The sequence below is a fragment of the Adiantum capillus-veneris genome, chromosome 26 (genome assembly GCF_014529385.1).
Source record: "Adiantum capillus-veneris isolate H3 chromosome 26, ASM1452938v2, whole genome shotgun sequence".
Classification (NCBI taxonomy): domain Eukaryota; kingdom Viridiplantae; phylum Streptophyta; class Polypodiopsida; order Polypodiales; family Pteridaceae; genus Adiantum; species Adiantum capillus-veneris.
Window position 1 is genome coordinate 50,761,011 of NC_140956.1, and position 72,089 is coordinate 50,833,099.

Here is a 72,089-nt window from a genome sequence, read left to right on the forward strand (position 1 = left end):
TTTTCATTTGGTTCCATGTTACGGTTTTCTTTGTCGGTCTTTCCCTTTGTGGTATTGGTTCTAGTCTCCATTGTCTCGACTGAATCTGAATCATCCTCGAGGTCATTCACCTGTTCCTATGTTTGTTTTGGAACTTGGCTTTGAATTTTCCGTATTCTGCGACTTCTTCCTTCGTGTCTTCTTTTTCTTTGCTTGGATAACTGACGCGGTATCTCTCTCTTCGAGGATATGTCCTGGCCCTTGAAGCATGGACCGTGTAATCGCATAAGCGGGTGCGACGTGTGGTATTGGCGATGTCACACTAGCAATTTCGACCAAATTTAGGGGTGTGATTTTAGGCGCATTTGGGTTATAGGGGCATTGGGCAATCAAGTGATCTATGCCACAACGATTACATGTGAGTATTGGCATTGCAGACGTGCTCCCTTGATTCATTTGCATCTGTGCAGCATTCTTTTGCAGCCTAATAGGGCACTCCGCTACTCGATGTGGTCCACCACACTCGTAGCATTGAAGAGGTGGCCTCCTAGCCTGGGTGTTGATATTTTGACCTCTGGATGCGAGAGCAGCAGCTTGATAAACCGGCTTGACTTGTCCCCAACAATCTTCCATGTAGTATATAGGACACTCTTCCAATGTATCAAGTCCGTAGGCAATACTAGTGTCTATTTCCTCCTCATAACCATCTGCATAAGCATTAGATGGCTCGCAACCCACTTGGTTCATAGGGGCGACTCTTGGATGCGGGGGCTGCGGTCCTAGCACAGGAGGTGGTAGCGGTGTAGCTTGTACAACATTTTGAGATCTAGGGACCATGTGTTGCGGTAGTTGCTCAACAGGTGGAGTAGGCATCAATACAGGAGGTCGAGGCGCATCCGTCCAGGCTACAGGTGGTCTATTTGCCATCATACGTTTGATCATTAAACAATCCTTAGCTTGGTGACCATACCTACCACATGCGTTGCAAGTTCCATTAAATTTTACTCTAAACGTAGGGCACTCACTAGTGCTATGTGGACCTAAGCAAATGGAACAGCATTGTTGCTCCCTTCTTGGATACATGTGACTATTTTGAGGGGGTCGGTTATCCTTAAGAGACTCTTGGATTGCCTTGGTGAGGTTTGTCAAGAATGTCTCAAATACCTTTGGCTCATTGGCAATGGGCTTTGCAGTCATGGGTTCATACTCAATGGCTTGTGAGCTAGTGGATCTCGTGTCAGTAGACACCCTCATGCCTGCTATCATCAAGTTGTCCTCTAATTGGATTGCATTGGCAGTGACATCTTCCCAGGTTGTGATACCTCTAATCACTAGTCCATTATAGATTCCTTCATTTCTCAACCCTCGAATGAATCGATCAAGCAGTTGGTTATTGTTGAAGCGCTCATTTACAGGGCAACGAGAGTTTAAGTGCTTTAGACGACTAATGAAGTCCCGTACTGACTCTCCTTCCTTACGTTCGGCCTTCTGTAGCTGAGATGCTACACCCCAAAGCACACCTTCTCGTATGTACTCCTTTAGAAACAACCTTCGAAGGGTAGGGTAGATTGTTTTCTCGTCCACCCTTAGGGTTCTATACCAATCTCCAGCCTTCCCACTTAATGTCAAGCTTAAGGTATTGCACTTATGTAGTTCGTTGCGTTCCCCTAAGGAATCACATACTTGTTCAAACACTTCAATGTGTTTCCTAGCATCTTCGTCCCCATTGAATTTTTGCGTGAGTTTGGCAATTTGTACTGCCTTACTTCTAGGCTCTCTATCAGATGCATGACGCATATTTTTCGCGATAGATCGACCTATGGTTTGAGCAAACGCTGCCAAGTCACCTATGTGAGGAGGCAGGGCCGGTGGAGGTACTCTTGGAATCATATGTGGGAGAGGGACGGGTACCGGTCTTGGCATATGTGTGGATGATGCAGGATATGGAACATAACCGGGCATAGGTCCACTCGGATAAGAGCTAGGGAGCGGCACTCGAGGAGCATAAGCAAGTGGTACTATTGGAGGTGTGGGGGCCATGTGTGCATAAGGGGCTAGAGGCACATACGGTCGAGGCCCCATATTAGGTACTACGACACTAGGTAGTGGCACTGCGCTAACCGTAGATGTCATCGGTACATTCTCTGTCAGGCTTATCCCTGGAGTTAGCACTGGGTTTTCCTTAATAGAGGGTTGAGCCAAGTTAGGGAAGCTAAAGTTTTCGCTCGGAGGCTCAGATTGCATAGAGACCCCAGGTGAAATGACGTAAGATGGGTCCATGGGGCTCATTAGAGGAGTCTCCATTTGTGATAGAGTAGGCTGTTGAGCCTTGCTCGTATCCAGAAATCTCATGGGGCCAGTTGAGAGTATATTTACCCCTCGGTTTTGCCTTTCTGATTGAATAATGCCATGGATAACATTACAGATCATTTTCTGTTGATCTTCGATGCTCGTGGCACTAGAGGTGGATTGTACAATCTCTATCCATCCTACATGGTAGGCGTGGCCAGAGTGTAGATCCGTCAACACCTCAGTGTGGAGGTCGTATGTCCAATGATCATTAATGAACAATCCTTCTAGAGTCGACGTGTTAACGGTTTCTTGTGAGGTAGAAGCAATGTTGCTCCCCGTGGTTTTACTTGTCACCAACGGTACTCTAGAGGGAACTTCTGAAGGAGGCAGCTCAACAGGGCCTTCTTGGTAAGAAGTTGGCAGGATATCCACATGGACACTCTTTGGGGGTGTGGGGTCCACGTGCGATGTAAAAGGAGAGTCCACTTCCCCACCCCCTTCGTGTGCTTCATTTGCATCAGGTTCCGAGCGAGTAGCTCTACCTAATGTTTCCATGAAACGGCTAAACATACTAGTACTAGGCTGTGGAGCTTCAGGAGGTGCATGGCCTTCTCTCTCAGTGTTTTGGGTAGGGTATGCTTCCATGATTTCTGAGTCGGAGGAGGAATCACTAGCGGCTATTTTAGGGTCTTGGGTGGTGGTACCTTGTGTCCCCGCTGAGGGTCTAGATCCTATCGTGGATGGGTAATGGGTGTCCGTATGAACAGAGGCACCCTCAATATGCTCGTGTTCTAGCACCCGCCTAGAGCGTAAGTGCATGTGCTTCTGATACCCTAAGGTGTCAAAAAGCTGCTCTAGGAGGCCTTGTGACTAGTTTTTGGCGTGTTTTTTGTTTGTTTTTTTGCTAGATTTTTTAGAGCGTGTCGTGGAATGGGCCGTGTGATAGCTCGAAACGAGCGTATCGGTCAGAGGGTCGTGCCGTGCTTTACAGCCCTCCGTTTGGTCACTCTATGCCCTCGGAATCCCTAAAACTGTCAATTTCCAGTAGGGAACTAGGCCCAAACTAGAAAGTCTAAGGGTGCAAGTGGGAAGAGAAAGGAGGAGAGTGGAGGACTTGTCCCACATGCTCTCATTCTCTCTTGAGGGAGTAGGGTATATATATAAGAGTGAGTCTAGGAGAGTGGAGGACTTGTCCCACATGCTCTCATTCTCTCTTGAGGGAGTAGGGTATATATATAAGAGTGAGTCTAGTATATATTATAAGACTGAGGCCTGGGCCTGGGCTTGGGCTTGGGCTTGGGAAAATGATCCCGATCTATCTTTTATACAAACCAACCCGTTCGTTTTAAGAGTCAGGTTTTTTATTTTCGAAAAATTTAGCCGCCCGCTCGCTCGCGTTTTTAATTTCCGATTATTTTTTTTTTAGATATTTTTTTCAGAAATTTTTTTTCCTTTTTCTTTTTGGTGCAGAAAATACAGAAATTGAAAACGCAGATATGCAAAAAATTGAAAAACGCAGAAATGCAGAAATTACAGAAATTGCAGAAAAAAACGCAGAAAATGCAGAAATTGCAGAAAATTAAAAAAACGCAGAAATGAAGAAATTGCAGAAATTGAAGAAATTGCAGAAAAAAACGCAGAAATTGCAGAAAATGCAGAAATTGCAGAAAATTAAAAAAACGCAGAAATGCAAAAAATTGCAGAAATTGAAAACGCCGAACTTGAAAATGCAGAAATTGCGGAAATTGAAAAAACGCAGACAATAGCAGAAATTGAAACTTGACAGCAAATGCAGAAAACGCAAAAAACAGAAATCTCCACACACTCCTTCCCTACCTTTCCTATGATAGAAATTGCACCACAAGGAAGCGTAAAGTGCTAACCGAGCTTAGTGTAGGGCATATCCCCGGCAGCGGCGCCAAAAATGTGCGCTCCTTGCCGCACTGTCGAAGCAAGGGACTTGCCAATACACCGTATGCGAGCCACAAACGGCTCCAAGCACACAACAAGCCTAAACTAGTAAGCTCAAGAAAACAAAGGGTGTGTCACTCACCGCTCTACGCTCGCCTTCGTGGTGGATTCCTCGCCGCAATGAAGAAGAAGCTGCAGTCGTGCCGCACTCAACCGCTTCGCCGCCGTCGTGCCTTCGTAATGCTCGATCGCACACACACTCTCCCTCTCTCTCTCTCTCACGCACACACACACAAGGAGGTGAAGAAGAAGAAGATGGAGATGGAGCAAGAGCACTCTTCAATTGCACAAATGAGAGAATGAGTAAAAATTAGGTTTAGTTGGCTTTTATAGGAGCTCACCCCATTCACACTTGGGCGCCCATGCTTAACCAACTAATCCCTTGAATGTCCAAGTTAAAGTGTGCCTCTCATCGACGATCACTCTACCTTTCCCTATTGGTCCGACAAGCCCGGTACCTGACTCTACCGAATACATAATACACGTCCGTCGTAGGTGATGGGGTGTCCGTGAGCCGTGAGGGTTAACAATTGACGATATGGTCTAAAAATTTTCTCCATCAAACGATTGAACGTAGCTGGTGCATTAGTCAAGCCAAAAGGCATGACTAGATATTCATAAAGACCAAACGTTGTGCGAAACGCGGTCTTTAAGATATCTTCATCCACTATCCTTATTTGATGATAGCCACTCTTAAGGTCAATCCTACTGAAGTAGGTAGAGCCTTGTAGCTTATCAAACAGATCTTCTACCCGAGGTACGGGAAATCTGTTTTTGATAGTGATATGGTTTAGTGCTCGATAGTCCACACACATACGGTATGTACCATCTTTCTTTTGCACTAGAAGGACTGGAGAACAAAAGGGAGAGGAACTAGGCCTCACCATCCCTTTGTCTACCAGCTCTTGTACTTGCCTCATGATCTCCTCTTGTTGAGCTTGTGAGACTCGATAAGGAGGTTTGTTAGGTGGTGAGCTTCCAGGAAGGAGCTCAATACGATGGTCATCATCACCTCGTTTTGGAGGTAAGTCCATAGGGATATCATCGATGAACACATCTTGGAATCCTTTTAGAAAATTAGACAAGTCTAACTCTTCTTGATTCCTATCATTTACATTTGATGAAACATTAGTATCTTTTAGAGACTCTTTGACAAAAATCATGTACGCAGTGTTAAGCACGCGTGTGCGTGTACGGAGTGTGTGCAAGAGAGGGGAAGAAGAGAAATGGGGAAGGGGGAGATGCACAGGCAGCCCCTGTCTTGGGTTAGTGGAGAAGGAAGAGTGGTCAACCCTTCCTCTTTCTCTCCCTATATTGAATAGGGAAAATCAAGTGTACAAGGGTAGTTTCCCACGGCCACCTGGCCTACACCCCAACAACCTCCCACTTGAAGGTCATGGTGGCCAATAGTGGCATTAGTATAGTTAGTCTATACAAAATTGATGAAGCATTGTCGAGGCTTCATCCTACACCCATAAGTTCTATACAATGTGTAAATCGCTCTGAGGCTAGGCTCTTTGTGAGAGCATCTGCGGGGTTGTCATCAGTGTGAACCTTGACAAGCTCGATACGCTTGCCAGCCAATGCATCTCGTATGACATGGTATCTGACCTCTATGTGTTTCGACTTTGAGTGAAACACTGGATTCTTTGCCAAAGCAATGGCACTCTGACTATCACAATGTAGTATTGGAACCTCGTGAATGCACAAATCTCCCACTAGACGAACCAACCATATGGCTTCCTTGCTGGCGTCAGACGCAGCAACATATTCTGCCTTAGTGGTAGATGAAGACGTGCAATCTTGGAGACACGATCTCCAAGAGATAGCTGCTCCAGCAAACATGAACACATAGCCAGATGTGGATCTTCTACGATCCACGCAACCCGCATAATCCACATCCGTGTAACCTACAATAGATGCATCACTGTTTCCGAAGCGTAAACACTTGCTAGCTGTACCTTTCAAATATCTGAGGATTTTCTTCACTGCTTCCCAATGCTTCTTGCCAGGGTTTGCCATGTACCTACTAACCACTCCCACTGCGTGTGCAATATCTGGTCTTGTGGCAACCATAGCGTACATCAAACTGCCAACTGCTGAAGAATATGGTACTTTCGCCATTTCCTCTTTCTCAGCCACTGTCTTGGGAGAGTCTTCCTTGCTAAGTTTGGAGTATGCTTGCATTGGGGTACTCAATGACTTCCCCCCTTGTATACTAAAACGTTGCAAGACTTTGTGAATGTCCTTTTCTTGAGATAATTCAAGAATTCCACGTTGCCTGTCTCTCTTGATGTGCATACCAAGAAAGTGATTGGCATCTCCCAAATCCTTCATGGAAAACTGAGTGCTTAGCATCTTTTTCAACTGATTGATTTCATCAATTGATTTGCCTGCGATAAGCATATCATCTACATACAAGATCAAGATGATTAAAGAACCATCATTCAACCTTTTTGTGTATAAACAGTGATCCTCTTGACTTCTAATGTAACCCTGAGACTGCATGAATTTGTCGAATTTTTGATACCATTGCCTTGAACCTTGCTTGAGACCATAGAGTGCCTTTTTAAGTCTACAAACCAATTCTGTCCTCGTTGTTTTTTGGGTTTCACATACGAAGCCCTCTGGTTGTTTCATGTAGACATCTTCATCTAGATCCCCGTGAAGAAATGCCGTGTTCACATCCATTTGGACAAGTTCCATGTCTTGGATAGCAACCAAGCCAAGCACGGTGCGAAGTGTAGTGATCTTGACTACTAGAGAGAAAATATCATCAAAATCCACACCTTTTTGTTGCTTGAAACCCTTGGCAACTAGACGAGCCTTGTATCTAGGCTCGAGATCTTCCATTGTATACTTCTTTTTGTATACCCACTTGCAAGGTAAAGCATTTTTGTTTTTTGGTAATTCAACCAAATCCCATGTCTCATTAGCCACAATCGAATTGTATTCTGATTGCATAGCCTGCTCCCACTTAATGCTATCCTCCATTTGTATAGCTTCTTTATAGCAGGTTGGCTCTCCACTGTCAGTGACCAAAATGTTGTGTATACCGGGCTCAAACCGCTCGGGCGCACGTGATACTCTCTCAGAGCGTCTCAGTGCCTGACTGCTGGACTCCGCTCTCTCCGGAGCAATAGTAGTATCTTGCACTTGAGGAGTGGGTGCAACACTACTGAACTGAGTTGGTTCGGAGGCTACATCCTCAAAACGAACACGTCTGTACTCTACATCTTTGATGGGCTTCTTGTGCATTTTTGATTCATGGAAAATCACATGTGAGCTACGAATGACTTTGTTTGATTCTGGGTGCCAGAGACGATATCCCATCTATCCGTTTGCACCATAGCCAATAAAGATGCATTTGTGTGATCTGGAATCTAACTTCCGATGAAGTTCTTTGGGCACATGTGCATATGCCTCACATCCAAATACACGTAAATGCTCATAGCTTGGCCTTTTGCCAGTCCATAATTCTTCTGGAATTTTGAAATTCAAAGGAGAACTAGATGACCTGTTGATGATGTGCAGTGCTGTCAGAACAGCTTCCCCCCAAAATTCGGGAGTAAGCTTCACCATAGACATCATAGAGACAACTTGCTCTTGAATTGTTCAATTCATTCTTTCAGCTATCCCATTTTGTGCAGGTGTGTATGGAGCAGTAAACTGCCACCGAATGCCTCTTCTATTGCAAAAATCCTTGAACTCTATGGAGACATATTCTCCACCATTGTCTGTGCGAAAAGCTTTGAGCTTTGTTCCTGATTGGTTCTCAACCATGGCGAGGAATTTTTGGAATGTCGAAAAGACTTCTTCCTTACGCTTAAGGAGATACACCCACACCTTTCTGGTAGAATCATCTATGAATGTGAGAAAGTAGTTAGCTCCCCCTAGAGTTTTATGTGGCATTGGACCACACAAATCACTGTGCACCAAGTCTAGAGGTTTGCCTAGTTTCTTATTCAATGGCGAAGATGTCAATCTAGTCTGTTTGCCATACAGACAATGCTCACACAATGGAAAGTCCGTGTAATCTAACACAGGTAAGTAGCCGAAACGCTGAAGTGTTTTCATTCCCTTTTGGCTAATATGCCCTAGCCGGCTATGCCACAACTCAGGAGACGGCAGCTCGGCAACATAGATAGAGTGTTCGTTGACACTCGAAACAAACAAAGAGTACAGGGATCCGTTTTTATTGCCTTTCATCATGATAAGGTTGTTCTTGTGGATCATCCAAGAACGATTACTAAAAACTGTAGTGTAGCCAATGTCATCCAATTGCCCTATAGAAAGCAAGCTTTTCGTAAGCTTGGGCACATGTCTGACATTCTGTAGCACAAAAGTAGTGCCATTATGCATCTGAAGTTTCACATCACCAATGCCAATAATGTCAACCTCATAGGAATTACCAAGCTTGACAATTCCATGCATGGATGCATAAGAGGAAAACCACTCTCTATGCGGTGTGACATGAAAACTTGCACCAGAATCAAGGATCCAATTCTGTGCATAACCCTCATCCTGTGCAACCAAAGCATTTGGAGTGAGATCTGGAGGAGGAGCATCCTCTACTGCAGTGGCAGGCATGGGATACTCAACAATGTTGAGCACCTCAATTTTTACTGTACTTTTGCCTTTGCCAGAATTATCCTTTTGCATGTTTTTCTGATCTCTTAGGAAACTGCAACAATCCTTTTTGTAATGACCCTTCTTGTGGCAATAGTAACACTTGACATTTTTGGCATTTCAGTCTCTACTTTGGTTCCTGTGTCTGCTAGGACTACGAGGATTCCGCTCTCTACTTTTGCTTTTGTATTTGTTCCTATCACGGCCTCTTGGCTTTGTTGAACTGCCAGCCATATATGCATCTCCATGACTAGCATTATCGAGAGATTTACGACGAATCTCTTCAGTCAGCAACGCATCTGTGACATCATTGAATTCTAACTTGCCATTCGGAGCTGAATTGCTAATGGCTGTGCAAAAGATATCCCATGAACTGGGTAGAGAGCATAATAAGAAGATAGACTTGAGTTCATCGTCAAACTCCTTAAAGCCCTGAGATGTCAGCTGACTAAACAAGGAGTTGAACTCATTTAAGTGACCGAAAACTGTGCTACCTTCTTTCATGTTGAGCTTCATAAGCTTTTTCATGAGAAAAACTTTGTTGGATGCACTTTTGCTTTCCCATGCTGAACATAAGCTATCCCAAAGTTCCTTGGTTGTTTTCTTCCCTATGATAGTGAAGAAGACTGACTCGGCTAGATGTAGACGTATCGTAGCCATGGCTTTTGCATCCAAAAGCTCCCATTGAGCTTGTGTATAATCATCATCCTCTGCGTGCTCTTTCAACAGTTTGGAGAAGCCTTTGTTTATCAAAACATCTTTCATGCGCTCTTTCCACATGGTGAAGTTGCTGCCATCGAACTTCCGAATGAAATACTCCTCCTTTTCTGAAGAAGAAGCCATCGTTGACAAGAGGGTGTCAGAGGTGCCAAACTATGTCGAGAAGCTGTAGAAATTTGGGCAGAGTAACCTTTGTATCGGGAGTAAAATCTCAACCGAAATAGACTCAAAAGTGCCAACAATGGAAGTCACGACTCGCGGGAAGTAAATCCGGCAGAGTCGCCTTTGTATGAGGAGTCAAAACTCAACTCAAAATGCATATAAATGTGCCAACTGCACTAACTGGGCATCTGCTGCACAAAACAACTGCTATGTGAGTGCCAACTCGGCGTCAAAAGCATAAATAACCGTCCAGATACATATCCTATGGCGAGGGTACCGAAAAAGGGGAACTCCAACTACCTGTATCACCGAAGGTGTCTCAACATTCGAGCACACCCAAGCTCAAAGAAAACCTCACACTATCGACCCTCCAAAAAAGGCTAATGCAGACAGAAATGGACTAGCCACAGTCTCAGAAAGGGCTCTTCCGGTCCGAGTCTCAGAAACGGCCGAGAAAAACTGCCAAAATAGCCAAAAATGGCTCCACACGTAGTACAGTGGGCAGTGTCCGCAACTCAACGTACATGAGTAAAATCGCGCTCAAACAGGCGCCAAGAACTGCTGCATGCAGTGAAAGTGATCCCTGCGGGGATATTTGCTCTCAAAAGAGCTCAGTAGCACTAGGTGTGCTCACAACAAAATGCATCTGTCAACGCATGTGTCCGCAGAGAATCTGCTGTCGAAATGACTGCCAAATCGCCTGTGAAAGCGTAGTGTCTGGTAACCTGGAGAATCTGTGAGTGAATGGGCTGAAAAACCCCCATGTGGCCTGTAACCTGCGTGTCGGTGTCGCTATGTGCCGATTTCTGCCGGCGGGTAGAAATATGCTAGTCGAATAGCCGCCAAAGGTGTCGTATCCGTAAACTGTGTCGTAGAAGGCGATCGGTGCGCTCGGTGACGATGCCGGGTGTCACTCCTCTATGATAGAGGTACCTCACCCGCGCATGTCGCAAGCACGGTCGTCGATCGCGAGAACACGCTCGTGTGGGGAAGCGCCCAGTGTCTAGGTCGGATGTCGAAGATCCGCCGCAATGAGGAGTGTCGAGCCGGTGCGCATGAACGGTGTCGATGTCGATGTCGTCTTCCGCCGCCGGGCGGAAGTGGCTAACCGAGTAGCCGTAAAACGCCAATGCTCGAGCGGCCAATACCGAGTCGTATCGATATCGATCGCAGATCTTGCTCGGTCTGTAAAGATTGCTGTCAACTTCTCGGACTCGGGAGTGTGGAAGTCGAAGTCGGGTGACGATGTCAAAGAAGTCGATGTTGAAATCGGAGAATCACTGATGTCGACGATGAGACTCTGGTCCCTCTTTCTCACTCGCTCACTCGCTCTGTGTGTTGCTTGGGCTCGCTCGCAAGCACGGTGTCAAGCTCGCTTTGTTAGGAACTCGGGGTTCAACAATGGGAACGAGATCTTGCACACACAAAGTGTGTGTGGGCTTAAAGTTTAAAAAAACTTTTAATTACTTGCTGCAATGCCGAATGCTGCAGGAATTGACGAGATAAGGACGGGTGTGTGGGCCTACTCGGTACTGCCCGGACTCGTGCTGCAAGGCTCAGCTGCACACTGTGTGTGTGTGTGTGTGTGTGTGTGTGTGTGTGACAACAAGATCTCCTGCCTTGCTTCTCAACCTGCTTCAAGCCTCGCTGCAGCCCGAATTTGCTTGGCTTAGCTCAGCTTCAATTTCCCCTTTGCTCCCTTACTTGATTTGAGCTTCACAGAAAAGCTCAAAGCAGCCAGTGCTGACGAATTGGCTCAATTGTAAATGTGTGTGTATCACACGCCACCAAAAGGCCTGCTGCTTGCACGTGCTCGGTTGCTCCAATGTTTTCGATTAAAGCTTTGCTTAATCCAACTCTCCAAAGCTCTTGTCTGCTGCCGCTTGTTGAATGCCCAACGCTACCCGAGATGCTCAGCGCGTGAGCTCTACTGCCTACAAATGTTCACTTGCAATGTGTTGCTTCAATTCTCAGCCCTTCCCGACTCAGGCCTCTTGTCACTGCCCAAGAGCACCCAAATTTGCCAGTGCTTTAATTCCCCTGCTCACCAGCTCGACCTGCTGCAGCCCGATTTTGTCTTCGTTTGTACGAGCATCACACAGCCAATCTCTCGGACTGTGCACTCGAGCTCAAAAGCTTTGTTCAAGGTTCACAATGCTCTACCGATTGTCTATCTGCTACTCAGTTCTCCTCTGCAGATCTAGTTTCTTGCTAAGATTCCTTCAAGACTCTCAAGCTTCCCTCTCCTTGAGAGGGGCTGCGCATGCCGGAGTCCAAGATCTTGCCGATCCGCTTCAGATCTCCCACTGTCGAGCTCAGGTTCGAGCTCCGAGCTCCGCCATAGTCGGTGAGCTCCATCGCTTCCGTGTCGATCGTCGAGAAAGCGTCGCACGCACCAATCGCTGCCGTAACTCTGATACCAATTGTTAAGCACGCGTGTGCATGTACGGAGTGTGTGCAAGAGAGGGGAAGAAGAGAAATGGGGAAGGGGGAGATGCACAGGCAGCCACTGTCTTGGGTTAGTGGAGAAGGAAGAGTGGTCAACCCTTCCTCTTTCTCTCCCTATATTGAATAGGGAAAATCAAGTTTACAAGGGTAGTTTCCCACGGCCACCTCGCATACACCCCAACACGCAGAAACTGAGCTCTTCATTGACTTATCAAAAGCAAGAGGATTTACAAGTGGAATAGTGCGACCACGCTCACTAGCATCTATATAAATGTTCTTTACCCTGTAGGTGAAGTAAATTCTCCTTTCAGGGAACTTCATGTTGGCAGCCATGCGATCAAACCATGGTGCCCCTAGGATAACATCCTGATGTTGGAGAGGAGAGATGAAGAAGTCTTCTTTGTCGACATAGCTTTGGACATGAAGCCTCGACTTCCCAATCAAGGGAGTAACGGAGGCTTGTTGTCCCTTGAAAGCTGCATCAGCCACTACTATATCTCCCATCTCAAAAGCTTGAATGCCCAACTTGGTGGCCAACTCTATTGATATGAAGTTGAGAGTAGAGCCAGGGTCAAACAAGATGAAGGCATCATGCTCTCTTACCTTTCCCCAAGCATAGGAGAGTGATGATCCTTTGCAATGAGCATCCTCTTTTGGAGCTTCGATGGTGGAAGCCCTAGGAGTCTCATTGCGAGTATTCTTCTTGGGGCAAGAACGATAGCCATGTCCTTGCTCCCCACACTTGAAACACTTGTGGTCCTTGTGAAAAGCTTCAAGCTCTTCAGGAGAGAGTTTGTTTTTACCTTTGTAAACTCCCTTCTCCTTGGACCGATTGTTGTTGTTGTTGTTGTTGGAAGTGACTTGGGAATTGTTTTGAGCATTGGTTTTCCCCTTTGCATCATTTTTATCTTTGTTTTCCATGGGCTTGACATTATGTCTAGCCCCTTGATGGAAATTGATGCGTGAAGCAACCATGGTGTGGTGGATTACTTCGGTAATAGTACCGGGCCGTTGAGAGTTGATGTATTCGGCCATCTCTTCAGGTAATCCCGCACAGAATTGCTGTCTTTGCTCGGCAAAGTCTATCTTTTGAAAGACAGTAGCTTTGAGATGTAAATCCCAAAACTTGTCTACATACTTGTTGATGGACTCATGAGAGAGAAGCTTCAAGCCGCGCCATTCAATAAGAACTTTATCTTTAGTATCGCTTGGAAGAAATTGCTTCATGATGGAAACTCGTAGAGTTTTCCATGTCTTTGGGGCTTCTCCATTGCCACGAAGGCTAGCCCACCATTGATGAGCTGATTTTTGGAAATGCATAGCTACATGGCGTAGCTTGGAGGACTCTGTGAAGCCCTCGTCCCCAAAGGCCGCATCAAATTGCTGGATGAAGGCCAACACTTTGTCGGTAGCACCAAAGGTGCCATCGTAGGTGAGAAAAGAGATACTCTTTCCTCCCTCCTTGAACTTCTTTAGCTTTAGTGACCTTCGCCATGCAGGAAATGATTTGCGATGTCCTCCCCTCTTGTATTCTCTAGGAGAATAGCCATAACTTTCATCGGAAGAGGAGGAAGGTGAAGAAGAAGGAGAAGAGGGTGACCTCTTCCTAGCCCTTTTCTTCCTTTGTTTCCTCTCTTGCCTTTCAGAGTGATGAGGAGAAGGACTATGGGTTGCTCTTTTCCTCTTGGGAGGAGTAGGCGATCGTCTAGACCGCCATCTTCGTGGAGACACATCTTTAGAAGAACTTAGTGTTTCATTGCTTTCTTTCTCTTTGGATTCCTCCTCTCGAATGGGAGAGAGTCTTCTTTTGGGGGTCTCTTCAAGGGCCTCCTAAGCTCTTTCTCCTCTTGGAGAGGAAGGAAAATTCCATAAGCACGAAGTTGTTGAGTAACTTCGGCTTGCAAAGCAGGGTTGCCCATAGCTTGCTGCAACCTAGTGACGAGATAATTCACAAACATGGGAGCATCATCATTAGCACCTTCATGTGCAAAATCAAAGCTATCTATGTTCATTCTACTCTCTTGATTATTGTCAGCCATGTTAAAAAAATTTATGTATGTACTTAGTGTATGCTTTGGCAATTCAAAACCTTAGTTGCCACTCCTCTTAGCCTTTGAAAATCGGCTCTTAAGTATCTACACCCACGGCTCGAAGTGGTTAATTATAGAGAGTAGAGGAGTAGGTCTAACATAGCATAGTTGCCAAGGGCTAGCTCCTTTCGGACTTCTTATGGCACAATAATGGTAAAGCCGTAGGCAAGTCTAAAAAGACTCCATTATTAAGTCCAAATCTCCCGAGGTGTGCACCATCCCCCAAATAGTGGGCTTAACAAAACCGATATTAGATCCCAGTTCCACATACCCTATTATAATTAACAACATCAACCATTTATAGGCTACTTAAGGACCCCTCTTCTTAAGCAAGAAAAGAGAAACCAAATGCTCTGATACTAATGTAATATAATTAGCCTATTCAACTTGAGAGTAGCGGAAATTAATGAGAATACTTTCGAGAAATAACTTTGTGAGCATAGCGGGTAGACATAATTGAAGATAGCAACATAATCATAGCAATTAGTTAACTTGGCATGAACAATACTTTTGCAAGAGAGAGAATTTCGAGAACATGACAACAATTGAGGACTGGATTTATGTGGAGCCGGTCCCCCCTCCAATAGGCATTTGTATTATGATTTCTCCCATTAAGAGAGACTTGTTACAATACATTCTTTGTGTTCCTTGTGACCTAGGTGATGCAATGAAGATGGAAAGCTTCATGCATCACAATCATAGCATAACATGAACTTGAAGAAAGCTTTAACTATCCCAAGCCTCAGTCCCAAGACCTCAAACACCTTCGAAGGTGGAGAGAGCTAGCAGGGAATGAGGGTAGGGAAGAGGAAGAAGAAACATTTCATAGGAGAAAGAACTAGTTCCTCACTTATCATAAATCTTGTGCTAGCATACATAATAGCATAGTAATGAAGAAGAAGGAGATGGCAAGCTTAAGCATTGAAGCATGGCTCTTGGTTGGATTTGCACTCCATAGCCAAGAGTGTTGGTGTAGGCTCTCAACCTCTACTTGCTTGGAGAAGGAGAGGGAGCTCTTGCACTTTGCATAGCACACAATGAGAGTGTTTGTGAGTGTATGTGGGTGAGTATACCCCTCAAGCAAGCCCCCTCCTTGCTAGGTCGACCCCTCCTTCTAGCTCATAATTGAAGCTCATTGGCTCTTGCCAAGCCTAGCCAATCACAAGCTTGGGCCATTTCTAGCATTATGTGTAGGCTTGGGACAAGTGTCCCCCTTTCCCCTTTGAGAGAGAGGACTTGATAAATGCAAAAGCAATTAGATAATTCAAGTAATTTATCATTGGACCCCTTTGAAGCTTAGCCAATAGGCTTCAAGCAACACATGAAGGTAGCATGGGTAGGGACCTGACATGTGTCCTTGTTGCCTCTTCAAGTTGGGGCTTCCCTTGTGTGTGTGAGTGTGTGTTCTCTATCTAATCCCTAGGAAAAGGGCTCGCCCCCCCTCTTGTAGGGATGCTTTTGACTTTAGGTGTTCAAGCACCTTACTCACCAAGCATGACAAAGCACTTGAACTAGGGGGTATTCCCACAAGCATCTCAGCCAAGCATGTCAAGGCACCTCAAGCACCTTAATCAAGCGGCAAGTCAAGCACCTCAAGCACCTTAATCAAGCACCTCAAGCAGGACAAGCACGACAAGCACCTCAAGCAGGACAAGCACCTCGAGCTTGGGCCGGGTTCCCACCTCAAGCTCAGCCCTAACTTACCTAAGGTCAAAGGACTTTTACACACATTATTGGAGGTCTTCAATGAAGCTAACCCTAAGGTCTTATGCTCCATTGGTTAGCCTTGCTCTTTGATAGACCATCTCCCATTTGGGCCCCTTTACCATTGGCCCCGTGTTGAGATAGATCTATAAGCACATATCTATATCTTAACACTTGTTCCCGTTTATTCTCCCACATTAAGTGATCAATTTAATATGAGAAAATCATTTGGGTTGGTTAGATATTAGATTTTATGACATACGCAGTAGCTATCGGATCAAGTTCAGATGGTTGCAAATGCAGGCATCAATTTGGTATCAATACATAGCGCAGGTTAGTCAGCAAGGAGGCAAGAAGACATAATTGCTTACCAAAGCAGCTTACAACTGAGAGAGAGAGAGAGAGAGAGAGAGAGAGAGAGAGAGAAGGTAATATTGACCATAGGACATAAAGCATAAAGTTACATCTATATGTTTTGTGTATGGCAGGGAGGACATATATTCACAACACTCCACGTTCCAATTACACAAGCGCGACTCCAGCTCGACAACATTACAAGGTCCGTTATCTGCATCCAATTTCTATGCGCATGCGTTTGCTTGGCGCATCACATAAACGCTACGGGGCAGGGCATGACTTCCGTTTCTTATAATTTTTTGGAGAGACCACAGTGCCAACTCTCCACCATACTTTTGTATGGCACCTCTGTATGGCATGCACAATATACTTTGCACTTTCAGTGTGTCATTTCATTGCAAGACAATATGTTTAACTAATCACATTGCTTTTTGGTAGTTTGACTTATATATCGAAATGTAGATTGGACATCAAAAAGCAGGAGTACAACATTGCAGGTAAGTAAAGCACCTCATTTATTGTTGCAGTTCATTCATGCTTTATCTATTTACTTGTTTTAGAATTTTTTGCATTACTTCCTTTGCTTTGGTTTATTTGGATCTCGTTTTCAGAACTATACACTCAATGTCGATCAACATCTGCATGTGAGTTACACCACACGCAACTTTTAACATACGGTTGCTTGCCAAATATATGTGATGTATTACAGTAGTGAATGCATGTGATGTATCAGAGTAGTGAATTCATCTTGTGCATCTTTACTTTAGCTCTAAACAATTTATACCATACTAGGTGTCTAAATAATTGATGCCATACTTTTGTCCTCGTTTCTCCCGTACTAGGTGTCAATATGAAGTTCTCAAGACCTATAAGCGTCAATAATCTAAAGAGCAAACTGCAGCCAACTTGAAACTAGCTTATCGTCCATATGCTAGGTCATGGTTTGAAATCACTGCATTGTATAAAGATTGGAGCATGCATTGTCGATACCATAACAGAGAACACAGAAGGTGACGTTACATGTATCATTGTCCTCATTCACTATATTGGAAATAACTACAAAATAAGAAAGGCAAAATACAAACAACTATAAAAGACGAAAGGCAAAAGTTTAACACACTCGAAATCCACCTTCAAAAATGCGAGCCGACGTGTTGCGCTACCAACCATTCGATGACAAATATTTTTTTGAAATACTTTCTGATTGCAAGAATTTACACGTAGCATGTATACTAGAAAAAACATTCATCAATAGAGAACCTTGCTTGGATATAATCTCAACTGTAACCATCCCTATAATCTCGAATAGTTCATGCACTTAACTTTGTCTCCTCGCATAAACATTATAGAATTTTTCAAATTTACATCCCTTTCATGCAGTGCCGCCCTTTCCAAATTGGTCTTGCTCTTATTCCCTTGAGTGCTAGTGCTAAAAGTCAAGTTGCATATGTCATGTTTTATTCTATAGATGTTATATAGCCAGGCCCACCAAGCAAGACTAGTTCAATACTTTGCTCGATCTTAATTCGATTCGAGCAGAGCTAACGAAGCACTCAGTTCACTCTCGTACAATATGGCTTTCCGAGCTTGTTCGTCGTCTTCTCTCCGGGCAGCATGCGGTTTCACTCACGGCACTGTACAATTCTCGAGCACATCCCATTTTGGCAGAAGGTTTTCCCTCCGCCTACGCCCTCGCCCTTGTCTCTGCTCCAAAAACCTCCACGCCTCTACTTCCGCAAGCGACGATGACGACCACGATGCAGCTCAATATGTCGAGAAGTCCTCTTCGATAAGAGAAGACGAGCTTCCGGCTCTTGTTCCAAAGGTATTTTTCTGAGATGAGTGAGCCTTCATGAGTGGTTCTTCTTTCGTACAGTCTAAATGTGTTTGTTGTCGTATGTTTTCGTACACTTTGCTCTTTGCCACACTCTACGATCTGCCCAACAGAGCCATGTGTTGCATTTGTAGGCCGCCTCCAAGGTTAATTATGGAGAGTGCCTCTACAGAAGTGGGCTTTGTCTGTGCGGTGCCATGAGTGTACAGTTCACAAATTCATGGTCCCCTCATAAGCCAGTTGAACGCCGAGCTTGACTTGGTTCTAATTCCTCATGTATTTCTCACAGTTTCTAAAGGACAATGTAGGTTATAGCAGGCCATTTAGGAGCAGTTTCACATTGTCTTGAATAGAGCTCTACACCTTTCCTTGCTATCCCAAGGCCTTACCTTGGCCTTCCAATTCGTGACAATTGTCTCAGATCTTGGCTCGCTGCTCTCATCATCAATTGGTGTGAAGACTTAGACGTGGATGAAATTTGTATTCAACTGATGTTGCTTTTTGTTAGGCACATGCACAGGGTTGCCAAAGGTGATGGGTTTCGAGCTGTTATGATGCTGGAAATTCTCTAGAAAATTTTGAAGGTTCCTCTAGTTTTTGGCATTTCCAAAAGTTGGCCTTGCCATTCCTGCCGGCTTGAAAGCTGAGTAGTACCGATTCTGAGCATTTTCTCTCTCTAGCCCAAAGAGAGAAAATTGCAAAGTTGCATTGTAATGACACAAAATCATTTACAAACATTTTTGCATGATCAAATGTATATCCTGGTCTTTGGAAAGTATTTGAATCAGAAGAATTAGTATAGGCGCAATAAAACTTGTGCAAGGGTTGTGTCTTAACCACACAGAACCATTTACAAACATTTTTGCATGATCAAATGTGTGTTCTGATGTTTGGAAAATTAAAAGTATCAGTATTGGCATTGGTGCAATAAAACTTGTGCCGAGGTTGGCACAGCAAGTGGGAGTGCAATGGGAGGCAGCTTAATTCTTGTGGCTAAAGTCTGGTCCTGTTTCAGGGAGATTTGGAATGCGGACTTTATCTTGTGGCAACTCCAATTGGCAATTTGGAGGATATTACATTAAGGTGGCAGCTTGTCTCTTGTTATCCAAGCGAGAAAAGCTTGATTGTATTTTCAATACCTTTTTGAACCCCTTATCGTTTCTTGTGGCAACCAAACTTATCAAAGTGTAGATTGTCATGCAGTAACAAATTGTTGATGTTGTCTGTGCATCAGGGCTTTACGTGTTCTGAAGTCCGTAGACCTTATACTAAGTGAAGACACACGGCATTCTGCAAAGCTTTTGCAACATTACAACATCCGCACTCCCAGTGTGGGTTACCAATCTTCTGCAACATAAGTAGGGTAATGCTTGCAGTTTCCTTAAGTTGAACAATCAGAAATCAGGTTTTTTTATTTGAGGTTGGGAGACTTGACACAACTTGCAGTTAAGCTACCACAAGTACAATGAGGCAAAAAGAGCAAGTCTTGTTTTGGAAAGACTTCGGCATGGTGGGGCTTTGGCACTTATTAGCGATGCAGGCATGCCCGGGATCAGTGACCCTGGTGCTGAGCTGGTAAAGCTATCTAAAATTTGGCTCATGTTCCTTGTGAGTTTTAGGACACTGAATGTTGAAATACCCCTGAAATTTGTGGAAATTACCAAAGTACCCCTTACATTTTATTTTGGATGGATTTTTCCAATTTTTACATACTTTGTTCTTTTTAGTATTGGAGATATATCTTTAAGTGTTTTAGACAAAAAAATCACCAATGAGCTCACAAATAGAGACATTTGTGCCTATAAATAATGAACAATTTTATCTCAAGAGCCCACTATACCAATTAAAATTCTACTTTTATCTTCTATTGGGGGAGAACCAATCTTCCAATGAAGTGTTGCAAAAAAAAAGATGTTTGCGACATCAACAAAGGGTAATTTTGGGAAATTTTCCAAAATTTAAGAGCATTTTGGAAATTTTTGCCAAAATATGATGGGTATTTTGGGAGTAATTTCTGAAATTTGAAGCAAGTTTCATGGGATGTTGATAATTTTTCCTTTAATTTTTTAAATAGGTTATGGCATGTGTGGATGCAAATGTTCGCATGTTTCCCATTCCAGGGCCATCAGCAGTCATCACAGCTCTTGTGGCAGCTGGTTTGCCAACAAATGAGTTCTCTTTTGGTATTTTAGCTTGACCCGAGCATCTTTTTTTACTATGTAGGGCTATGCTTTTGCCCTTGTTCTAATTTGTTTTGCTGGGAAAGTTGGCTTTTTATCTGCCCAAGCAACCCAAAGAAAGAGCCGGTTGAGTGCTGCTTCCAATGAAACCTCTACTCAGGTGCTGTACGTGCCACCTCACAAGCTTTGTGCTGTGTTGGAGGACTGTAAAGCTATATTTGGTCCTTCAAGGTAGTCTATTCATTGTTTAGCTTCTTATGCTCGCGATTCGTGTCCTAGATGTGTGTCCATGACTATCGATTGAAATTTGGTTCAGGCGTTGTGTTGTTGCAAGGGAGATGACCAAAATACACGAGGAGGTAAGTCTAAATGATGAAGGGTGTCTCTCGAGATGACAAATCTTATCAGTGGAAATACCTAATATTCTTAATGACAAACCTTATAAGTGGGAATACTTAATATTCTCGTATCTGTTTAGTTTTGGCGAGGCACTCTTGAAGAAGCTGTTGCTGAATTTTCGAGTCGCGTCCCACGCGGTGAAATCACCCTTGTCATACAAGGATGGCAGAAAGATTACTCGCAAGAACCCACAGATGAAGACATTCAGCTAGAACTTGAGAAGGCAATGGCAAATGGCTTCAGCATGTCAGAGGTGAGGGTCGTTTTTGCATGTCATCGTGCCATTGCAAACCTTTGTCTAATTGGACACATAATTGGTTGCGTGTTTGCAGGCAACTAGATTAGTTACTATCATACTGCAAACCTTCTTCTAATTGGAGACATGATTGGTTGCGTGTGTTTGCAGGCTGCTAAATTAGTGACTCAAAAGATATCTGTAAAGAAGAAGAGGGTTTATGAAATTGCATTGAAACTTCCTGCAAAAGCGCAGCATAAACAATCATGAAGGTGAATGGGCATCCAATTACAACGTGTTCACACCGACGGGGACGTTGGAGCAAGATTTTTGCTGGGATTGTTTGGTTCTTGCTTTGACTAAAGCTCCATGATATCCAAGATTGTTGTAACCACCTTTTTATGGTTCTTAAGTAATATCAAGGGATCATCACCTTCTATGCAGAATTGGTAGTGCTTCTACAAGCAGAAGTTTCACATTCAATTTCTTGCAAGGCATAGACATTTTCAGAGCTTTCACGAGGCCAAGCCAAACCCACAAAGATGTAAAGGCTTGTTTCAGAAGCCTAACAAGCTTGCTCTTGTTAGTTCTATCGTGGTTGGCTTTAATTGTCTGCTTTGCTATGTAAAAATTGTGGTTTAGAAGTTGCAGTGAGAAAGGCATTTATGACACCCATTTTGCTTGTTCTATTTTTGTTGACGAGACCTAGGAGGATAAGGTATGAAATGATGATTCTGTTGGGTGGATGGCAATTTGACTTTTGGCAAGGTGATGCCATGAAATCCATTTGATTTCTTTGATAGTATTTGTGTGCGTGCATGCGCGCGCATGAGCAGACATGCATATATAAGCATGCATGCATGATATGTATATGTGTGTATTTATGTAAGCATGTATGTATCTAAGGCATTCACCTATTCTTCTAGGCTTGCCTTTTTGACATGATTAAAGCTTTATCCTTGACATCACCATATCTTCATGATGAATGTGATTTAATGCAGTGTCATTTTTGGTATGTTAAAACTTGCCTTAGAAGAGGAGGGAGATAAAGAGTACAATTTTTGTGTTATTTTTAGTGTGCAAAGGATCTGGCTCATAACATACGAAGGGGCCATTCTGTCCCTCTCTTGCTTTAGAATGCCAACATGCTTCTTCACCTTGGAACAAATAAAATTCTAAGAGCTCTTTTTTGGTTGTTGATTTTTCTGTTGAGTGTGCCATGAATTTTTGGGCTTTACGTCTTCACACAGCGGTGAAAAATGCGAAGCTTTGATATACTCAGGCATAAGGCTTGGAATGAATGCAGTCACTTGGCTGCTATCTGGCTTGCTTGACTTTCTCACAAAGCCATTCTTGCGACTCCATGGTTGGTGTGCATAGAGTGGGCTTGAGCTAAAGGGCATCCACTTGCACGCACACACACATGGACACATACTTCCAACTATATGCATAGTAGTCGATACTATGCATGATGTAGCTGATGGTTACATTATTTTGTGGGTGCCTACCATGAGTCTATACCTTGCACTTTCCTTTAAGGGTGAGTTTGGGCATATCTTGGATTCATCTTGTACACATAGTAAAACCCCATTACCTTCACAAGTGCATGCGATGCGCATGTGTGGACTCATGACATTTATTGAATTGTCCACTATGAAGCCATTTAATATAAGTCATTTAAGATTATACGAAACAGTTTTACAAGAAGAGAGGAGTGCACAAGGGCTCACAAGGAGGGAAGGAGCCAATCCAATCAAAGGGGGAGAGGAAACAAAAGGCATCCTGGGACACCAATTGACCAAAACTAGGCAAAGGGTGCAATGTCTCCTGCAAGAAGGGCTTAGGTTGAACTATGGCCAGATGAACAAGCTTGATTCTTAGCACTAGGGGGAGCTAGTAGGGCTAATAAAGAAGAGGTGGGTAAGAATTTCCTCATCCTTGTCCACATCATTTTGTGTCTAACTTGTGGAGTCCCACACGGATGTCCGAACTGGTATTTTAGGCATTTGGTCAGTTAGACTGTTGATTGACTGACCGTTCTTTTCAGCAAGTTTGGGTTGTGTAGGCCGCAATTGTAACATGGTCCATGGCCAATGTGGTTTAAGGCTCAAGGACGTGGGGCCAAAGTTCAAGCCTTGTGTGCTATAAAGACACCATTTGGACCTTTCCTTTTTGGTATCCTAAGCTTTTTTCAAGATCCCGTCTTCCTTTCATCAAACGTGTTGTACTAACTTTGGGGTGTGTTTGATTTAGTTCAAATGCTATGGACCAAAGAGTGTAAGTGCATTTCGACGAAAGGGTAGCCCCTTTGAGGACTTAAATTGTAGTTGTACTAACTTTGGCTCAGTCCATCTCATGTTGCACTAACATCGGGCTATATTATCATCAGCGGACGTGTGGACCTGTCCTTGTGACATAAATTCCTTTCTGGCTTTGCTGACTGTCCATACATTTGAGCAAGTGAAAGAAGATTGGCATGTCAGACAAGAGGAGAGGAATGCGGAGGAATTAACAGAAGATGGTACACCTCTGAATTCATTAGGAAAGTAGATGTGATTATTAACACCTTGAACAGCACAGATAAGTCCCTCACTGTTGTTGACGCCAAGAAATAAGAGGTAACAAAAGAACGTAATCCTTGCGCCTCTGCAAAAATTCCATTGCCGGGATTTGAACCCGGGTCGTCTGGGTGAAAGCCAGATATCCTAACCGGACTAGACGACAATGGACTGATGATATTATTCCTGAATAGATGCAATATATTTATTGCTTTCTTTCTCTGTCTCTCTTTCTCTTCGAACTTCGCAGCGCTCGGAGCGGAGTCGTCGGGCTTCCTGGTACTCGGGCGCTCTCTCTCTCTCTCTCTCTCTCTCTCTCTCTCTCTCGCATTTGTATTGCATTTGCGGATAACAAAGTAACAAAGACTTCATAAATTATATGAATAGTGTAGGAAATCAGTAGCAACTTGGTTGAACTCAATCCACCAAAAGGAGTTGTTCAAAACGGACTTGAGACAATAATATCACATGTTTTTTTTAAACAACACACAAAAGGGGCCCGCAAGGAGAGGTGCTTATCCCTTCCAGTTATTACCCATGAAACATGATCGGGCAAGGGACGCATGCCATCGGGCAAGAGCCACACATAGGCATCACCATGGCCACCTAATTGATGCACCACATGTACTGGGAACAATGGAGAGAACTAGTAGCAGCATCCAATTTTTGTCATGTGTAAGCATCCCCATGCTTTAATTGCCTGCATCTATCATAAGCTTGCATGTTGCCTCACCTTTTCAATTTTGCCAACTCGTTGCAGTCCCTTGTACAAGATTGTGTTTTTTGCCTTCAAGGAGATGATGTATGGAGGTAAAACGTATTTCTTGTGGAAGTTTTGCATCAATGGGAACCTTCTATAGTGCTAGATTGAACAAAACCACTATGGGCAATTATGATATGTTTGTTCAGCTCAAAATGATAAAATTCAAAATTGGCCTTCTATTTTTGGTAATGTACAATTAGGTGGTGATAATGAAGCACCTTCGTTTGTTCACATGGATCATACTCAATTGGGTTGTTGTTGGAATTAGGGTTGCAAAGAAACACACATAGCTTGGAGAAGACGAAGGAAGCTAAAGGCACACAATAGAGAGTATGTTACTTAGTGTGCAACGGAAAGATAGATAACCCGAGAGTGATGGGCGTATATACAATGCACGGGGGAAAAAACCTCCTAAAGAGGAAAGAATGCCCCGACGGTCCTAGTGTGCTCACACACATCACTACCACATGTATATGGTAACTAATCCCCCCTGGAGTGATGCGGTGAACAAGAGCTGGCACATGAGTAAAGGGAAGTGCCATGCCCTGAGGACATGATCAGTCCACAAAGGGAAGTAAGCCAAAAGCTTTGCGGAAAGCTTCAAGCTTCTCACGAGACAATGCCTTTGTGAAAAGATCTGCAAGGTTGTCCTGTGTTGGCACATAAGCCAAGCTGATCTCTCCTGCTGAGAGCCTCTCCCTGATATAGTGGTAATGCACGTCAATGTGCTTTGTGCGAGCATGAAAAACTGGGTTCCTCGCAACTACCAATGCGCTCTGACTGTTAGTGTAGATAGTGTTGGCAGTGTCCTATTCAACACCCAAATAAGCCATAAGGCGTCTGAGCCATACACACTCAACCGTAGCTGTGAAGACTGCCCTGTACTTAGCCTCACAACTCGAAGTGGCCAGAGTAGGTTGCTTCTTGCTCAACCATGATATACATGAACTGCCAAGCATGAAACAAAAACAACTTGTGGACACTCACGTGTCAAAACAACCAGCCCAATCTGAGTTCGAAAAAGAATGTAAGTCTGGCGGTAATGATCCCCCCTTGGGATAAAACAAGCCAAGGTGTAAAGTGCCACTAAGGTAGCGGAAAATCCTCTTGATAGCCTGCCAATGCTTAGACCCTGGGCTATGCATGAATCTGCTGACCTGTGAGAGTGCAAACTGAATATCCGGCTTCGTGTTGCATACATAAATGAGGCAGCCAACAGCAGTTTGGTAAAGAGTGTCATCAGCATGATCACCAGCATCATGTAGACTCAACTTCAAACCTGTTTCCATGGGAGTGGCAATAGGTTTGCAATCCTCAAGTCCAAACTTACATAGCAATGTCTCTATGTAACTTTTCTGACACAAGACAATACCACCATCACACTGCTTAAACTGTATACCCAAAAAATGATGCAACAGCCCCAAATCTTTCATCTTGAAAGTAGTATTCAAATCAGCCTTAAATTCAGCAATTTGTCTCTCATTTGGTCCAGTGATCAGCAAATCATCAACATAAAGAACCACAATGAGAAGTACATCACCCTCACGCTTTACATACAATGTGCTTTCTGTTGGACTGTTACGAAAGCCTTGTTTGACCAAATGAGTGTCAGCTTTCTCATACCAAGCACGAGGAGATTGCTTCAACCCATACAAAGACTTGTTACATTTGCACACTTTGTCCTCTTGTCCTTTTATGACAAAACCACGAGGCTGCGCTACATAAACTTCCTCAAAGATATCACCATTCAAGAAAGCAATAACAATGTCTGATTGATGTACATCCCAACCAAAATGAGCTACCAATGCACATAGAAAACGCATAGTAGTCATACGACAAGTGGGAGAAAAAGTCTCTTCATAATCAATGCCTTTTTGTTGTGCATAACCCTTTGTAACAAGTCGAGCCTTATGGCGATCGATCTCACCATCCGGCTTGCGTTTTAACTTGTAAACCCACTTCGTACCAATGGCCTTTTTGCCAGGAGGCAAATCAAATAAAGTCCACGTGTCATTTTCTATAAGTGCATCATATTCTGATTGCATGGCAGCCATCCAATTTTTTGAATTTTGTGCTTCATCAAAAGACAGAGGCTCCTCAACATCATGTAAGCTAGACACAGCCAAAGCATAACAATCTGATGCATAAGATGCATGGCGAGAGCTTGAACGAGTACAACTAGACAAAGGTGAATCCAATGTACTGTCACGCAAAGTGTGCACCAGCCATTTTGACAAACCTCTAGCTTGCTCATTTTCAGCCCTTTCCTCATCAAGTACATCATGTACATGTGCATCAGTAATAGGCTGATCTATAACATTTTCAGAAACCCCCATAGGCTGTACATTTGCCTCTTTGGAACTTACATTCGTATTTCCACCGCTGAAAAGAGGCAACAAAGTGTCATAAATGTCCTGTGAGCTTACATTATTGTCTCTAGTACATGACAGCAAGGGCTGAACAGAATCTTCCACAAACACTACATCCCGTGAAACCAGAATACGTTTTGTTTGCGGATGATACAACTTGTAACCTTTGCTTTCAACACTATAACTAACAAAAATACATTTGACAGCCTTATCATCCAATTTTTTGCGCTGCATTTTATGGCACCAAAGCATATGCCAAACAACCAAAAACACGCATGTGCTCAATAGAAGGCTTCTATCATGCCATGCTTCATATGGAGTAATAGACTGCAAAGATTTTGTAGGACACCTGTTAAGTACATAAGTGACACACATGATGGCCTCAAGCCAAAAAGAATGTGGCAAAGCTTGACTTTTGACCATACATCATGCCATTTCCGTAAGTGACCTATTTTTCCTCTCAGCAACACCATTTTGCTGAGGTGTATAAGGCACTGTACATTGGTGTTTTATCCCACGACTAGCCAGAAATGCATTAAATTCATGAGATATATACTCCCCCCCTCGATCGGAACGGAGGGTGTCCATAGTACATTTCGAGACATTTTCAGCCATAGCGACAAATTGTTTGAAGCACATAAAAACTTCGGACTTCGCTTTAAGCGGAAATACCCATACATGCCTGGAGTAATCATCAATGAAAGTCACGAAGTACAGGTAATTGCCCAAGGACGGAGTTTGCATGGGCCCACAAACATCACTATGCACAAGCTGCAATCTGCATGTGGCCCGAACTGAACCATCCTTTGGAAACTTAGAACGCTACATCTTACCCAAAATACAGCCTTCACAAACATGTTTGACAGGTGCTTCAAGAGGCGGCAAAGAAGCAACCATATCAGATTTCTGCAAACGCAGCAAACTGGCAAAATTCAGATGACCAAAACGTGCATGCCAAAGTTTTGCATCTGAAATAGCCCTTGAATCTGCAATAGCATTTGCAAAATTTTGTCCACACTTGTCATACAAAGTGAGCTTATATAGCCCACGACACAAAAGGCCAGATGCAACAATTTCATCACCAAAACTGAGATCATGACCTGTACATCTGTCATCCACAAATTTAACTACAAGTCCAAGTCTAGCAAGTGGGGATACAGAAAGAGATTCTTCTTGATCCTAGGTACATAAAGTGCATCAACAAGTGTGAAAGAACTACCATTAGCAGCAGTGAGCACAATCTTTCCAACTCCCTGAACTGGATAAGAGGCATTGTTGGCAGAAGTGACAGAATTCCCATGAGGGACAGACTCGAGAGAGGTAAACAATTCATGATGTGAGGTAATGTGCTTTGTAGCACCATTGTCGAAATACCACACATGTGAATCCGGAGCAACTGACAAGCATGCATCATGGACTGTAGGATTGTAAGTGCACTCTGCGCTAAAAGCCCATTCTACATCAACATCAGCATCACAGTCTCCTTTCACATAAGACTCAACAATGGCTGCATTTGTATTGGAACCACCCTCTTTCTTCTAAGCCTCTTTGGCGTTCAACTTAGGACACGACTTGATCAAGTGATCATTAGCCTTGCAATAATGGCAACGTATCTTCTTTTTTCCCTTATCACCAGAATTTCCAGACGAAGTGCTGCCAGCAGAAGCATTAGGAACAGAAGTTTTGCCACTCGCAACAGAACCATAAGAAGTGGCTGCATTGCTGTTACCACCCTTTCTTTGAGAAACAATAAAAGCGTGTTCAATTGCACGCTGTCTAGTCCTGTTTTTTCTGGAAAGCAACACTTGCAACAGCAATGTGCATAATGCATCAAACTTGACAACTTCTGGATTTCCTTGGGTCATAAGTCTCCAAGTACTAGCAAAAGTCTGGTAAGAATATGGTAAGGCATCAAGAACAGTCTGTACTAGGGAACTGTCTGAAATGACTTTACCTGCAGAAATGAGTTGCTCATTGATATCCTTGACACTAGCAAGGAAAGTGTCCATATCATCTTCCTCATGCATAATCTTCGACTCCAGCTCTTTACGCAGCAAAGCAATTTTAGCCTCGTTGCGGCTTGCATAAAGACCTGCTAGAATATCCCAAGCCTGTTTTGTAGATTTTGCTGAACGGATGTGAGGAACAATGGTGCGCTTCACAGACAACACAATCAATGCATGAGCCTGCGCATCCTTAACATCCCAACGAGCTTGTTTTGCCGTAGGTAAAACAACTCTAACAGCAGCAATCCTTGCAGCAAGACCTGCAACATCCTCAACATTGCCTACATCCTCAGAACCAGGACGTACATCAATGCCCTACACAATGTTCCAGACGCCCTTTGACACAAGAACATGTTGCATCATATAAGCCCACATAGGGTAATTGTCCCCATCCAACCTGTCCTCAGCAGCAAACATCTTGAACACATTTGTGTTGTTGTTGTCAGCCATGGTAAATGTTGCACCTGATGTGAAAACTGCCCGAAAATAGGAGAAACGGAGCGGGAACAACATGTGCTATATAGCACAAACCGTAGAAGACTATAAGGCACCTGTTATGCAGAAAACGGCACTGACAAAAATTTTGCACAAAATGATGAAATAGCATGTGCAGTACTGCCTGTAGTGGAAATGGAGGCCGAAATGAGCCCGAATCGAAAATTTGAGCAGACCAAGCTCTACGAGACGAGCTATCCCAAAATATTTGTCGACCTGAGAACGCTTGCCAAAGCTCACTAAAATCGGAGAAAGTGAGCAGGCGTGTACTGGACCAGCAATGTGCATAATGCATCAAACTTGACAACTTCAGGATTTCCTTGGGTCATAAGTCTCCAAGTACTAGCAAAAGTCTGGTAAGGCATCAAGAACAGTCTGCACAAGGGAACTGTCCGAAATGACTTCACTTGCAGAAATAAGTTGCTCATTGATATCCTTGACACTAGCAAGGAAAGTGTCATCTTCCTCATGCATAATCTTCGACTCCAGCTCTTTACGCAGCAAAGCAATTGCAACTTGCATAAAGACCACCCAAAATATCCCAAGCTTGTTTTGCAGATTTTGTTGAACGGATGTGAAGAACAATGGTGCGCTTCACAGACAACGCAATCAACGCATGAACCTATGCATCCTTTACATCCCAACGAGCTTGTTCTGCCGTAGGCAAAACAACTCTAATAGCAGTAATCCTTGCAGCAAGACCTGCAACATCCTCAACATCGCCTACATCCTCAGATCCAGGACGTACATCAATGCCCTGCACAATATTCTAGACGCCCACATAGGGTAATTGTCCCCATCCAACCTGTCCTCAGCAGCAAACATCTTGAAGACATCTGTGTTGTTGTCAGCCATGGTAAATGTTGCACCTGATGTGATAACTGCCCGAAAATAGGAGAAATAGAGCGGGAACAACACGTGCTATATAGCACAAACCGTAGAAGACTATAAGGCACCTGTTATGCAGAAATTGACACTGAAAAAAATTCTGCACAAAATGACAAAATTGCTTGTGCAAACCTGCCTATAGTGGAAAACGGAGGCCGAAATGAGCCCGAATCGAAAATTTGAGCAGACCAAGCTCTACGAGACGAGCTGTCCCAAAATATTTGTCGACCTGCGAACGCTTGCCAAAGCTCACTAAAATCGGAGAAAGTGAGCAGGCGTGTACTGGACCAGCTGGTGACTAAGCCCGCGAGGACGCAACCTGCTCTGATACCAATTGTTGGAATTAGGGTTGCAGAGAAACACACACAGCTTGGAGAAGATGAAGGAAGCTCAAGGCACACAATAGAGAGTATGTTACTTAGTGTGCAATGGAAAGATAGATAGCCCTAGAGTGATGGGCGTATATACAATGCACGGGGGAAAAAACCCTCCTAAAGAGAGAAAAAATGCCCCGGCGGTCCTAGTGTGTTTACACACATCACTACCACATGTAACACAAGTCACCCCACAAGGAAGATTGGCACCAAGCTTACAAATCAAACAAGTATGCAAATGCAAGACACTTACTTGAATCTCAAGAACTCCACAAGCTTGAAGAAGAATTAACTTGATTCAATTGGATAAGAGCCCTCCTTTATATGAGTTATGGTCACTTTACATTGCATGTGGAATGTATGTCCCTTGGTCTTCTCCTCTAGAGGCTTCACCTTTAGGCATCACTCAATTGTTTCGACATCATAGCCTGGAGATGGAAGCCTTGGTAGCCACTAAGAACTTTTTTTTCAATCACTTCTTTTGCAATTTTCTAGAAAAAAATCTTTGTGAAACTCTTAGAGGATGATGGAGGCTTAAGCTATACGTAGGAACATAGCAGGGGGCCACATATACTTCATACCTTCTTTCACATTATTATGTAATAGTTGTGAAAATTGTAGCAAGCATGGTGCTCTGATGAGCTCCAATCAACAAGAACGGAAGGGTGAATTGCCGGGGGGGTTGGGGGGGGGGGGGGTGTCTTGTTATAGCAAGGCTCCCTTTCCAAGGAACTTGGGTTGTAAGGCGTCTTCTCTAAGGTGAGAAAACTAAATTTATAAGCGCTCCTTTCTAGCTTGACGAACTCATAAAAGAATGGCAACCAAACAAGGTCCACTTACACAACGATAGGATATCAACAACCCTTTCAAGGACCTTGCATAGCATTCCAAGAATTCTCTTTCACTTGGATAGTACTAGGAAAGAGTAAGTGTACATAGGAGCTCTCCCTCCATCGCCAAGGCCTCCTCCTCCCACATGTAGGCTCAAAATAGACGTGTAAAGGAGCCCTCTCCTTTTGTATTAAGCTCGGTAGTCTCCACGCTTAGATGATCCCTAGCCTTCTCCATCTAGGTGTAATAAGCCAAAGAAGGTCTCTTCCTCGGCTACAAAGAAGGCCTCCATCACATCTCCATCCCTTGCTACTTAGAAGTGCAAGAGCTTGAGTCCATTCCTCCCTCCACTACTTCATGGAAGGTCTCCAATCCTACATTGAAGGATGTAAGAAATGCACTTGTGTTTTCATTCTCAACCAAAGTGTTTGGGTTAGGGTTATTTTTTGATGGTTGCTCGTTACATCCCAAACATTTTAGATTTCTCATGGGATTTTTTGTGTGTTTTTGAATGGTTCACATTTTTACTCATAGAAAACGAGAAGAATAGCCAAAATATGATAAAATACATAGCCAAAAGCAACCCTAGATTTTCCTTTTTTCACATCAACCAATTTTGCCAGTCTCCTTATGTCCCACATTCATGTTATATTGTTTATGGCTTTGGCCCACCAAAACTGATCATTTAATGTGGGAGAATAAACAAAAACAAGGGTTAGAATATAGGCATGTGCTTATGGATCTATGTCAACATGGGGCCAAGGTTAAAGGGGACCAAATGAGAGATGGTATGTCAAAGAGAAAGGTTAGCTAATGGAGCTTAAAGACATTAGGGTTAGATTCATTGAAGACCTCCAAAGGTTAGTGTTAAAAGTCCTTAGACCTTAGGCAAGCTAGGGTTGTGCTTGAGGTGGTAACCCGGCCCAAGCTTCAGGTGCTTGTCGTGCTTGCTGACTAAGGTGCTTGAGGTGCTTTATGACTAAGGTTCTTAAGGTGATTCATGGCTAAGGTGCTTGAGGGGCTTAAGGTGTTCCCAAAGTCAACCACAATCCCTACTCATGGGGAGACGAGCCCTAATAGTAGGGGCAAGAGAGAGAACACACACACCCTCACACAAGGCAAGCCTAGTCTAAAGAAACAAGGACACATGTCAAGTTCCTCTCCATGTTGCCCTCATAAGGTGCCTAAAGCCTATTGGTTGGCCTCTAAAGGGGTCCAATAATCTTTTAGCTAATTTACTTAATTGTTTATGCATTTATCAAAGTCCTCTTTCGCAAAGGGGAAAGGGGGACACTTGTCCTAAGGCTAGCATGGTTACTTGATATGCACTATGCATGTGATTGGCTAAGCTTGTAGGGGTCCAATCAACTTGAGGCTTGAGCTACAATGAGGGTCGACCGAGGAAGCTAGGGTGTGCTTGGAGGGTATACTCTCTCACACACGTGCTCTCACAAGCTTATTCTGACTTGGCAAAGTGCAAGAGCTCCATCTCCTTCTCCAAGCTTGTTGAGAAGTTGAGAGCCTACACCAACACTCTTGGCTATGGAATGCAAATCCAACTAAGATCCATGCTTCAATGCTTAAGCTTGCCATCTTCTCCATCTTCATTTCTGTTGGAATTAGGGTTGCAGAGAAACACACACAGCTTGGAGAAGATGAAGGAAGCTCAAGGCACACAATAGAGAGTGTGTTACTTAGTGTGCTATGGAAAGAGAGATAGCCCTAGAGTGATGGGCGTATATACAATGCTCAAGGGGATAAACCCCCTAGAGAGGGAAAAAATGCCCTGGCGGTCCTAGTGTGTTCACACACATCACTACCACATGTATATGGTAACAAATCCCCGCTGGAGTGATACGGTGAACGAGAGCTGGCACAGGAGTAAAGGGAAGTGTCATGCCCTGAGGACACGATCAATCCACAAAGGGGAGTAAGCCCAAAGCTTTGTGGAAAGCTTCAAGCTTCTCACGAGACAATGCCTTTGTGAAAAGATCTGCAAGGTTGTCCTGTGTTGGCACATAAGCCAAGTTGATCTCTCCTGCTGAGAGCCTCTCCCTGACACAGTGGTAATGCACATCAATGTGCTTTGTGCGAGCATGAAAAATTGGGTTCCTCGCAACTGCCAATGCGCTCTGACTGTTAGTGTAGATAGTGTTGGCAGTGTCCTGTCCAACACCCAAATGATCCATAAGGCGTCTGAGCCATACACACTCAACCGTAGCTGTGAAGACTGCCCTGTACTTAGCCTCACAACTCGAAGTGGCCACAGTAGGTTGCTTCTTGCTCATTCATGGTATACATGAGCTGCCAAGCATGAAACAAAAACCACTTGTGGACACTCGCGTGTCAAAACAACCAGCCCAATCTGAGTCTGAAAAAGCATGTAAGTCTGGTGGCAATGATCCCCCCTTGGGATAAAACAAGCCAAGATGTAAAGTGCCACTAAGGTAGCGGAAAATCCTCTTGACAGCCTACCAATGCTTAGACCCTGGGCTATGCATAAATCTGCTGACATGTGAGACTGCAAACTGAATATCCGGTCTCGTGTTGCATACATAAATGAGGCAGCCAATAGCAGTTTGATAAAGAGTGACATCAAAAGGTTACCAACATCATGTAGACTCAACTTCAAACCTTTTTCCATGGGAGTGGAAATAGGTTTGCAATCCTCAAGTCCAAACTTACATAGCAATGTCTCTATGTAACTTTTCTGACACAAGGCAATACCACCATCACACTGCTTAAACTATATACCCAAGTAATGATGCAACTGCCCCAAATCTTTCATCTTGAAAGTAGCATTCAAATCATTCTTAAATTCAGCAATATGTCTCTCATTTGGTCTAGTGATCAACAAATCATCTACATAAAGAACCACAATGAGAAGTACATCACCCTCACGCTTTACATACAATGTGCTTTCTGTTGGACTGTTACAAAAGCCCTGTTTGACCAAATGAGTGTCAGCTTTCTCATACCAAGCACGAGGAGATTGCTTCAACCCATACAAAGCCTTCTTACATCTGCATAATGTGTCCTCTTGTCCTTTCTTGACAAAACCGCGAGGCTACGTTACATAAACTTCCTCAAATATGTCACCATTCAAGAAAGCAGTAACAATGTCTGATTGATGTACATCCCAACCAAAATGAGCTGCCAATGCACAAAGAAAACTCACAGTAGTCATATGACAAGTGGGAGCAAAGGTCTCTTCATAATCTATGCCTTTTTGTTGTGCATAACCCTTTGCAACAAGTCGAGCCTTATGGCGATCGATCTCACCATCCGACTTGCGTTTCACTTGTAAACCCACTTCGTATTAATGGCCTTTTTTCCAGGAGGCAAATCACATAAAGTCCATGTGTCATTTTCTATAAGTGCATCATATTCTAATTGCATGGCAGCCATCCAATTTTTTGAATTTTGTGCTTCATCAAAAGACAGAGGCTCCTCAACATCATGTAAGCTAGACACATCCAAAGCATAACAATCCGATGCATAAGATGCATGGCGAGAGCTTGAACGAGTACGACTAGACAAAGGTGCATCCAATTTACTATCACGCAAAGTGTGCACCAGCCATTTTGATATACATCTAGCTTGCTCATTTCTACCCTTTCCTCATCAAGTACATCATGTACATTTGCATCAGTAATAGGCTGATCTGTAATATTTTTAGAAACCCCATAGGCTATACATTTGCCTCATTGGAACTTACATTCATATTTCCACCACTGAAAAGAGGCAACAAAGTGTCATAAATGTCCTATGAGCTTACATTACTGTCTCTAGTACATGACAACAAGGGCTGAATAGAATCTTCCACAAACACTACGTCCCGTGAAACCAGAATACGTTTTGTTTGTAGATGATACAACCTGTAACCTTTTCTTTCATCACTATAACCAACAAAAATACATTTGACAGCCTTATCATCCAATTTTCTGCGCTTTGTTTGTGGCACCAAAGCATATGCCAAACAACCAAAAACACGCATGTGCTCAATAGAAGGCTTCTATCATGCCATGCTTCATATGGAGTAATAGACTGCAAAGCTTTTGTAGGACACCTGTTTAGTATATAAGTGGCACACATGATGGCCTCAAGCCAAAAAGAATGCGGCAAAGCTTGACTTTTGACCATACATCGTGCCATTTTCGTAAGTGACCTGTTTTTCCTCTCAGCAACACCATTTTGTTGAGGTGTATAAGGCACTGTACATTGGTGTTTTATCCCACGACTAGCCAGAATTGCATTGAATTCATGAGACATATACTCCCCCCCTTGATCGGAACGGAGGGTGCCCATAGTATATTTCGAGACATTTTCAGCCATAGCCAAAAATTGTTTGAAGCACATAAAAACTTCGCACTTCGCTTTAAGCGGAAATACCCATGCATGCCTGGAGTAATCATCAACAAAAGTCACGAAGTACAGGTAATTGCCCAAGGATGGAGTTTGCATGGGCCCACAAATATCACTATGCACAAGCTGCAATCTGCATGTGGCCCTAACTGAACCATCCTTTGGAAACTTAGAACGCTGCATTTTACCCAAAATACAGCCTTCACAAACATGTTTGGTAGGTGCTTCAAGAGGCAGCAAAGAAGCAACCATATCAGATTTCTGCAAACGCAGCAAACTGGAAAAATTCAGATGATCAAAACGTGCATGCCAAAGCTTTGCATCTGAAATAGCCCTTGAATCTGCAACTGCATTTGCAATATTTTGTTCACACTTTTCATACAAAGTGAGCTTATACATCCCACAGCACAAAAGGCTAGATGCAACAATTTCATCACCAAAACTGAGATCACAAACTGTACATCTATCATCCACAAATTTGACTGCAAGTCCAAGTCTAGCAAGTGCGGACATAGACAAGAGATTCTTCTTGATCCCAGGTACATATTGTGCATCAACAAGTGTGAAATATTTGCCATTTGCAGTAGTAAGCACAATCTTTCCAACTCCTCAAACCAGATAAGAGGCATTGTTGGCACAAGTGACTGAATTCCATGAGGGACAGACTCGAGAGAGGTGAAAAATTCGCGATGTGAGGTAATGTGCTTTGTAGCACAACAGTCAAAATATCACACATGTGAATTTGCAGCAACTGACAAGCATGCATCATGGAGAACATGATTGTAAGTGCACTTTGCGCTAAAAGCCCATTCTACATCAACATCAGCATCACAGTGTCCTTTCACAGAAGACTCAACAATGGCTGCATTTGTAGTGGAGCCAACATTTGCAGTGGAACCACCCTCTTTCTTCTTAGCCTCTTTGGCCTTCAACTTAGGACACGACTTGATCAAGTGATCATTAGCTTTACAATAATGGAAATGTATTTTATTTTTGCCCTTATCACCAGAATTTCCAGACAAATTGCTGCCAGCAGAAGCATTAGGAGTAGAATTTTTTCCACTCGCAGCAGCAGAACCATAAGAAGTGGCTGTATTGTTGTTACCACCCTTTCTTTGAGAAGCAATAAAAGCCCTTTCAATTGCACGCTGACTAGTCCTGTTTTTTCTGGAAAGTGATTCTTGCAACAGCAATGTGCATAATGCATCAAACTTGACAACTTCAGGATTTCCTTGGGTCATAAGTCTCCAAGTACTAGCAAAAGTCTGGTAAGGCATCAAGAACAGTCTGCACAAGGGAACTGTCTGAAATGACTTCACTTGCAGAAATAAGTTGCTCATTGATATCCTTGACACTAGCAAGGAAAGTGTCATCTTCCTCATGCATAATCTTCGACTCCAGCTCTTTACGCAGCAAAGCAATTGCAACTTGCATAAAGACCACCCAAAATATCCCAAGCCTGTTTTGCAGATTTTGTTGAACGGATGTGAAGAACAATGGTGCGCTTCACAGACAACGCAATCAACGCATGAACCTATGCATCCTTTACATCCCAATGAACTTGTTCTGCCGTAGGCAAAACAACTCTAATAGCAGTAATCCTTGCAGCAAGACCTGCAACATCCTCAACATCGCCTACATCCTCAGATCCAGGACGTACATCAATGCCCTGCACAATATTCTAGGCGCCCTTTGACACAAGAACTTGTTGCATCATATAAGCCCACATAGGGTAATTGTCCCCATCCAACATGTCCTCAGCAGCAAACATCTTGAAGACATCTGTGTTGTTGTCAGCCATGGTAAATGTTGCACCTGATGTGATAACTGCCCGAAAATAGGAGAAATAGAGCGGGAACAACACGTGCTATATAGCACAAACCGTAGAAGACTATAAGGCACCTGTTATGCAGAAATTGACACTGAAAAAAATTCTGCACAAAATGACAAAATTGCTTGTGCAAACCTGCCTATAGTGGAAAACGGAGGCCGAAATGAGGCCGAATCAAAAATCTAAGTAGACTGTGCTCTATGAACTCACCTGAAATATTTGTCGACGTGTGAATGCTCGCCAAACCTTACTGTAATCGGAGAAAGTGAGCAGGCGTGTGCTGGAGCAGCTGGCGACTAAGCCCGGGAGGACGTAACCTGCTCTGATACCAATTGTTGGAATTAGGGTTGCAGAGAAACGCACACAGCTTGGAGAAGACAAAGGAATCTCAAGGCACACAATAGACAGTGTGTTACTTAGTGTGCTATGCAAAGATAGATAGCCCTATAGTGATGGGCGTATATATAATGCTTGGGGGGGAAACCTCCTAAAGAGGGAAAAAATGCCCCGGCGATCCTAGTGTGTTCACACACATCACTACCACATGTATATGGTAACAATTTCTATGCTATTATGCTATGCTAAACAAGAAGAGTGATGATAAGTGAGGATCTGTTTCTTTCTCATATGAATGTTGCTTCTTCCTCTTCCCTACCCTCATTCCCCGCTAGCTCTCTCCACCTTCAAAGGTGTTTGAGGCCTTGGGACTGAGGCCGGGTATGGTTAATGCTTTTACAAGTTTATGTTATGCTCGTGATGCATGAAGCTTTCCATCTTTATTGCATCATCTAGGTCACAAGGAACACAAAGATTGTATTGTACCAAGTCTTTCTTTATGGGAGAATCTATAATACAAAATCCTATTGGAGGGGGGACCGACTCCACATGAATCTGGTCCTCAACTATTATCAAGTCCTCTAAAACTCTCTCTTGCAAAATTATTGTTCATGCCAAGTTAATTAAGTGTAATGGTTATGCTGCCATCACTAATAAAGTTCACCCTCTATGTTCTCAAAGTAGTCTCATGAAAATGCTCACTCTAATTCTCTTAATTCCTCTATTATCAAAGTTCATAGGCCATTTCCATTACATTGGTATTAGAGATATTGGTTTCTCTTTTCTTACTTAAGAAGAGAGGTCCTTAAGTTGTCCATGAAAGGTTGGACCTGTTCGTTGCAATAGGGTAAGTGGGACAGGGATCTATTATCTTGGTTGAAAAGGACTTAGTTCGAGGTACACTGTTGGGAACTATAGTCTTAATAATGAAGTCTCTCAAGGCTTGCCTTTGGCTTAACCATTATTGAGCTACTAGCAAGCTCAAAAAGAACCATAATCAACCGAGAAATGTTCGACCCTCTCCACTAGTCTTTTCAATCAACAGTGTCTAAACCACGGGTGTGACTGCTTGAGAACTAATTTTCAGAGGTAAAGAAGAGTAGCGACTAGGTTTTTGAGGGTACCAAAGGACAAATTAATTTATACGTAAGTTTAATTAGCATGGCTGACAATAATCAAGAGAGTAGAATGAATATTGACAACATTGATTTTGCACATGAAGGTGATAATGATGATGCACCCATATTTGTTAATTATCTTGTTACTAGGTTGCAACAAGCTATGGGCAACCCTAGTTTGCAAGCCAAAGTTACTCAACAAGTTTGTGCTTATGAGATTTCCCTTCCTCTCCAAGAGGACAGAGAGCTTAGGAGGCATCTTGATGAGACTCCTAGAAAAAGACTCTCTCCCATAAGAGAGGAGGAATCAAAGAGCTAGAAAGAAGCAAATCATTAAGTTCCTCTAAAGATGTGGCTCCACGAAGACCACGATCTAGACAATCACCAACTCCTCTCAAGAGAAAACGGTCAAACCATAGTTCTTCTCCTCGTCGCTCCGAAAGGGAAGAGAGGAAACAAAGGAAGAAAATGGCAAGAAAGAGGTCACCCTCTTCTCCTTCTTCTTCACCTTCCTCCTCTTCTAATGAAAGCAAAAGCTATTCTCCTAGAGAATATAAGAGGAGAGGACATCGCAAATTCTACCCTACATGGAGAAGGTCCCAAAAGCTTATGAAGTTCAAAGAGGGAGGAAAGAATATCTCATTTCTTACCTACGATGGCACTAATGGTGCCACCGTCAAAGTATTGGCCTTCATCCAGCAATTTGATGCGGCCTTGGAGGCGAGGGCTTCACAGACTTCTCCAAGCTATGTCATGTAGCTATGCACTTCCAGAATTCTCCTCGTCAATGGTGGGCTAGCCTTTGTGGCAATGGTGAAGCCCCAAAGACATGGAAAAATCTACGAGTTTCCATCATGAAGGAATTTCTTGCAAGCGCGAGGACAAAAGTGATTACTGAATGGCGGAGTTTGAAGCTATTCTCCAACGAGTCTATGCCAAGCCCATGGAAAGCAAAGAAAAAAATGATGCAAAGGGGAAAAACAATGCCCAAAACTCTTCCCAAGGCAATTCCAATAACAACAATCGGTCCAAGGAGAAGGGAGTTTACAAAGGTAAAAATAAATTCTCTCCTGAAGAGCCAGATACTTTTTGTAAGGAGCACAAATGCTTTAAGTGTGGGAAGCAAGGACATGGCTATTGTTCTTGCCCCAAAAGAAATGCCTGCAATGGGACTCCTAGAGCTTCCACGATCGAAGCTCCAAAAGAGGATGCTCATTGCAAAAGATCACCTCTCTCCTATGCTTGGGGAAAGGTAAGGGTGCATGATGCCTTCAACCTGTTTGACCCTGGCTCTACTCACAATTTTATATCCATGGAGTTGGCCACCAAGTTAGAATTTCAAGGTCATGAGATGGGAGATATAGTCGTAGCCAATGGAGCCTTCAAAGGGCAAGAAGTGGTAGTTACTCCCTTGATTAGGAAATTGAGGCTTCATGTCTGAGGCTATGTTGACAAAGAAGATTTCTTCATCTCTCCTCTCAAGCATGAAGAGGTCATCTTAGGGGCACCATGGTTTGACCGTATGGCTGTTAATGTGAAGTTCCCTGAAAGAAGGTTGTATTTCAAGTATAGGAAAAAGAACATGTACATAGATTCTAATGAGCTTGGTCGTACCATACCCCTTGTAAATTCTCTTGATTTTGACAAATCAATGAAAAACTTGCTTTTGGCGTACATGATTTTTGTCAAACAAACCATAGAAGGTCCTAATGTTTTATCAAATGAAGATGGTAAGAAGCAAGAAGAGTTAGACTTGGCTAATTTTCTAAATGGATTCCAAGATGTTTTTATCGATGATATCCATATGGACTTACCTCCAAAACGAGGGGATGATGACCATCAAATTGAGCTCCTACCAGGAAGCTCACCGCCTAACAAGCCTCCTTATCGAGTTTCCCAAGCTCAACAAGAGGAGATCATGAGACAAGTACAACAATTGGTAGACAAAGGGATGGTGAGGTCTAGCTCTTCTCCCTTTTGTTCTACAGTCCTTTGCAAAAGAAAGATGGTACATACCCCATGTGTGTGGACTATAGAACACTAAACCATATCACTATCAAAAACAAATTTCCCGTACCGCGGGTCGAAGGTCTGTTTGATAAGCTACAAGGCTCTACCTACTTCAATAGGATTGACCTTAAAAGTGGCTATCATCAAATAAGGATAGTGAATGAAGATATTGTAAAGATCGCATTACGTTTGGTCTTTATGAATATCTTGTCATGCCTTTTGTTTTGACAAATAGTCCAGCCACGTTCAATCATTTAATGGACAAAATCTTTAGACCCTACCTCAAATTCAGTGTCCTTTGATGATATCATCATTTACTCCCAAGTCCTTGGAGGAGCACAAGAAACATCTCCATGTGATTTTTCAAGCTTTGAGGGAGAACAAGCTTTCTATTGATAAAAAGAAGAGTGAATTTTTCCTTCAATACCTAGGTCATATTATCTCTCAAGATGGTATCCGTATGGATCCATCACAGTTGGAGGTAATAAAAGCATGGCCTAATCCAAGGAATCTACATGAGCTACGAAGCTTTATTGGTATGTGTGCATACTATAGATGCTTCATAGCAAAATTCTCTCAAATAGCAGGACCATTACATGACTTAACAAAAAAGAAAGTTAAGTATTCATGGACTGCTAAAAAGAAAAATGCTTTCGATAAGCTCAAAGAGCAGCTTACCTCCCAACAAGTGCTTATGCTCCGGATCTCTCAAAGCCATTTGAGGTTCAATGTGATGCTTGTGTTGATTGCCTTGGAGCAGTATTGCTTCAAGAAGGGCATGGCATAGCATATGGAAGCCGAAGGCTCAATTCCAATGAACGGGTCTTGGGCATATATGAACAAGAGCTTTTAGCTATTCTACATGCCCTAGACACATGGAAGCACTATCTATTGGGGACTCCATTTATTTTACGAACGAACCACCAAAGTCTCAAGTAATTCATGACTCAAACCAAGCTCTCCGGCAAACAAATGAGGTGGAAAATTTTTCTTTCCCAATTTTATTTTCATATTGCTCACATTGCTAGTAAGCATAATCAAGTGGCCTATGCACTTTCACGACGACCAAGAGTCAATGCGGTTTTACTGACCCTGACTTTAAAGACATAATGTCAGCCCTTGCATTGGGGAAGAAAGAAGAACCATTCACCTTGCATGAGGGTTATCTTCTCCATGGCAATAGGCTATGTGTTACCCACTCCCTTCGTGAGAAAGTCATGTATGAATCCCATGATCCTCTCTATGCAGGGCATAGAGGCATTCAACCTACTCTTCGAGGAGTAGAGACATACTTCTATCGGCCTACCATGAAAGTGGACATACAAGAGTATATTTCAAAATGTGTGGTATGCCAAAAGACCAAGTATGATAGAGGGAAGAAACCTGGATTACTCTAGCCATTGCCAATCCCTAATTCACCATGGGAGAATATATCCATGGATTTTATCTTTGGATTACCTAAGTCTATCCATGGCAATACGGGAATATGGACAATAGTGGACAGATTTAGCAAGCAAGCACACTTTATTCATGTCAAAAAGACTATTACGGCACACCAAATGGCAACTCTCTTCATATCTCAGATTTTCAAATACCATAGATTGCCAACATCCATCGTGTTAGATGGATCCTAGAATGACCAGTAATTTTTGGAAAGGTCTCTTTGAAAATCTAAGTACAAGATTGAATTTCTCTTTGGCCTATCACCCACAAACGGATGACCAAAGTGAGATAGTCAATCTTATAATTCTCAATCTACTAAAGACTTATGTTACAGAAGTAAATGCTCACAATGGAAAAGGTACTTACCCCTTGTAGAGTATGCGTACAATAATATTGTCCATACTACTACAGGAAAGGAACCTTTTGAGATCATAGAAGGAAGACCTAAAAGTCCCTTGCTACTTAAAGTACATGGGAAGATCTCCATTGTTGATGAGTATAGCCATGACCTACAAGAATCTTTCCAAAAGATTAAGGAGGCTATATCCATCTCCCAACAAAGGCAAAAAGCTATTGCTGATAAGCACAGTTGGGCCTTAACATTCAAAGAAAATGATTGGGTCTTACTCAAGTTTCCCAAGGCTTGATTAAGGCAAACGACGGGCAAAAATCCTACGAGCCATCAAAAGTATTATGTTAAACTAGCAAAAAGATACTATGGTCCTTTTCAAATCTTGAAGCCAATCAATGACATGGCTTATCAACTCAAGTTGCCCAACCATTGGCTCATACACAATGCTTTTATGTGAGCCTACTTAAACCCTACAAAGGAGAGCCACCAACAGAACCAATTATTGAAGACCCCCCAGAAACCGAAGACCAAGAAGAGGTGCTACAACCCGAAGCTATCCTTCGGCATGAAGACAAGGTACTACCACATGGTAAGATTATCGAGGGGTATTAAGTTAAAAAATTATCCTTTTGAAGATGCTAGATGGATCCAAGGAATACGACTTAAGGATAGTATGAACCTTGTCAATGGTTACAATGCTACATTAGAGTAAGCAAATGTACATGTTTCTTTTAAATGATCAATGTTTTTGTCTTATAAGACTAATTCTCTTTTTATTGGCTCAAATTTAAGTAGTATGTATGTTTAGAATCATGTTTGTGATGACGACGTCTCTCAAACACCAAGTAGAATTTGACACTCTACTTTGGGAGAATGAAATGGACTCAACAACAGACATGCTTGTGGAAGCTAAGTCTCCCAAGACCCAAATGGATTAGTCATCTATCTAAGAAACACCGACTAATGACTAAGGCTTTATCTCTTCTACCTCATAGTCGAGGACGACTATGATTTTAAGAGAGAAGTAGTGTCATAAAATCTAATATCTAACCAACCCAAATGATTTTTTCATATTAAAGTGATCATTTGATATGGGAGAATAAACGGGAACAAGGGTTAGAACATAGACATGTGCTTATGGATCTATCTCAACATAGGGCCAAGGTTAAAGGGGTCCAAATGAGAGATGGTTTGTCAAAGAGCAAGGCTAGCTAATGGAGCTTAAAGACCTTAGGGTTAGCTTCATTAAAGAACTCCAAAGGTTAGTGTTAAAAGTCCTTAGACCTTAGGCAAGCTAGGGTTGATCTTGAGGTGGGAACCCAATCCAAGCTGGAGGTGTTTGTCGTGCTTGCTGACTAAGGTGCTTGAGGTGCTTTAGACTAAGGTGCTTAGGTGCTCCATGACTAAGGTGCTTGAGGGCTTAAGGTGTTCCCAAATTCAACCACAATCACTACTCATGGGGAGGCGAGCCCTAATAGTAGGGGCAAGAGAGAGAACACACACACCCTCACACAAGGCAAGCATAGTCTAAAGATGCAACAAGGACACATGTCAAGTTCCTCTCCATGTTGCCCTTATAAGGTGCCTAAAGCCTATTGATTGGCCTCTAAAGAGGTCCAATAATCTTTTAGCTAATTTAATTAATTGTTTAGACATTTATCAAAGTCCTTTCTCTCAAAGGGGAAAGGGGGACACTTGTCCTAAGGCCAGCATGATTGCTTGATATGCACTATGCATGTGATTGGCTAAGCTTGTAGGGGCCCAATCAACTTGAAGCTTGAGCTACAATGACGGGTCAACCAAGGAAGCTAGGGGTGTTCTTAGGGGGTATACTCTCTCTCACACGCACTCTCACAAGCTCATTCTCACTTGGCAAAGTGTAAGAGCTCCATCTCCTTCTCCAAGCTTGTTGAGAAGTTGAGAGCCCACACCAACACTCTTGGCTATAGAATGCAAATCCAACCAAGAGCCATGCTTCAATGCTTAAGCTTTCCATATTCTTCATCTTCATTACTATGCTTTATGCTATGCTAAGCAAGAAGAGTGATGATAAGTGAGGAACTATTTCTTTCTCATATGCATGTTTCTTCTTCCTCTTCCCTACCCTCATTCCCCGGTAGCTCTCTCCACCTTCGAAGGTGTTTGAGACCTTGGGACTGAGGCCGGGGATGGTTAATTCTTTTACAAGTTTATGTTATGCTCGTGATGCATGAAGCTTTCCATCTTCATTGCATCACCTAGGTCACAAGCAACACAATGATTGTATTGTACCAAGTCTCTCTTTATGGGAGAATCTATAATACAAAAACCTATTGGAAGGGGGAACGGCTCCACATGAATCCGGTCCTCAATTGTTGTCAAGTTCTCTAACTCTCTCTTGCAAAAGTATTGTTCATGCCAAGTTAATTAAGTATAATGGTTATGTTGCTACCACTAATTAAGTTTACCCTCTATGTTCTCAAAGTAGTCTCATGAAAATGCTCACTCTAATTCTCTTAATTCCGCTATCCTCAAAGTTCATAGGCCATTTCCATTACACCAAAGCTCAAAATTCATCTTGACTTTGGAAGGTCCAAGGATGTTCTCATCTCTCTCTCTCTCTCTCTCTCTCTCACACACACACACACACACACACACACACACACACACACTTGGTCACTTCATTTGACTATGATTACTATATATAGATATATACACACACACACCTATACTTGAACTATTGATGTAGTTGATAGCTTTATTATATAGTGGGTGATTAGCTTGGATAGTTACTTTGCAAGTCCTCAATGGGTGATTCTCGCTCATGATATGCATTAGAATTTTTTCTTGGGTTTCCTTGCCTAATGTTCTTACCCCTACAGGGTGCTTGCTCACGGGAATGTCCCCTTTATAATACTATCTCTAGACTATTGGGAAGCTCCTAGTTGACCTCTTTCCTGGCAACATTTGGGCCTCCTCTTGCTAATGTGACCCGCTCTCGTTGCAATGATATGCAACCCTTTTGTCCGTTTCCTTCTACACAACGCTCACATCACTTTGCTTCCCCCATTTGTCGGTTGTATTGCGCAAGGTCTTTTGCCTTGTCGGGTACATGGCTTCAATGCCCCTTCAATTGGCTTCCCTTTGCAGACTGATGACTTGCCTCATCGGGTACCTGTGGCTTCAATGCCCCTTTAATGGGCCCCCCATTGCATCTGTCCCCACGCTTTAAAATTTGCCAGGAATTTGGGCTACAACTCTGCATATCTTCCTTCAACCTTTACATATGGAGGTGAACGATCTGTGTTCCCTCACTTATCAGATTTGTTTATTTTCAAAAGAGAGAGAGGGGGTGGAAAGGTGCTTGGCTCGGCATTAGTTTACTTTCCCTTGCTACTTTGGAGATTATTGGGAACACTTCTGCTTCACAAGTTCTATATTTTGTTCAAGTCTCCTTTAGAAAATTTCAATGTTTTGATATATTGGCTGTGAATACATTTCTTGGAAATTGCTCTGGCTGTCTAAGTGTTATCTAACTTAATCACTCTATTGAGATAGTATTTAGAGATGGTATAAATATTGGTCGCTGGTTTATATTCTTCTGGAGAGTTACATGGTGATTTATTGGTTGCATGATTTTAAACTTGGGCTTACATGTTTTGGTTCTACAAGATCATTACAAGTGAAAGATAGGGAAAATGATTTGTTGCTGAAATGTGAGTGCTTTCCTTGCAAAAAATTGAGTGGTGTTGGATCCACTTCATCATAGGTTCTCCGCCTTACCAATTGGTTCTGGGTACTTTTCACTGTCTTGGATCTTTTAGGGTGCTGGTCTCTATGCTTGGTGTATGCTTGATGATGCTTTTGAAGGTTACCTACCTTTTGAAATAAGAACTTGGTTATGCTCTTCTTTGAGTTTCTCTTTGAAGTAATGTGGTAATAGATTGATATACTCAGTTATATCTATTCCTTGAGGGTGTAATCTCCTTCTAGCACCATGAGTCTTGCTGATGACTTGGAATACTGACTCCTAGTTGACTGATAGAATACCATCAATTAAAATAATAGTATTAACCTTGGTTTAGTAATGCTTACCTATTGTTGTTAATAATGCTCTAGATCTCTGCTGTTGTCTGGTCTTTTAGGACTGAATGCTTCCATTTGAGCTGTGAGCTAATGCTTCAACTCTTACTTGGAATCCAATGGACTGCTTTGATGGAATTATGATGTTGTACCTTGGTGGAAATTTCATATGGCATTTTTTGATCTACTTTAATTTCTGGTTTATGTTGGCGGAAATCATTGCTGGCTCCTGATGCTTTCATTGATGTGTGCTTATAGGAGTGTTGATCCTTTACTTCTGGTTTTTTGTTCCTTTAATGACACTAATAGAGCTATATTATGATGACTTGGCAGTACTTGGGTGGGCATAATTGGTTGATATGGTGTACCTAGCTTGGGCATTTGGGTTTATAGAACCATGAGAAACCTAACAAGAATTGTCCTAGCTCTTGAATCTGACTGAGTGTAGGATTAGATATTTGGATTCGTGCTCTTGCTGCTTCTTTACTGATTCTGACTGTTATGACAAGGTCTCTTCCTGGCCTGGATTTTGAAGAGTTACTCTCTTCCTGGCCTGGATTTTGAAGAGTTACTCTCATTTATCTGATAGTTTGTTACAGATCAACATTAGCTCTTTTTTATACTGTTTTGTGTCCGGTCATCAAACGCATTACAAAATATGTAACGCACCATGACATCTAGACATCAGCAATGAATTGAGGTCTGCTGAATGCAGATTGCACAAAAACACCGATGGTTAAAATAAATGATCTTTTCCCTGAAACATAATCTCTGTTTTCTCCTTGAGAGTTCACATCTGCAATTAACAACCTCTCAAATTGCTCTCCTTGTGCATTCACTTGATTGCTACCAGCATTGGCATCCCAGCATTGTCTGTGCAATTGGTCTTTCTATGCCAAAGCTTACCATATCGAGATTTTTCGAACAAGGTTTGAATAGGAAGTCACACTCTGGGGCATATGCCACACTGGAGGCAATTTTCCTTATCTCTGTGGGGCCATTGAAGGGTCTATCTGCCAAGGGGTTGTCATTCTCAGATTGAACTCTTAGCTCACTTGGTTTCATGTTTGGGCCTAGCCCAAAGCTCGTTCCTTCTGGGCCCGTAATATGTCACTCAAAGGGTTAGACAGGTAGGATATTGCCGATCATGCTCAATGTGAGTGAATAAAGAGCTCCATCCGTACATTTATACCATCCGTACCTTTATACTTCTATGCTCAGGTGCACTCCGAGCTAGAGCTGGAGCCTGGACTTGGGTCTTGCATTGGACTAAGGTCTTTGGGCTCACCGCTCTATCGCACTCTGTCCCCAACACTACTTTCTTGTGTTCCTTGCTTGAGTTTTTAGTATTCATTGCCATATTCTAGCATTGCCCTTATGGCCCAGCAAACCGAGTGCTACAGCTGTCTGCATTCTCTCAGAACATTGCAACATGGTCAGCAGTAAGCATTTCACATCTTCCCTCACATCAGCCACCAACGTGACCCCAGCTTTTTCCATTTTGAACTGTCGTACACTCCACAATATCAGCGTTCTCTTGTCTGCGAGCAGCAGTATAAAGCTTAGCCCTGTAAGTATGTGCTGCTACACTACGTTCATCTATATGTAGTGCATGTTCAAATGCCCATCCCCCAGTATCAACATCTCCCCATTTCTGGCACGCACCCAGCATGGCAGACCAAGAGGCAGCATCGCATGCTCTTAGGTCCTCTAAAACTTGTCGCGCTTTTACAAGAGCACCACATTTGGCATACATGTCCACCAAAGCAGTAGCGAGGACATTATCATTCTTTAAAAGTCCCTCCCTAGCAATTGCATCATGAACCTTCTCGGCCTTGTAAGCGGCTCCTATGCTGGCACAAGCTTTCAAGATGTACAGAAAAGTCACTGCATTTGGAGAGAGACCCTTAGACTCCATCTCTTCAAAACACTGCAATACTCGCTCATTCTGACCCTGTTGGAAATAGCCAGCAATGAGGGCATTCCAAGAAACAACATCCCAAACATGAAGCTCATCAAGCAGTTGCTTTGCCTTCGCAAGAGCACCACACTTAGCATACATGTCCACTATTGCATTGCCCATTGTAACATCATTTCCCAATAGTCCTTGTCTAGCAATCTCATCATGAATTTTTTCCCCCTTGTCGACTGCCCCTGTGCTGCCACATGCTTTCAAAACACACAAAAACGTCACATTACTTGGAGAAAGACCCTCATGGAGCATCCGTTCATAGCAATTCAATGCTTTCTTGCCATCACCCTGCTCTGCATAACCACCAATAAGTGCATTCCAAGAGACAACATCCCGTACAGGAAGCTCTTGAAGCACCCGCTCTGCTTTCACAAGTAAACCACACTTAACATACATGTCCACCAAGGCATTTCCAATCATAACATCATGTTTCAGCAATCCTGCTCTCAAAATTTGTTCATGAATTTGTTCACCTTTCTCAATTGCCCTTATGTTGCCACACGCTTTCAAGATGTACACATACGTGACCATGTTGGGGGAAAATCCCTCACACACCATTCGCTCATGACACTTAAGGGCATCAAGACCTTGGCCTTGATCAGCATAACCTGAAATCAATGTGGACCAACAAACAACATCGCGGACAGGAAGCTCATCCAATACTACTTGGGCTTTCCAAAGAGCTCCACACTTAGCATACATATCCACTAGGGCAGTTCCAAGCATAACATTATTTCTAAGCAAGCCTTTGCTGGAAATATCATCGTGAATTTTCTCGCCTTCGTCAACTGCTCCTATGCTACCACATGCTCTTAAAATGCAAGCAAAGGTCACTGGATCTGGTGAAAGGCCTTCATGTTGCATTTGTTGAAAACAGTCTAGTGCTTGCTCACCTTGACCATGTTGGGCATATCCTCCAATTAGTGCATTCCAAGAGATTGTATTACGTATTTGAAGCACCTTAAGCACAGAATGTGCTTTGGAAAGAGCACCGCACTTTGCATACATATCAACAAGAGCATTGCCAAGCACAAGGTTATTTTTAAGTAAACCTTGTCTGGCAATCTCACCATGGATTTGTTTGCCTCTGTCAATTGCTTTTATGCTGCTACACGCTTGCAGGGCACGACCAAAGGTAGCTGCATCGGGCGAGATACCCTCCTCGAGCATGCCATCAAAGCAGTCAAGGGCCTCTTGAGCCTGTCCCATAAGCGCATACCCAGCGATCAGGGCGGTCCATGCGAATGCATCTCTGCATCTGTGAAATTGAAGCAGTTCCTTAGCTCTAGCGAGCTTGCCACATCCTGCATACATAGAAATCAGAGCATTGCAGCATTGTTTAAGCAGCCCTCTTCTCAAAATATCCTCGTGCAATTGAATTCCTGTGCAGAGGTCTTTAGTCTTCGCACAGGCCCTCAATGAAGTAACCAAAACAAGGACCTCTCTCGCCGTTGGTTCTGTTAATCTCCTCGACAGCACGCTGCCTTGAACTCTTGGCATAAGACTGCTGGCAAGTTTCGAACTCAAGACGTTGAACGGTTTATGGTTTCGGACCCGCCAAATTCAAGATTGGCACGCAAAGAGGAAAACCCATTTTTGCGTGCATTTTACCTAATTTTGACTATTTTCTACGAGTGAAATTGTGAGTAGTTCTTCAATACATAAACTAATTAAATCCCCATGAAAACTCTCAAACACTTAGGTTGGGATTGACAACATATAGATGCATTCATGGTTGCCCTTCGGGTAGGATTGGAGACCTTCTATGAAGTAGTGCAAGGAGGAGTGGATCCGAAGCTCTTCCTAGCTAGGGATGGAGATGCGGTGGCCTTGTTTGTAGCAAAGGAAAAAAGGGAGAGAATTTTGTTGGCTTCTTGCTACTGAACGGAGAAGACTGTAGGAATTGTATGAGCTTCTATGTGTGGAGACTAGGGAGCTTGACATAGAAGGAGAAGCTCGCAATAGTTGGTGGTCACTATATAGAGAGCTTGTATAGCACGTGCATTCAAGAGATATTTTAAAAATCCCCTATTCTACATTTTTCTATGCATATAGAGACTCCTCCTTATATACCACCTTTCTTGATAAAAAGGCCCATTGTGTACCAAATTTTTCACTTTTTCAATTTGAAATACCCTTGTGTATGTGTATTTTTTGTAGCTTCACAACAAGAATAAACCCCTTTTGTTGAGCTCACGTGCTATTGTTGGCTCCTTTGAGTCTATGATTGAGGGAGGGAGAGCTCCTATGCAGATATCCTCTTCCCTACTACTAATGCAAGGTTCAACGAGAATACCATTTTGGGAATGTTATGGAGGGTCCTAGAGAGGGTTGTTGATATCCTATTGATGTGTGGGATGCTAAAATTTGAGGTGGTTGACCTTCCTCTTTGAGATCGTTGAGTTCGAGAGGAGGCCTTGTGACTTGAGTTCATTTTAGACAAGACGCCTTGCCACCTAAGTTATGTAGAGAGAAAGCCTTGCTTCTACAATCCCATTACCCCCCCCCCCCCCCCCCCCCCCGTGCGGCTTTCTTCCCTTCCCTATGCAATCATTGCTTGGAGCTCATCATATGGTGATGAGGTGCAATGGCTGCCCCCCCACTACTCCCTCACGTATGACTTGAGCCTCCACTGATTCTCTGGTAGTTTTAAAAAGAACATTTAAAAATATTTTGCAAATAAAAGAAAATTGTTACCATCTACCAAGGTTGCCTTATCGGGGCTACCATGCTGAAGCAATTGAGTAATGTGCCTAAAGGGTGAATCCTCTAGAGGAGGAGAGCAAGGGACATATCAACCCAAATGCAATGTAAAGTGACCAATCCTCACATAAAGGAGGGCCCTTATTCATTTGAATCAAGTCATTTCTTCTTCAATTTTATGGATCTCTTGAGACTCAAGTGTCTTGCATTTGCGTAGTTGTTTGATTTGTTATACATTATGTTGTTATTAATGCCTTTGAGCCACTAGTACATTTGGTATCAGAGACCAGGTAGGATGCTAAAGTGAGGATTTGTAAGCTTGTATGGCCAATGCCATGGCAAGTTGACCTGCATAAGTTAGCCATGAGGAAGGTTGGCACCAAGGCAAGGTCCATAGGCAAGAAATCCATGCCTTTATACATTTTCTTGCTGAATTAATCATCTTAACCATATGCATGTATTGATTTAAGTGGTCGTAGTGTATGAGTAGTTCAAATTGTGTGATTCATTCATTACAATCAACATCATTAAATCTAGGGGAAGGTTTGACTAGTCTTGCTTGTCATGCTCAACATTGATTTTTGCAAGTTGTACAACACCCAATTTTCAGCGCCCATTTACCTTGTAACTTTTGTAGCTTCAATGCAGCCCATTCAAATAAGTCTTGACCATGTTGAGAGCTTGGTTTGCATGCCATCAACACACAAAAGTAGGAGTTGCTTTGAGCAAACTAAGGCTATATACATGATAGGCTCACAAGAGTTGTTTGGCCCCACTCTCAAAAGTTACATGAACTAGCAATACTATCATCATCCTATATGCAAACACATTCTATACACAAAAGCCACCAAAGAAAGGTAGACATACAACTGGTTATACAAAGTAGACTCTAGGTTGTTGTATTGTTGGCAGATGTTCATTACCTTTGATTCAACTAGCTCTTGTGCAAGACCTTTGCACTATCCTTTGGAGGTTCTTTGAAGTTGACACATGCAAGAGTCTACTTGTTGCTAATTTTGGACCTACTAAATTAGGATGGACTTTGGTAAAATTAAACCTACCCTTGGGCTTTGAAGCTTCACCTCTTATGCAAAACCTTAGCATGAAACTGATCCCAAAACCTGCTAAATTTAGACTATCTATAGCAAGTTAAAAATTTACCCTAAAACTTTAGACTTCATAATTGGAGTCTAATGAATAAATTTAATTACTTAAAATTTATGCAAATAGTTTTTGTTTTTAGACTCTAATAATTGCTCGAATTAGCTCCCTTTGTCATGTACCTTTGATCGAGGTTGCTCAGGACAGATTTATCCTACCTTCACCCGTACCTTTGACTTGGGCTAATTAAATAGCAATTATCCTTGCTCTTTTATAGACTTCTTTCTTTGGTCCCAAGCCTTTGACATAAATAAGTCTATAAGCACTTTAATCAATTCATCTTGTTCTCTTTTATTTTTCCCAGACTTAAGTGACCAATTTAAGAGGGAAACTACTTATAGAAGGTTAGAAATTGATTTTCATGACATTACCTCTCCCTTGAAATCATAGTCGTCCTGGACTATGGAGTTGGGAAAATAAATTCATAGCTAGTCGTTTCACTTTCGGTAGAGAATCCCTTTTTACCCATTGATATCCTTCCATAGTGGTGACTATTTTCATTTGGTGTGCCATAAAAACTAATATCTAATTCTCCCAAATGATTTTCTCATGTTAAACTGATCATTTAATATAGGGAAGTACCAGGGGAGTAAAAGCTAGAATATTGGTAAGGCTACCGGACCGGTCTCTGTCAAGGATCCAAAGGAGGAAAAATAGGGATCCAAAGGGGGACACTCTGCAAAAGAGAAATGTGCTTCAATGGGGCTTAAAAGACCTAAGGTTCAGCTCCATTAAGACTTCCATAGGCTAAAGTTCCTAAATTTCATTGTATTGTCCAAAGGCCAAAGTAGGGGAAAATTGAATGGTCATGGGAAGACTAAAAAGTCTTCCCACATCCCTAGGAAGGAGGGGGCGAGCCCTAATGGTAGGGTATGAGAGAGAAACACACACACACTCCCAAGCTCTCCCCAAAGGGAAGAATGGACACATGGCAGGCTCCTAGGCCAGCTGCCTCCAATTTCTCCTCAAATCCTATTAGATGGCCATAGAGGTGGACCAATGAGAATTAGGCTAGAGTAAAATTAGTCCAATCAAATTAAATATGCTTGATAAAAGAACCAATAGAAATTAATCTCCCTAGAAGACTATTGGACAGTCTACCAAGGGGTCCAATGAGCATCCATTAGCCCAATGGCTTGCCTGATTCCTATTGGCCAGAAGACTAAAGCTTCCAATGAGAGTTTAAATGGATTATTTAATTACCTAAATCTCTCACAAAAGGGGAAAGGGGGACACATGTCACAAGACTATCAATTATTTGTGATTGGCTAAGCTTTGCAGGAGCCAATGAGAGGCCATCATGAGTAATTAGCCAAAGGAATCGACCAAGAAGAGAGAGAGAGAGGGCTGCATTTTAGTCTAACACAATGCTATACACACACACAACTCATGTGTGCAAGAAGAACTCCATCTCCTTCTCCAAGCATTGAGAAGTAGATGCCTACACCAACAACTCTTGGCTATGGAATGCAAACCCAACCAAGAGCCAAGCTTCAATGGCATGCTCATCTCCTCTACCATGCTAATTACTAAGCTATACTATTAGAGTGATTATGTGAGGAGAATAATTCTTTCTTGTAAGATACATCTTCTTCCTCTCAATCATCTTCATTCCCTGCTAGCTTTCCCCATTTTTAAAGGTGAGTGAGGTCTTGGGACTGAGGCTAGGGACACTAGGTGTGTTTTTCAAGCATAATTTGGTGCATGAAGCTTCCATCTTCATTGCACCAACGAGTTTTGTCAAGGAACACAAGAATTGTATTGTCCAAAAGTCTCCTTTGATGGGAGAAGCTATAATACAAAGCCTTATAATACAAAGCTATAATACATGGAGGGGGAACCGGCTCCATGTAAATCGGGTCCTCAACTATTGGCAATTGTTCTTTTTCTCTCTCTTTTCAAGTATTATCTATGCCAAATTAGCTAGGTGTAAATTGTATGTTGCTTTCTCAAACTAAGTACTCTTTCTATGCTCATTAGGAACTTATTCTTAATTAAATGCTCACTATGTTATCAATTTCCGCTACACACAAGTTACTAGTGCATTAAATGTTACATTGGTATCAGAGTTATTGGTTTCTCTTTTCTTGCTCAAGAAGAGAGGTCCTCAAGCTTGCTACAAATGGTTCATGTTATGAATTGCAAAAGAGTAAGTAGAATAGGGATTTTCATCCTTGAAGCACGCCTGCTTTATGCAGTTAACAGGGGGATACCGTCGAGAGCTTTGGTCTTAATAATGGAGTCCCACGGGGCTTGCCTATAGCTTTAACCATTATTGATCTATTAGAAGCTTGACAAGAACCGGTGTTGTCTTGGCTCTCTTACACCCTCTCTTCGTTTCCTTGCAATTAATAATATTTGAGCCACGAGTATAGATGCTTGAGTGCTTATCTTTGAAGGTAAAGAGGAGTAGCAACAACTAGGGCTTGAAGTGTCAAAGTACAAGTAAAAATTTATACCTAGAATTTGCTAGTATGGCTAACAAGGGAAAAGAGATTGAAATAAATGTTGATAGCTTTGATTTTGCTAATGAAAGAGCAACTAATGATGCCCCTATGCTTGTAAACTATCTTGTTTCTAAGCTTCAACAAGCCCTGGGCAACCCATCCCTCCAAGGTGAAGTGCTATAGCAATTGTGCACCCATGGTATTCTCCAAACTCCCCACCAAGAAGAGAGAGTACCTAGGAAAGCTCCTGGTGAGACTTCCGAACAAGGACTCTCTCCGATAAGGGAAGAAGAGGAGGATCCATATGAAGGGGTCAAAAACTTGCTACTCGATGAGGCATCTCCCTCCCAAAGGAGAAATCCAAGTGCCAATGGTAAAGCCCCCACCAAAAGAACGAGAAAGAAGCGAGTCTCCTGCCACCTCGACGGAAATAGCTCCACGAAGATAGCGGCAAAATGCTCTTCAACACCCCCTAAATGGAGAAGACCATCGCACACTTCTCTACACCATAATTCAAAGAGGGAAGAGAGAAAACAAGAGAAGAAAAAGGCAAGAAAGAGGTCACCCGCTTCTCCATCTTCTTCATCCTCTTCCTCTTACAAAGAAAGTGATGGTGCAGACAAGGAGGAACAAGGGAAGAAAAAGGCAAGAAAGAGGTCACCCTCTTCTCCATCCTCCTCATACTCTTCCTCTCCTGAAGAAAGTGATGTGCAGCTCTCAAACTACCCAAAAGAAGAGGCCATAGGAAATCCTATGCTGCCTGGAAAAGGTCATCCAAGCTCAAAAAGTTCAAAGAGGGAGGAAAGAACATCTCTTTTCTTACCTACAATGGCACTTTTGGTGCTAGGGACAAAGTCTTGGCCTTTATCCAACAATTTGATGCGGCATTTGGAGATGAGGGCTTCATGGACTCCTCTAAGCTACATCATGTAGCCATGCATTTTCAAAAATCCACCAGGCAATGGTGGTCTAACCTACAAGCAAATGGTGAAGCTCAGCGAACATGGAAAGCTTTAAGAGCTTCCATCCTGAAGCAGTTTTTGGCTCTACCGATGCCAAAGAAAAAGTACTCACCGAATGGCAAAGCTTGAAGCTCTCTCCCTACGAATCTACTCACAAATATGTAGACAAGTTTTGGGATTTACATTTCAAAGCCACTGTCTTCAAAAAGATGGGTTTTGGAGAGCAAAAACAACAATTTTGTGCGGGTTTAATTGAGGATATGGTGGAGTATGTTAACTTCCAAAGGCCATGCACCATATCTTCCGTCATACACCATACCATGGTGGCTTCAAGAATCAACTTCCAACAAGGGGCTAAGAGAAATCTTAAGCCCACAAAAAACAAGGACTGTAACGAGCCTAAGGGGAAGGACAACGTCCAAAAGTCTCCCAAAAGCAATGCCAACAACAACAAAGCTAACGAGAAGGGAGTTTATAAAGGCAAAATTAAACTCTCTCCTGAAGAGCTAGATCAATGGTTATCAAAAAGATAACCATTGTTTCAAGTGCAGGGAGCAAGGGCATGCCTATCGTGCTTGTCCCCACAAGAATGCACTTAATGAGCCTCCTAGAGCTACCTTGGTCGAAATTCAAGAAGAGGATGCTCATCACAAAGGATCTCCTTTATGCCATGCTTGGGGAAAGGTAAGAGAACATGATGCTTTCATTCTCTTTGACCCTGGTTCTACTCACAATTTCATATGCACAGAGTTGGCCACCAAGCTAGGCATCCAAGCCTATGAGATGGGAGATGTCCTACTTGCCGATGGTGCTTTCAAGGGGCAAGAAGCCTCAATCACTCCCTTAATTGGGAAATTGAGGCTCCATGTCCAAAGCTATGTGGACAAGGAGGATTTCTTCATCTCTCCTCTCAAGCATGAGGATATAATCCTAGGGGCACCATGGTTTGATTGCATGGCTACCAATGTTAAATTCCCATAAAGGTAAATCTACTTTAGGTTCACGGAAAAAGATATGTACATAGATGCTAAGGAGTTGGGTAGCACCATACCCATTGTACATAAGCAAGCTTTCAATAATTCAATAAAGAGCTCTATTTCCGTGTACATGATTTTTGTTAAAGATTCTCAAAATGAACCTAATGTTCTAGCAAAAGAAAATATAACCAATCAAAAGAAATTAGAGTTATCCAAATTCCTCAAGGGATTTCAAGATGTTTTTATTGACGACATCTCTTGTGAGCTACCTCCCAGACCGAGGGGATGATGACCATGGAATTGAACTTCTTCCAGGAAGCTCACCACCTAATAAAACCTCCTTATTGAGTTTCTCAAGCTCAACAAGAGGAGATTATGTGGCAAGTACATGAGTTGGTTGAGAAAGGCATGGTTGGGCCTAGCTCATCTCCATTTCGTTCACCAGTGTTATTAGTACAAAAGAAACATGGCACATATCGTATGTGTGTCGACTATAGAGCACTAAATAGGATCACTATCAAGAATAGGTTTCCCGTTCCACGGGTAGAAGACCTATTTGATAAGCTACAGGGAAAAAGTGGCTACCATCAAATAAGTATTGATCAAGACATTGTAAAGACTGCATTTTGCACTACATTTGGTCTTAACGAGTACATTGTCATACCTTTTTGGCTTGACGAATGCACCAGCAACATTTAACCGTTTGATGGAGAAGTTATTCAGGCCTCACCAAAACTTTACTGGAGTGTTCTTTGATATCATCTACTCTAATTCATTAGACGAACACAAGCAACACCTCCAGGTGATATTTCAAGTTCTATGAGAGAATAAACTTTATATTAATCGAAAGAAAAGTGAATTTTTTTCTTACAAGAGATTCAGTATTTAGGTCACATTATCTCTCAAGATTGCATCCAAATGGATCCATCAAAGCTAGAGGTAATAAAAGGATGGCCTAATCCAAGGAATCTGCATGACCTAAGAAGCTTTATAGGTATGTGTGCATACTATAGACGCTTCATAGAAAAGTTCTCACAAATCACGGGACCATTACATGACATAACAAAGAAAAATGTTAGGTATATATGGTCCACCAAGGAGAACAATGCTTTCAAAAAGCTTAAAGAGAAGCTTATCTCTCAACTTGTGCTTACACTGCCAGATCTCTCAAAGCCATTTGAGGTCCAATGCATTGCTTGTGGAGCTGTTTTGCTCCAAGAAGGGCACGCCATAGCCTATAAAAGTCGAAGGCTTAACCCTGTTGAGCAAGCTCTAGGCATATATAAGAAGGAACTCTTAGCAGTTCTACATGCTCTAGACTCGTGGAAGCTGAAGTCACGGAGTGGAGCGTGGGTCGACTCTCTCACACACACACACAGATTACACAGAGATACACACAGTACACAGTACGCAGAGAACTCTGTTTGAAGGGTTATCTCCCAAAACCTTATTATCCACAAAAGTATAAGTGAGTATATACAAAGAGTTAGAGGTAAGTGAGTTAGGCGAGCGGACGGCCATATCCGTATAAGAGGCCACTTGGGCTTTAATCCCAACAACCTCCCACTTAAAGTCCAATGTGGCACTTTAAGTAACTGTAAATCTATGAACACAAATGTACAAAGATTTACATGGCTGCCATCTATCCAATACCCAATAACTCACGACAATGCACAAAGCCCTCTCCTGGAAGTCCCTTTGTGAGTAGATCAGCAGGATTGTCCTTGGTGTGGATCTTCAGCAGTTGTATCTGCTTGTCTTCAAGTACTTCCCTAATGAAGTGATATTTCACATCAATATGCTTAGTCTTCGAATGGAACACTGGATTCTTTGCCAATTGTATAGCACTTTGACTATCACAATATAACTCTGGCATATCTACTTTGATTCCCAAGTCTGCTACCAATCTACCAAGCCAAATAGCTTCTTTGCATGCCTCATTTGCTGCAACATACTCAGCTTCTGTAGTAGACTGCGTAACACAATCTTGTAATCGAGATCTCCATGATATGGCACCTCCAGCCAATGTAAAGACATAGCCTGATGTAGATCTTCTCTTATCCAAGTCTCCTGCATAATCTGAGTCAGTGTATCCTCTGACACTCAAATCCTGACTACCATAGCATATGCGCATACTCTTTGTATGGTTTAAGTATCTCATGATACCTTTCACTGCCTCCCAATGTTTCTTGCCGGGATTTGACATATATCTGCTAACCACTCCCGCTGCAAATGCAAAATCTGGACGTGTAGCAATCATTGCATACATCAAAGTACCCACTGCAGATGCATATGGAATCTTATCCATTTCAGCCTTTTCTTCCTCAGACACAGGACAATCTTGTTTGCTAAGTTTCACATATGGTGGCAATGGAGCACTCAATGCCTTTCCCTTCTCCATATTGAAACGTTGCAAAACCTTGTCAATATACTCCGTTTGAGATAACCAAATCAACTTCTTTGATCTGTCTCTCTCAATGCGCATACCAAGTATATGACTTGCCTCACCCATGTCTTTCATGTCAAATGATTTTTCCATCTTTGACTTCAAAGCTGAAATTTCTTCCAAGTGTTTGCCAGCAATCAACATGTCATCCACATACAAAATAAGGATCAGCCAGCTGTCATCCTTAGTTTTCTTTGTATATAGACAGTGATCGTACTCACTACGTTTGTAGCCTTGAGAAAGCATAAACTGGTGGAACTTATGGTACCATGCCCTCGGTGATTGTTTTAAGCCATAAAGACTTTTTAACAACTGGCATTTCCCAATTTTCCTTGCCTTTCTCAACAAACCCTTCTGGCTGCTGCATGTAAATTACCACATCTAAATCACCATGCAAGAAAGCATCTCAATGTAGTCATCTTGACCACTGGAGAGAAGACTTCATCAAAGTCAATGCCTTGTTCTTGCTTAAAGCCCTTGGCAACAAGCCTTGCTTTGTACTTTGGCTGACTATCATGAGCGGTGATCTTATACCTGTAAACCCATTTACAAGGTAGAGCCTTTTTGCCCTGTGGTAATTTAACTAGCTTCCATGTCTGGTTTTTATGCAGAGCTGTCATCTCTGACTGCATGGCTAACTGCCATTTTTCCGACTCAACCACTTGTAATGCTTTCTTGTAACAAGATGGTTCTCCGCAATCTATGAGCATGACATAATTTAGAGATGGCACATAACGCTTAGGTGGTTTGGAGACACGCTCAGAACGTCTCACCACAACTGATTCTGCCTCTCTAGCCACTATAGGCTGTTCCTGAGCTTGACCATGCTGTCTTGATGTGCTAGCACTAGGTCCATCTTCCCTGAAGACAACTCTTCTGATCTCCTCTGTCTTCTCTGGCTTAGCGTGAAACTTGGCTTCATTGAAATGCACATCATTGCTACGAATAAGCTTTCTGGACTCAGGATCCCAAAGCCGGTAACCCATCTCGCCCGATTGTCCGTAGCCAAGAAATATACACTTCTTGCTCTTTGGTTCTAACTTATTCATGAACTCCTTAGGAATATGGCTATAAGCTTCACAACTAAAGACTTTGAGATGCTTATATGAAGGTGCCTTGCCTGTCCATAGCATCTCGGCCACTGCACTTTTATCCAGAACCCTACTATGAGACCTGTTGATCAAATGGACTACTGTAGCCACTGCTTCCGCCCAAAATCCATCAGGCAACTCAGCATTTGACAACATGCTTCTGACCTTTTCTTGTATGGTCCTATTCATACGTTCTGCAACCCCATTCTGTGAAGGATTATATGGTGCAGTAAGTTCCTGCTTTATCCCTTTTGCTTCACAAAAGTCTTGAAAAGCTTTGGAAACGTACTCTCCACCATTGTCAGTTCTCAAGCACTTCAGCTTCTGACCACTTTGATTCTCCACAAGCTGCAAGAATGTCTTAAAAACCTTGAGCACCTCATCCTTGTGCTTCAAGAAGTAAACCCATACTTTGCGAGAATAGTCATCTATGAATGTACAAAAGTACGATGCTCCCCCTAGTGACAAACTAGGCATTGGTCCGCATAGATCACTGTGTACAAGAGCTAACCGTTCGTCCCTACGATTCCTCTTTGATCTGTGCGGTTCCTGTGTTTGCTTACCATAAACACAATGCTCACAAAACTCGAAATCTTGAAATGAAAAGCCAGGCAAATAACCATAATGAGAAAGTATTTCCATTCCTCTTTTTGACATATGTCCCAGCCTACGATGCCACATTGACACACTTGGCTGCTCAATCACATTGATTACATGGTTTTTAACCTCTGAAACATGTAAAGTGTACAGAGTTCCTGACTTGCTGCCATGTGCTACAGTCATCGAACCTTTGGAGATCTTCCAAGCGTTGTTCCCAAAAACTGTCACATAACCCGCATCATCCAACTTCCCTGTACTAATCAAGCTCTTTCGGATTGCTGGAACATGTCTGACATTCTTGAGCCATAAAGAAGAGCCATTCTGAAACTTCAACTGCACATCTCCCACTCCAAGTATGTCACAAACCTGCTCATTGCCAAGTCTGACATAATCTTTAGTACTCACATATGATGTAAACCACTCTTTGTGCAGAGAAACATGTAAAGATGCCCCTGAGTCAATAATCCAATCACTCATAGCATGTCCATCCTCTGCAGTCAAGAAAACAGAATCAAAATTGCTTGTGAGGAAGATGTCACCAGCTGCTATACCAGAATCACTGTCTGAACCAGATCCTGTGACATTCACCTCTTCAATCTTCACTGAACTCTTCTTTTCATCTTGCTCAGAACTCTTTGTTTTGCCTTTTTCTTGTTTCCACTTCGTACAGTCTCTCTTCATGTGACCCTTCTTGCCACAATGGTAGCATTCTATGTCATCCTTTGACTTCGAGTCACGAGACTTACTTCGGTTTTGTGCCTTCTTACCCTTCTTCTCTTTAGACTGTTGTCTCCCTCGAACGACTAAAGCACTATTGCCTTTGCCTTTGTCAATGTTCTTCCTGTTCACTTCCTTTGTGAGCAAGCTGCCTTCTACATTGGCACTTGTAAGACCTTCTGGTGCGACATAATTACTTAACGCTGTACGAAAAGTATCCCAACTGTCTGGCAAAATGATTAAGAGAAACATAGCCTTCACTGAATCCGGAAAGACTATCTCCTGTGTTGTTAACTGGCTGAAAATTGTGTGAAATTCATTGAGATGATTTAACATGGCTGTCCCTTCCTTCATCTTCAAATCCACCAATTTCTTGAGCCAGTAAATCTGAGAAGCAGCACTTTGTTTCTCGTACATACCACATAGCTTTTGCCATACGCCATACGCTGTAGTCTCTTCTGCTACGTTGAAGTAAACATTTTCTGCCATTGTCAGCATGATTGTGGAACAAGCTAACTCGTCAAGCTCTTCCCACTCATCTTCAGCCATACCTTCTGGTCTCTCCCCTTTCAGCTTCAGTGGATTCACTTGTTTTTTCTGCACCAAAACCTGCCAAAACTGCTTCTTCCAGAATGAAAAGTTTGTGCCATCCAGCTTCTTTATGTTGTAAAGAGTCTCACTTTGAGAAGATTCCATATCTGCCAAACTATTTACTCCTAGGAAAAATCCGGCAGAGTTTCCCCTGTAAACTGGCCTCTGTACACAATAAACAAGCTATAAACAACAAGCTGAACACCTCTCCTCAGGAACTGTCAGTATTTTAAAAAATTTTGACAGAGTCTCCCCTGTAAACTGAGCTCTGGAAACCAAAAGATAGCTAAAAAAAAAACCATAAATAGCTAACCAGTGACAAATCTGAAAATCTCTGTAATATGCTGTCATGTAAGCATACACTGTCTCTTGTCTGGGCGATGACAGAACCTGTACCTGTCTCAAGACTGAACCCTGAACAATGTCTCAACGGCCTGACGCATAAGATGCAATCCAGTGTCTACACAAAGTCATACATCCTATGGGGTAAAAGTCGTTGAAGAGGATGCGTGTAGAGGGGAACTCCAGCAACCTAATCCACCTCACACTGGGTAACCCAGCCCCCAGTGCTTGGCTTCAAAAAACCTCACACACGACCCTCACAGATGGCTCAGCAAACTGTCCAGAACTAGCATACATCCTACAATAGACCAATCACTGTCCTATGACCGCTGCGGCGGTCTGTCTGCTAGCGTGACTCACAACTAGCAGACCCACAATCACAGTACATCAATCTGCAATACATGCCAGTGGTGTCAAGCCGTCGTATGGCCACACCTCCCCTGGAACCTGGCAAGCACAAGAGGTAGCAATGCAGACTGCAATATATATATCTGATGATATATATGTGTACCTGGTCTATAGATATGCTTTGAAGACGAATGAGTGATGTATATCGATGCCGATATCGATGCCGACCACCTCCTGCTTGCCAATCTACACAAGATGGATTTCTTTGTGGCTGAAATCTATCTTCTGCTGTAGTGCTCAGAATGAAATTCTGAGGGCATAAACGGCTTCGAAAGGGGGGTAAAACCCTAGGTCGCCTGGTGGAAACGCTCCTGGAACGCCGAGTGTGAATTTTCGAACTCCGGATCCAGAATCTGCCTGAAAAGTGCACGCGTGCGCGATTACGCAAATCCGCACTGAACCAAGCTCTGAACCAAGCTCTGATACCAATTGAAGTCGCGGAGCGGAGCGTGGGTCGACTCTCTCACACACACACAGAGATACACAGAGATACACACAGTACACAGTATGCAGAGAACTCTGTTTGAAGGGTTATCTCCCAAAACCTTATTATCCACAAAAGTATAAGTGAGTATATACAAAGAGTTAGAGGTAAGTGAGTTAGACGGGCGGGCGGCCATATCCGTATAAGAGGCCACTTGGGCTTTAATCCCAACAGAAGCACTATTTGGGGACTCCTTTTATTTTGCAAACAGATCATCAAAGCCTTAAGTACTTCATGACACAGACCAAGCTCTCCGACAAACAAATGAGGTGGGCAAATTTACTTTCACAATTTCATTTTCATATTGCTCACAATTTCAATATAACATTGCTGGCAAGCATAATCAAGTGGCCAATGCACTCTCAAGACGACCGAGAGTGAATGCGGTATCCATAGCAACTCACAATGATCTATCTTCTATGATAGATGAGTACGCTATCGATCCCGATTTTAGAGATGTGATTCTAGCCCTTGCACTAGGCAGGAAGAAAGAACCATTTACCCTACAAGATGGTTATCTTCTCTATGGCAATAGACTATGCATTACTAACTCGCTACGTGAGAAAGTAATGTATGAATCTCATGCTCCTCCTTATGCGGGACATAGAGGGATTTAGTCTACCCTGAAAGGGATAGAAACATATTTCTATTGGCCTGCCGTGAAAGCAAACATATAAGAGTATGTTTCAAAATGTGTGGTATGCCAAAAGACAAAGTTTGATAGAGGGAAGCAACCTGGATTGCTTCAACCTTTGCCAATCCCTAATTCACCATGGGAGATTATATCCATGGATTTTATCTTTTGATTGCCCAAGTCTATCCATGGGAATGCAGGAGTATGGATGATAGTAAACAGGTTTAGCAAACAAGCACATTTCATACCTGTCAAAAAGACTATCAAGGCCCATTAAATGGCAACCCTCTTTATATCAATCTTCAAATATCATGGCTTGCCAATTATAGTGTCAGATAGAGATCCTAGAATGACCAGTAATTTTTGGAAGGGTCTCTTTGAGAATTTAGGTACAAGGCTAAACTTCTCTTTGGCCTATCATCCCCAAACGGATGGCCAAAGTGAAATAGCTAACCTAACAATTCTTGATCTACTAAAATCTTATGTCACATAAGTAGATCAAAAGTCCCAATGGGAGAAGTACTTACCCTTAATGGAGTATGCTTACAATAACACTATATATACTTCCACGAGAAAAGCACCTTTTGAGGTACATGGGAAGATCTTTTCTGCAGATGAATATAATTGAGACCTGCAAGAATCTTTCCAAAATATTAAGGATGCTATATCCATCTCTCATCAAAGGCAAAAGGCTGTTGTTGATAAGCATAGAATATCCCTAGCCATTAAACGAAATGATTGGGTCTTGCTTGAGTTTCCCAAGGCCCGATTAAGGCACACAACGGGCAAGAATCCTACAGGACACCAAAAGTACTATGCTAAGTTAGCAAAAAGGTACTATGGTCCCTTTCATATTCTTAGGCCAATCAATGAGATGACCTATCAACTTAAGTTGCCCAACCATTGGCTCATACACAATGCTTTCCACGCGAGCCTACTAAAGCCTTACAAAGGAGAGCCACCTCAAGAAGCAATCATTGAAGACCCACCGAAGATCGAGGACCAAGAAGAGGTGTTGCAGTTCGAGTCCATTCTCTGACACGAAATGGTATTATGAGGTGGTAAAACTATCCGACGATATCTTATCAAGTTTAAAAATTATTCTTTTGAAGATGCTAGATGGATGCAAGGCATACAATAAAAGGATAAGCTAAACCTTTTCAATGCTTACAAATGATTCCCTAAAGTAAGCAAATGTAAACATGTATAAATGAACAAAGTCTTAATCTTATAAGACTCTCTTTTTCTTTATTTTGCACACATGTTAATGAGTATGCATGCTTAGGATCATGTTTGTGGAGATGGCGTCTCTCGGACACCAAGTAGAGTTTGTCACTCTACTATGGAAGATTGATACGGACTAATGTGCAGACATGCTTGTGACAGCTAAGGCTCTCAAGCACCAAATGGACTAGTCATCCATTGTGGAACGGTGTCGTAGGGTAAAACAGGGATCCTCTACCCTCTAGCAAATGGACTAATGATTAGGCTTTATCTTCTCTACCTCATAGTCGAGGACAACTATGATTTCAAGAGAAAGGTATGTCATAAAAACTAATATACTATGGGAAAGTATCAGGGGAGTAAAAGCTAGAATATTGGTAATTTAAGGCTGTCACACCGGTCTCTGTCAGCAATCCAAAGGAGGGGAAATAGGGATCCAAAGGGGTACAATCTACAAAAGAGCAATGTGCTTCAATGGGGCTTAAAGACCTAAGGTTCAGCTCCATTAAGACTTCCATAGGCTAAAGTTCCTAAATTTAATTGTATTGTCCAGAGACCAAAGTAGGGGAAAATTGGATGGTCATGGGAAGACTAAAAAGTCTTCCCACATCCCTAGGAAGGAGGGGCGAGCCCTAATGGTAGGGGATGAGAGAGAAAAAAAAAACACACACACACACTCCCAAGATCTCCCCAAAGGGAAGAATGGACACATGGCAGGCTCCTAGGCCAGTTGCTTCCAATTTTCCCTCAAATCCTATTGGATGGCCATAGAGGTGGACCAATGAGAATTAGGCTAGAGTAAAATTAGTCCAATCAAATTAAATATTCTTGATAAAAGAACCAATAGAACTTAAGCTCCCTAGAAGACTATTGGACAGTCTTCCAAGGGGTCCAATGAGCATCCAGTAGCCCAATGGCTTGCCTGATTCCTATTGGCTAGAAGACTAAAACTTCCAATGAGAGTTTAAATGGATTATTTAATTACCTAAATCTCTCACAAAAGGGGAAAGGGGACACATGTCACAAGACTATCAATTATTTGTGATTGGCTAAGCTTTGCAGGAGCCAATGAGAGGCCATCATGAGTAATTAGCCAGAGGAATCGACCAAGAAGAGAGAGAGGGATGCATTTTAGTCTAACACAATGCTACACACACACACACACACACACAACTCATGTGTGCAAGAAGAACTCCATCTCCTTCTCCAAGCATTGAGAAGTAGAGGCCTACAACAACAACTCTTGGCTATGGAATGCAAATCCAACCAAAATCCAACCAAGAGCCAAGCTTCAGTGGCATGCTCATCTCCTCTACCATGCTAATTACTAAGCTAAGCTATGCTATTAGAGTGATTATGTGAGTAGAATACTTCTTTCTCATAAGATACATCTTCTTCCTCTCAATCATCCCCATTCCCTACTAGCTCTCACCATTTTTGAAGGTGTGAGAGGTCTTGGGACTGAGGCTAGGGACACTAGGTGTGTTTTTCAAGAATAATTTGGTGCATGAAGCTTCCATCTTCATTGCACCAACGACTTTTGTCAAGGAACACAAGAATTGTATTGTACAAAAGTCTCCTTTGATGGGAGAAGCTATAATACGAAGCCTTTATGGAGGGGGGACCGGCTCCATGGAAATCCGATCCTCAACTATTGTCAATTGTTCTATTTCTCTCACTTTGCAAGTATTATCTATGCCAAATTAGCTAGGTGTAAATTTCTATGTTGCTTTCTCAAACTAAGTACTCTTTCTATGCTCATTAGGAACATATTCTTAATGAAATGGTCACTTTGTTATCAATTTCCTCTACACACAAGCTACTAGTGCATTAAATGTTACATGGTGCTTAAAAGACTTAGTTTTCACAAGCATGTATTTTGTTTTCCCTTATCTTCTTCTATAGTAGATTGGCACGATTGTTGGAATTAGGGTTGCAGGAAAACACACACAGCTTGGAGAAGACGAAGGAAGCTCAAGGCACACAATAGAGAGTATATTACTTAGTGTGCAATGGAAAGATAGATAGCCCTATAATGAATATGCGTATATACAATGCACGGGGGGGAAAACCTCCTAAAGAGGGAAAAAATGCCATGCCCCAACGGTCCTAACTGTGTTCACACACATCACTACCACACGTATAGGGTAACAAATCCCCCTGGAGTGATGCAGTGAACGAGAGCTGGCACATGAGTGAAGGGAAGTGCCATGCCCTGACGACATGATCAGTCCACAAAGGGGAGTAAGCCCAAAGCTTTGTGGAAAGCTTCAAACTTCTCACGAGACAATGCCTTTGTGAAAATATCTGCAAGGTTGTCTTGTGTTGGCACATAAACCAAGTTATCTCTCCTGGTGAGAGCCTCTCCCTGACATAGTGGTACTGCACCTCAATGTGCTTTGTGTGAGCATGAAAATTTGGGTTCCTCGCAACTGCCAATGCACTCTGACTCTCAGTGTAGATAGTTTTGGCAGTGTCTTGTCCAACATCCAAATCAGCTATAAGGTGTCTGAGCCATACACACTCAATCGTAGCTGTGAAGACTGCCCTATACTCAGCCTCACAACTAGAACTATCCATAGTAGATTGCTTCTTGCTCAACCATGATATACATGAACTACCAAGCATGAAAAAAAAACCACTTGTGGACACTCGTGTGAAAACAACCAGCCTAATCTGAGTCCAAAAAAGTATGTAATTCTGGCGGCAATGATTCCCCCTTGGGATAAAACAAGCCAAGATTTAAAGTGCCACTCAAGTAGCAAAAAATTCTATTGACAACCTGCCAATGCTTAGACCCTGGGCTAGGCATAAATCTATTGACCTGTGAGACTGCAAACGGAATATCCGACCTCGTGTTACATACATAAATGAGGCATCCGACAGTAGTTTGGTAAAAAGTGACATCCGCAAGATCACCAACATCATAAAGACTCAATTTCAAACCTGTTTCCATGGGAGTGGCAATAGGTTTGGAATCCTTAAGTCCAAACTTACATAGAAATGTCTCTATGTAACTTTTCTGACACAAAGCAATACCACCATCACACTGCTTAAATTGTATACCCAAGTAATGATGCAACTGCCCCAAATCTTTCAGTTTGAAAGTAGCATTCAAATCAGCCTTAAATTCAGCAATATTTCTCTCATTTGGTCCAGTGATCAACAAATCATCCACATATAGAACCACAATGAGAAGAAATCACCCTCACACTTTAAATACAATGTGCTTTTTGTTGGACTGTTACGAAAGCCTTGTTTGACCAAATGAGTGTCAACCTTATCATACCAAGCACGAGGAGATTGCTTCAACCCATATAAAGCTTTGTTACATTTGCACACCTTATCCTCTTATCCTTTCTTGACAAAACCACGAGGCTGTGTTACATAAACTTCCTCAAATATGTCACCATTCAAGAAAGCACTAACAATGTCTGATTGATGTACATCCCAACCAAAATGAGCTTCCAATGCACATAAAAAATGCACAATAGTCATACGACAAGTGGGAGCAAAAGTTTCTTCATAATCTATGCCTTTCTGTTGCGCATAGCCTTTTGCAACAAGTCGAGCCTTATGGCGATCAACCTCACCATCCGGCTTGCATTTCAACTTGTAAACCCACTTTGTACCAATGGCCTTTTTTCCAGGAGGCAAATCACATAAAGTCCATGTGTCATTTTCTATAAGTGTAACCATATTCTGATTGCATGGCAGCCATCCAATCTATGTGCAAAATAAATAGAATGCCTAAACTAGGAGATAATGCTTCCATGCATCTAGGGCATGCAAAATAGTCAGTAGCTCTTTTTCATATATGCTTAGATTCTTTTCTTGGCCATTAAGTCTCCTAATTTTGTATGCTATGGCTTGCTCTTCTTGAAGCAACACAACCACAAGGCAATGTCCACAAGCATCACATTGGACTTCAAAAGGTTTTGAGAGGGATGATAATATTAACACTAGTTGAGGGACTAGTTTCACATTCCATTAGTATTTAATGTTCATTTTAGTTAAATCATACAATGGTCCTTCTATGAACGAAAATTTTTCTATGAAGCATCTATAGTATGCACATATTCCTATAAAACTTCTCCATTCATGTAGATTCATTGTTATAGGTCATCCTTTTATTACCTCCTAACTTTTTCAAGTACCGTTCAAATCCCTGCTTGGGAGATAATATGACCTAAATATTGAATCCTTTATAAGAGAAATTCACTTTTATTTTGATTAATCTAAAGATTATTATCTATCAAAGCTTGAAATATTACCTGAAGATGCTACTTGTGTTCTTCAATATACTTAGAGTAGATGGTAATGTCATCAAAGAACACTCTTGTAAAGCTTAAAGAGCCTCTCCATCATCCGATTAAAAGTGGCCGGTGCATTGGTAAGCCCAAAAGGGAGTATAGAAAGTCATATAGGCCAAATGTTGTATGAAAGGTTGTCTTATGAGTATCTTTAGGCACAAGGGCCTTATCTTATGATAACCACTTTTGAGACCTATTTTATTAACATAGGTAGATCCATGTAGCTTATTGAATAGATTCTCTGTACTAGGAACATAAAATCTATTCTTATGGTTATCCAATTAAAGGCATGATAGTCCACACACCTTCTATAAGTACAATCCTTTTTTGTACTAGTAGAACTAGTGAACAAAATGGAGATAAACTAAGCTTGACCATCCCCTTTTCCACAAGCTTGTTCACTTGCCTCATAATCTCCTCTTGTTGAGCCAATGAGAGTTGATAAGAAGGTTTATTAGGAGGTGAACTAACGAGGAGAAATTCTATGGTATGATCATCTTGTTCTCTTTTGGGAGGTAGCTTGCTAGGAATGTCATCCATTAACACATCTTGAAACTCATTTAGGAAGTTAGAAAATTTTGACCTCTTTAGTTTGACTTGTTATCTTTTCAGAAACACATGCATCTTCTCAAGCTCTTTGACAAAATCCATATAACAAGAAAGAGAATTTTTCATTACTTTGTCTAAAGCTTGAGTTTGTACAAGTGGTATAGTGTTACCCACACTATTTACATCAAATGCAACATTCTTGGTCCTATAGAAAAAGAAGACTTTTCATTCAAGAAACTTCATAGTGGTAGCCATGCAATCAAACCATGGTGCCCTTAGGATAATATCTTTATGCTTGAGTAGGGAGGTAAAGAAATCTTCTTTGTCTACATAGCTTTGCACATGGAGCCTTAGCTTCCCAATCAATGGAACGACTGAGGCCTCTTGCCCTTTGAAAGCTTCATCTACTTTCACCACGTCCCCCATCTCAAAGTCATGGATTCCTAACTATCCATGTACATTACACATTGACAACAGCATTGGACATGAAATTTCATGGTTTTAGTCAATTGAACCATTAAGAGACTAGTACATTCCGTCCATTATCATTGTATATGCCTTATTGTCCTACCTATGATTTATCTCGAGGTAAAGTTCTTGGTTTCAAGGCCCACCACTTATCCAAGCTAAGTTCAAAATGAGTACCTAAACTTATTCAAGGTCCATCACTTGTCCAAGCTAGGACCCAAATTTAGGAAAATAACCCACTTTTCTATGACATTCAAGCTCATTCAAGCAAGGTCCAGTGCTACTCTAGGACTTCTTCATTTGAAGCATGAAGCATATAGAAAACATGTATCATATGCTTGGCTGCATCATAAGAGTGTTGGTTTCATGGTGCACCTATCTAATATAAGCTCCCTTGACTTATGGAGGAACATAAAGCCCACTACTTATCCAAGCTAGGTTCCCTTAACCCATGGAGGAATACAAAGTCAACTTCTTGTCCAAGCTACACTCAAAGTGATAAGTTAAACTGAGTACCTATATATATGTCTACGTTGTTCTCTATTGAAATAAATAAGGTTTCCAGTGGGAAAAACCTCGTTCCCAAGACTAATGATCACTTTCAATTTTTATGAATATAGCCAATTTGACCATTAACAAAACAAAAAATTTAAATTGTATTTAAGATATTGCTTTCACTTTTCTTTTTTAGATATTTATTGAGCTACATCAAGAAGTGTCAAGATCATATATATTACATTCTAGAATACCTAGATATGCCAGTTTATGCACATAGGTGCATTCTTTTAAACAGGTTCATGAGGATAATACATTTAGGTATTTAACTACACTTATGTTAAGTCATCCTAATTTTATACCTCTTATAACAAAGAGGTTTTTAAATCCACCACTTTGCCATTCTAAACTCTTCAATCAATTTCATGTTATTTGTGACAATGCTAGTCTATGTGTATTTACTAGAAAAAGACAGTTGTTGTTATAAAGAAAATTTCAATATATTTGCAAATATAATAAATGTAAATCTCTTATGTTTATTACATTGTTCTTCTCATTAAACATATTTGGAAAACACAAATCTTAAGGAAGAAAAATTAAACTAATGTCAATAATGGATTTTACGATAAAGAGTTGTGATTCTGACATTATGTTCTAAATGAATGGTTTATAGCTGCATATTATTCAAAATTGTAATGATTTAG

The 72,089-nt window shown here is 42.2% G+C and overlaps 2 protein-coding genes and 1 non-coding gene across 3 annotated transcripts; 1 reads left to right on the top strand and 2 right to left on the bottom strand.

The window, feature by feature from the left end:
- Positions 1–17,875: 17,875 nt before the first annotated feature.
- On the top strand, positions 17,876–21,673 carry LOC147423428 (Tetrapyrrole (Corrin/Porphyrin) Methylase). Its single transcript, XM_086501187.1, has 9 exons — positions 17,876–18,177; positions 19,202–19,269; positions 19,421–19,517; positions 19,633–19,761; positions 20,261–20,369; positions 20,453–20,597; positions 20,683–20,725; positions 20,845–21,018; positions 21,172–21,673. The coding sequence occupies exons 1-9, from the start codon at positions 17,926–17,928 to the stop codon at positions 21,268–21,270; spliced, it is 1,116 nt and encodes a 371-aa protein (XP_086357313.1). The 5' UTR covers positions 17,876–17,925; the 3' UTR covers positions 21,271–21,673.
- A 1,982-nt stretch (positions 21,674–23,655) lies between these two features.
- On the bottom strand, positions 23,656–23,729 carry TRNAE-UUC (transfer RNA glutamic acid (anticodon UUC)). Its single transcript has one exon. It is a non-coding gene; the product is annotated as a tRNA-Glu (tRNA).
- Positions 23,730–48,269: 24,540 nt separating this feature from the next.
- On the bottom strand, positions 48,270–50,273 carry LOC147423430 (pentatricopeptide repeat-containing protein At2g33680-like). The gene has a single exon (XM_086501480.1). The coding sequence runs from the start codon at positions 50,271–50,273 to the stop codon at positions 48,270–48,272; it is 2,004 nt and encodes a 667-aa protein (XP_086357606.1).
- Between the last annotated feature and the right edge of the window lie 21,816 nt (positions 50,274–72,089).

What these genes read in the sequence shown, in the direction of transcription:
- LOC147423428 (XM_086501187.1), top strand. Translation starts at nt 17,926, where the DNA reads ATGGCTTTCCGAGCTTGTTCGTCGTCTTCTCTCCGGGCAGCATGCGGT. An exon ending in TTCCGGCTCTTGTTCCAAAG is followed by an intron (nt 18,178 to 19,201) that starts GTATTTTTCTGA and finishes GTCCTGTTTCAG; the next exon opens with GGAGATTTGGAATGCGGACT. An exon ending in GTGACCCTGGTGCTGAGCTG is followed by an intron (nt 19,762 to 20,260) that starts GTAAAGCTATCT and finishes TTTTTTAAATAG; the next exon opens with GTTATGGCATGTGTGGATGC.
- LOC147423430 (XM_086501480.1), bottom strand. Translation starts at nt 50,273, where the DNA reads ATGCCAAGAGTTCAAGGCAGCGTGCTGTCGAGGAGATTAACAGAACCA.